Source organism: Penicillium diatomitis, assembly GCF_028827545.1.
Source record: "Penicillium diatomitis strain IBT 30728 chromosome Unknown utg000002l_segment0_segment0, whole genome shotgun sequence".
Lineage (NCBI taxonomy): Eukaryota > Fungi > Ascomycota > Eurotiomycetes > Eurotiales > Aspergillaceae > Penicillium > Penicillium diatomitis.
In genome coordinates, this window is record NW_026623174.1 from 797,668 (window position 1) to 848,802 (window position 51,135).

General features: G+C 44.7%; 13 protein-coding genes across 13 annotated transcripts; 8 read left to right on the forward strand and 5 right to left on the reverse strand.

Moving 5' to 3' along the window:
- Positions 1-10,597: 10,597 nt before the first annotated feature.
- Positions 10,598-11,397, reverse strand: N7539_001437 (uncharacterized protein; the record flags this gene model as incomplete). Its single annotated transcript, XM_056931040.1, has 2 exons — positions 10,598-11,298; positions 11,349-11,397. 2 exons carry the CDS (start codon positions 11,395-11,397, stop codon positions 10,598-10,600), a joined length of 750 nt encoding a protein of 249 aa, XP_056793071.1.
- Positions 11,398-20,023: 8,626 nt separating this feature from the next.
- N7539_001438 (uncharacterized protein) lies at positions 20,024-21,531 on the forward strand (the record flags this gene model as incomplete). Its single annotated transcript, XM_056931041.1, has 3 exons — positions 20,024-20,700; positions 20,751-20,914; positions 21,071-21,531. 3 exons carry the CDS (start codon positions 20,024-20,026, stop codon positions 21,529-21,531), a joined length of 1,302 nt encoding a protein of 433 aa, XP_056793072.1.
- Positions 21,532-23,526: 1,995 nt separating this feature from the next.
- N7539_001439 (uncharacterized protein) lies at positions 23,527-27,194 on the reverse strand (the record flags this gene model as incomplete). The annotated part of the gene is made up of 3 exons (XM_056931042.1): positions 23,527-25,882; positions 25,931-27,058; positions 27,112-27,194. The coding sequence occupies 3 exons, from the start codon at positions 27,192-27,194 to the stop codon at positions 23,527-23,529; spliced, it is 3,567 nt and encodes a 1,188-aa protein (XP_056793073.1).
- A 643-nt stretch (positions 27,195-27,837) lies between these two features.
- Positions 27,838-28,760, forward strand: N7539_001440 (uncharacterized protein; the record flags this gene model as incomplete). Its single annotated transcript, XM_056931043.1, has 2 exons — positions 27,838-28,071; positions 28,092-28,760. The coding sequence occupies 2 exons, from the start codon at positions 27,838-27,840 to the stop codon at positions 28,758-28,760; spliced, it is 903 nt and encodes a 300-aa protein (XP_056793074.1).
- A 5-nt stretch (positions 28,761-28,765) lies between these two features.
- N7539_001441 (uncharacterized protein) lies at positions 28,766-29,370 on the forward strand (the record flags this gene model as incomplete). Its single annotated transcript, XM_056931044.1, has 2 exons — positions 28,766-28,871; positions 28,928-29,370. The coding sequence occupies 2 exons, from the start codon at positions 28,766-28,768 to the stop codon at positions 29,368-29,370; spliced, it is 549 nt and encodes a 182-aa protein (XP_056793075.1).
- Positions 29,371-29,969: 599 nt separating this feature from the next.
- Positions 29,970-31,213, forward strand: N7539_001442 (esterase/lipase family protein; the record flags this gene model as incomplete). The annotated part of the gene is made up of 4 exons (XM_056931045.1): positions 29,970-30,040; positions 30,093-30,327; positions 30,376-30,444; positions 30,509-31,213. The coding sequence occupies 4 exons, from the start codon at positions 29,970-29,972 to the stop codon at positions 31,211-31,213; spliced, it is 1,080 nt and encodes a 359-aa protein (XP_056793076.1).
- Positions 31,214-33,885: 2,672 nt separating this feature from the next.
- N7539_001443 (uncharacterized protein) lies at positions 33,886-34,284 on the forward strand (the record flags this gene model as incomplete). The annotated part of the gene is made up of 1 exon (XM_056931046.1): positions 33,886-34,284. The coding sequence occupies one exon, from the start codon at positions 33,886-33,888 to the stop codon at positions 34,282-34,284; it is 399 nt and encodes a 132-aa protein (XP_056793077.1).
- A 270-nt stretch (positions 34,285-34,554) lies between these two features.
- On the reverse strand, positions 34,555-35,397 carry N7539_001444 (aminoglycoside phosphotransferase family protein; the record flags this gene model as incomplete). The annotated part of the gene is made up of 1 exon (XM_056931047.1): positions 34,555-35,397. The coding sequence occupies one exon, from the start codon at positions 35,395-35,397 to the stop codon at positions 34,555-34,557; it is 843 nt and encodes a 280-aa protein (XP_056793078.1).
- A 284-nt stretch (positions 35,398-35,681) lies between these two features.
- Positions 35,682-36,623, forward strand: N7539_001445 (uncharacterized protein; the record flags this gene model as incomplete). Its single annotated transcript, XM_056931048.1, has 1 exon — positions 35,682-36,623. The coding sequence occupies one exon, from the start codon at positions 35,682-35,684 to the stop codon at positions 36,621-36,623; it is 942 nt and encodes a 313-aa protein (XP_056793079.1).
- A 169-nt stretch (positions 36,624-36,792) lies between these two features.
- N7539_001446 (uncharacterized protein) lies at positions 36,793-37,332 on the reverse strand (the record flags this gene model as incomplete). The annotated part of the gene is made up of 1 exon (XM_056931049.1): positions 36,793-37,332. One exon carries the CDS (start codon positions 37,330-37,332, stop codon positions 36,793-36,795), a length of 540 nt encoding a protein of 179 aa, XP_056793080.1.
- Positions 37,333-37,682: 350 nt separating this feature from the next.
- Positions 37,683-38,290, reverse strand: N7539_001447 (uncharacterized protein; the record flags this gene model as incomplete). Its single annotated transcript, XM_056931050.1, has 2 exons — positions 37,683-38,161; positions 38,215-38,290. The coding sequence occupies 2 exons, from the start codon at positions 38,288-38,290 to the stop codon at positions 37,683-37,685; spliced, it is 555 nt and encodes a 184-aa protein (XP_056793081.1).
- A 436-nt stretch (positions 38,291-38,726) lies between these two features.
- On the forward strand, positions 38,727-39,441 carry N7539_001448 (peroxiredoxin-like family protein; the record flags this gene model as incomplete). Its single annotated transcript, XM_056931051.1, has 2 exons — positions 38,727-38,844; positions 38,915-39,441. 2 exons carry the CDS (start codon positions 38,727-38,729, stop codon positions 39,439-39,441), a joined length of 645 nt encoding a protein of 214 aa, XP_056793082.1.
- A 592-nt stretch (positions 39,442-40,033) lies between these two features.
- N7539_001449 (transcription factor) lies at positions 40,034-42,144 on the forward strand (the record flags this gene model as incomplete). The annotated part of the gene is made up of 2 exons (XM_056931052.1): positions 40,034-40,314; positions 40,338-42,144. 2 exons carry the CDS (start codon positions 40,034-40,036, stop codon positions 42,142-42,144), a joined length of 2,088 nt encoding a protein of 695 aa, XP_056793083.1.
- Positions 42,145-51,135: the final 8,991 nt, after the last annotated feature.

Consider the following 51,135-nt stretch of genomic DNA (forward strand, 5'->3'; position numbering starts at 1 on the left):
AATCAAAAGACGCGAGACTAAAGAAACAAAAATAATCAAATATAATAGATATAAATAACAATTAGATCTACCGATCCGGTTCCCCTCTAATACCGCTACTAATAACTCCTATTATAAGAAACTATACTAGATAGTACCCAGAGGATTCTGTAATAACTATTATATTCTAGGACGCTACGACCGGTTCAGATATAAAATAGTTCATAATAAAAAGTTAAATACTAGGGAGATCGTCATATAAAAGTATAAAGTAAGACAGGGTCAATACCCCAATACCCCTAGCTATACGGATTATGACTGCTACCTAAGCCACTATTGTCCGTTCGGCAAAAAGTGTGATCACTCTCTATATAAGTTTTCGTTGCATATATCTAAGAATGACCTCAAGGTAGTATGAGTAGCTGCCCATCTGTTCTGCCTTTAAGGGCAATATGCTGATATATCATAGAGAACGATAGATCGAAGGCGAAAGTGGACCAGAAATTTTGGAGACGTGAAAGGCATGACATTTGCTCGAAGATTTTTTTAGTGAAAGGTTGGTGTATTCAACATCCATCACGCCTTTTACCTCTGTTCAGTTTCGTTTGAACTATCTCATCAACTGTAGGTATAATTCCATCCCAGGTAAAGTGCTCAACGGTATCAGCTATTCTTTAGCAAATCCACTCATTATATGCTTAAGTATATCTACGACGTTAGCCTGATTGATCTTTCGTAGATTACAAGGGAGAACAGAAGTAGGCACTTGTGACGTTATGTAACTACAGTATAGCCTTGTACGCATTTAATGGGTCTAGAGAAGCAAGGGGAACCAATCTGAATTGAGATTGCCTATTGGTTCTTGCTGGTATTCCTAATTGGCCCAACTTAGACCAGCGCTTCCGAGCAAATCCAACTGGATCGGCTGCCGGTTCCTGTTCCCCGCAACTTTAAGCGTGCGATTGTGTTGCCCACGCTGTCATTGCTGCTCGCGCCGTACGTCCTTTCGTGCTTCGTGCCTGCACGTCGTGCGCGTTGTCAGCGTTCTGTCTTAGCCTGTCGGTTAGGGTGTTTGTGCTTCAGTCGGGAGAGGGCCTTGTGTGTGTACAGTATGTCGCTTGACCACCATCGCTTCCTACGGTGACCGCGGATCTCCCCGCCCTGCCTCCAAACTGCTCCGTGGGTCTCCCTGAGAATCATTTTGCATTATGCAGGGATGGTGGGGCACTGTGTGTATTCGAATTGGTTTAAAAACTCGATTTTCCAGTGCATAGGCGTCTGGATGAGGTGAGCTGGCGGCACTTCGAAAATTTCTAAATTTCTACTCGTATGGGAAATGCCCACAACCTCCGCAATGGGCAAGCGCCACATTCGTCATCTCCTCAGTCAGTGCAGTCCAGGAAGTCTGGAATTGCTTGGCGCGCGAGGTCATGGGTCAAAGCGCCGCAGCCGTCCTTGAAGTCCACTGCAGCCCGTACCATTGGTCCAATACTTTGGCTATCGAACGAGGGCATGTTGGAGTGGCCCGATTCGAACCCTTGACAGACGCCCTCAGTAGAAGAGGCACTTTGCAGAGCAACCCTGAGCTCTGCCGACGCCCATGCCCTTACAGTGCCTTCATTTTCCAGATGCTAGGATGCTGATGTAAGTCGTCTTGATTCTCGACGACTTACCTAATCTCCGTTGATCTGGTTGGAGAGATATATCTTCGCGCATAGCACAGTTGACACAATTATTTTGTGATGGAGAACGCCAAGTAGAGGTAGCGGCCAAAGACTTCCACGGGAAAACAATGAGATCCATGGCAGCAATTGCTACAGCTTTCCGAAGAAGTTTAGTTGTCAGGTGGACTGTATCAAGATCCGTCGGACCGTCTCTGTTGGCCAACATAGCCTACAGAGCACATGCCACACGTGACCGCATAGAAAATGTCGATACGGTCACGTGTGTGATGTCGTCTTCCATCACGATATTCCTCCCCTCTGTTTGTATTTCCAGAAGCTTCTATCTGCTCCGGGAGTACTCCTGGAGCATCCTGGCGCGATTCTGACCGCCTGGTAGTTTCTGCCGTCAAAAGCCGCTCATATCAGCATCACATGATCGTAACGCTGACTAAAGCAAACCTTCCGTAAACATTTGATAACAAATGTCGAAACCCCTCCTTTACTTCCCACTCACGCAGAGCAAAACTATCGTTCCAAATTTGATGGAGAATGGCGAGAGTGAGAAAATCGCTAAAACCTTTTAAAAATACATCCGAATCTCGTAAATACACCGTACCTACCAAAATACCGAAGGCTGCGAAAACCTAGGTAGTTCAACGTTATGGTCAGGATCAACGGTTACTTCTGAAGTATACCCTAAGTATACCCGGAGTAGGCCTAGAGCAGACCTAGAGCAGACCCGGCGCCGACCCTATATAAAAGGCGCCTAGCTAACTCCCCTACCTATCTCCTACTAACGATACCTCTAACTCCCGAGGGTATACGTACTTACTATCGAACCTATAATCACGATACTAGTATTTCTTAGAATACTTTAAATCCGGCTAAAGCTAACTATAAGTAAACCATTTCGCTTAATATTCTACTATCTTATTTCCCCTACAGAACGATGGTAATATCAAAGCGAATACTTACTAGGAACGCCTTCTATAATCGGATAATAAGGTATATTAATTTACTTATTTTAGAGGTTCGTCGGTAATTAATATTTAATCTAGATTTTGCGAGCGCTCTCCTCTTTCTACAAAATCTAATCCGTCCTCCCCTACACCGAGATTATCCGCCTCTATAAACAGATCAAATCGACTAGCGATTATCTTATCGAGTACGATATCGAAGATTATCCGGTTTTATCGTTACCTATAGAATATATATTATATCCGATAGTTAGTATATATAGTAGTTCCTCTATATCCTAATTTATTATTTATATCTACTATTCCTTATTCGCGAGGGTTATCGTGCTAATATCGCTCGCTTTATCAGACCCGTCGCTACTAACTTTAGAAAAAGACGTATATAACCGTATAGTAAGAACCTTAATCTTAACTCTCAGATCGGATCTCGCTTACTCGCTATTACTACTAAGTCCTAGTTATAGGCCTAATAATAAGTCCTTATCTAAACTAGTTAGAGAAGCCTTAGGGGCTCTTAGAGAGTAAGAGGTTCTTAATATAGAATCTACCCCCGGCTCTAACTTTAACTCTATCTTTCGAGAGCTCGAAGAAATAATACTCCTTACTTAATTATCTAGTATTTATTTAGAGCCTAGCGATTATATATATAACCCCGATCCCTCTATCCGATCTCTACTTATAGGAAACGAAGGTCTAATAAGCGAGATAGTAGCTACTAGTAAAGATATATCTCCTACCGGTTAAATAAATACCCCGCCTCCTCTATCTAGTCTTATCAAAGGAATAGGCGAAGAACTGTCTCCTAGGCTTACTCTAAATACTATAGCTAGCGGTAGTTCCGAGCTTCGTAGAATTAATATATCGACTATCGAAGAATATATATATAAAGATAGTCTAGGTACTACTTACCGTAGTGATTTCTCTTAATCTCCCGGGGCTTTATCTACGAGTTTAAGTTAGAGCCCGGGTACTTCGTTCTCTACCCCCGATATAAGTACGCCCGCTATACCGATAACGATAATATCCTAATAGAGTAGTATAGAAAAAGCAGAAGAAAACTAAACTATAAAGAGACTTCTATATAAACGTCGGTTATCGAGATATTAGGTAAGAGTTAAAGATACCCCTAACGAGAGCGAATATAATACTAAGGAACTACTCGACGATTCTAACGAATTCGGGGATTAATCTATTAAGGCCGTCTTAGATAAGATATATAGATTCCTAGGTAATCCCTCTAGTGATTAAGAAAGCCCTTTTTTAAGGGCTACGAGTAGCGCGGGGGTAGATCGAGGTAATTCCGCTTTAGCCTCCGGCCTACCCGAAAGTAACTACTAGTTTACTATCCCGTCGGATATAAAAGGTAATATACCTTAAGCTACTCCGCTTAGCGGAAGCCAGAATATAAGCCGTAAATAGAAACTTTTATCGATAGCCTAAATAGCTCTCCTAACCCTAAACTATAGACCTCGCCTTCGGAATAGTATCCGTTAAATATTAGGGAATAGTATCCTTTAAATACTAGTTAATCCGGATCTAGATAACGATCGTTAGGATAGTCGTTTCTCTATATATTCTATTCTTTCTATACTTTCGCCGGACTAAAAGGACAAAATTAAAAGAAAATATAGGGTGACTATATAGTCTGATTTAGCCGAGTTCATCGAGAAGTATACTAGAATATAGAAGTCTACCGGATTTTAGTATTCTCTATTACTAAATCCTTTAAATAGCACCAGTACGCCTGTTAGTAGGAAAAGTCGTGCGATTTAGAGGTATATAGAGGCGATTTAGGTAGAGGGCGAGACGAATTATCTTAAAGCACGGTTTACGGATATAATACTATATTTAGAGTACGTTAAAGAATTTAACCTACAGAGCAAAGCTAGATATCCTGGTTAAACCGCTAAAATTCGTACTACTAACGCTATTTATAGGATAGTATCTCTTTCTAAAGTAAAGGCGGATAAGATACGAATGTCTTTCTATAAGTATAAACTTATTAGGGAGCGGTAGTAGTGGTCTGGATACTACCTAGGCCGTGGATTCCTTCTCTTGTATAGCGAAGAAATAGGAAAAAAAGTGTAAGTTTCTCTAGCTACTCTGATCGCGTTGCCTACTCTAATAATTATATAGACGAAGTAAATCCTTTAAGCTTGATCCCTTTATTTTGTATATACTATATAATTATAGGGGTATCCTTGCCTATTTTCGTAAGTTTGACGATATAGTAGATACGCTATTAACAGATAGCGGATTTACGAAGTAGATTAGTAAGAAGTCCGTCTAGCAGTAGATTAAAGATACTAAAGCCGCCGACTACGAAAGTATACCTATTATTTATTAGCAAGACTAGAGTACCGGTATAGTAGCTAGTGTGGCGTTAAAGTTCCTCTCTGCGCGGTTAAATACCGAATCTTGACGGCGGCCTTTCGGTTCCGATACGGCTATCTCGGGTTTCCTCTTCAAACGCGAACAAATAGGTAACGAGTCTTGGAAAATAAGTACTAATATTCGTATCTCTTTACCGACTGAAAGTAATCCCGTTCAGTAGCGTTAATATTAGTATAGACTGGCGTCATATAATTATTTTTAGGGGGTTTGTCCGTTATATAGGCGTAGTCAAGTAGTTTAACAACTTAATTCAACTATATCCTTTTCCTAGCCGAGTCTACTCTCGCCGCGTCTCCAACTTCAAATGTTCCATGCTAGTACTTGATTAGTATAGGTATTCAAATATGGATAAGCCAGACAGGTCATTTCGCATCGAGTGAGGGCAATTTTCAAAATCCAGGTTGTCAAGATAAATAGTGGCATAGGGAATAAGAAGATGTCGCCTGTTTGCACCGGAGCTATCTCGTCCTTTACATGAATATTCCTTATGGCTCGACCGTCCGCTATGCTTGGTGTCCCGGAAGCACCTTTAATGCAGTCTAGTAGCCAGGTTCGAGAGAGATACGATGTCTTTATAGTAGGCGCTATTCATCACATATACTCTGTGGAAAAGCCCATCGAAGAGCCGGAAGGGCAGGTTGCTACTACAGTAAGAGGCGGTTGATGACTTTGAAGCTCATATTTTCTTATTTTACACTGATTGTTTTAATTGATGATCTTGATACTTCAACTATCCGAAGTTTCAAGGGCTTTTCAGCCTATCCTCCAATCCAAAGCCCATATGACATTAAATCGATACTATAGCTGCGAATAAAGTGGTGGTCGGCAGGCTTCGCCAGCATATCCTCTCCTCGGCGTGTCCTTGTTTTGTTACTAAGGAAACTCGTGTATAGGACGTTTGATTCGAACGTGGATAACGCCTAGCAGTCTTAACGGACGTAGGAATATTAAGGATTCCATAGTAGGCCACCGTAGCGTCTCTTCCTTCTTGTTCCGCTACGGTAGAACCAAGGGGAAGGCTTAAATCCAGTATATACCGGGCCTTATTAACTTACCTTATTAACTTATAAAATGATCTGATTCCCTATTTTAAGTGTTCTTTCCAGGTACCTAGATCTCCTTTCCTATTCTTTCGGTCTCGCTATTGTAAAAAATATCGTTCTCCTCAACCTAGTTAACTACCCTAATTAAGGTAAGTATAAATATCCGAAAAAAGGTCTATTTATCTCACATATATATAGATACTATATAATCAAATTCAGCATTTTCAATCACGATCGAAGGATCCTAATATAAATCACCCCTACTATATTCAATTTATAAAGCTAACCCTATACCTAGTTTACCGAATATTTATTCGCCGACTTAGCTTCTGTATCGGTTCTAGATAACTTAGAGCGGTAGTAAATCCTCGGTAAAGCATCGATTATTATAAGAGTTATTCGTACGGATATATCGGCTAATCAAATATCTGCTTCTACTCTAAGCGAGAATAGGGTAGACTAGGATAAGGATCTGTGTAGTAGGTCGAGAATAATTTTGATTATTTTATCTATTTTTATTCTGCGTCCCTCCCCTATTTCCGAGTAATATATAGCTAACGCTTTTTACAGATACCTAGTCGTCTGACCCTCTTCTCTCTAATAGCCGTCTTGATCCTAAATCTTTTATACGCCCCCTAACGGAAGGAGCCGCCGACTAAACGACGGAGAGCATAGATATCGATACTAAATCTATAACTAACTTATAGACGGCCCGCACCCCTACCCCTATTACGGTAAAAATTTCGAATAAAGAATTTTTAGGACTACTTCAGCCTCTAAATAGTAATACTAGCGCTACGTTAAATAAGGTAGACGACGTCGAAATATCGGGTTCTAGAATAGGCCGTACCCGGTCCCCTAATAATATTACTTATAAAACTTATCCGCTATCTAACGGCTCTATACGTACTCCAAAAAAAGACTAGTTTCTTCCTTATCCTACCCCTACTTCGAATCTACTAACTACGCCGATACCGGTAAGTAAATAGGTACAGAAGAATACAGAGAACCTCCTCAGGAAGGATTCGCTACTAAGTCCTTTAGATATTTATAGCGAGTCTCCCGGGAAATTAGCTACTACTACCGGTTTTTATAACCCGGAAAGCTTATTTACCGATAACGATAGCCTTAATAATATAGAAATAGACTCCGTCCGAGATATAATATCCTAAATCTTAGAAAAGACAAATCCGCTAGACGCGAATTTAAAGATTCTACTAGCGCGGCTATCCTACAATACTAACCGCCTCCTCGAGGAATATATTTCGAATCCTAGATACCGCCGACTCTCTATCTCGTCCGGTTTAATCGATCTAACTAATAATTTATTAATATCGTCGGACGAGGAAGTCTTTAATAGTTATCGTAATAATCTACGTAAGCGAAAGCAAAGTGCTACCTCTCTTAAAAAAGGCGATTATCCGATACCGATTATTATAAGTCGCTTATTAGAGCCTATTACTAGTAATATTTAAGTTAAACCAGAATTTTCCGAAGTATCGCCTAGAGAAGAAGACGCTAGGAATTTAGAAAGTTAGAGTTAGCTATCGGAGCTATCGGAGTATAGTTTAAGATATATAAGTCCGTTCCTATCTTTAGCGAATTCTAGTAAAGCTATATCTAGTAATAGATTATACGTACCTAATCCGATTAGCTTAGCCTTTTTAAATCTTACTCCTTATAAAGTCGCCGAAGTCGAGCGGGTAGATAGCTAACTACTTTTACACGATTTCGATATATTTTTAGAGAAATATTCCGGAACTTAGAAATCTTTAGGCTTCTAGAATATATCTTCCTAGAATACTCCTAAGTCCTCGAATCACCTTCTACGACTAAATCGTGCTAGCCTTATAACCTATCTTATCGGGTTATATAACGAGGGTAATATTTACGACGTAAAACTCCGAATCATAAGAGTATCTCTCTTTCTCTTTTTTAAAAGGGAGGTTAAATATAAACGAGAAAGTAGAACGGTAGAGATATCTTTAAGAAGGAATACTATTAGTAACTTATATAACTCAAAAAGCCTAGGGATAGTAGAAAAGAGAAAGCTTTATAAGATATTTAATAGCGAAAAGAAAATCGGCAAGTATTAGTAGTAGTATACTTACTACTTTAGTCTAAGCTTTCTCTTATAGTATAGTAAGGAAGTAGGCAAAAAAATATATATCGCTTCTTTATTATAATCTATCGTAATTAGGACTAATTAGCCTACAGAAACTAGCCCTATTTCCCGTTAGATACTCTGATTACGTTTATTCTAAATAATAGTTCACGCGTTAAGCCCTACCCTGCCCTTAATACGGTAGTAGTCTATTTACTGATAAATAGCGAGTTTCCACGCACTTTTTCACGACAGGATACTTAAAGATAGGGAAAATCGACCGATGTCTATGCTGTTATATCCCGCTCTTAGAGACCGTTTAGTACTGATATAGTTTCTGAAGAGGCTCTCGCCAGTATTAAACGGTAGGCCAGCAGCCCCGACAATCGATTATTGAAATTTTGACCGTCTAACGAGACCTATATATAATTCCCTTATTCCTTACCGTCAAGTCAATTGATAAAATAATGCAGTACCGATTCATGGAAAGACGCTATGAGGTGTTTTTTGAATTTTGACAGTTGAATTAGTCGCCCATGACTTGGTTTAACCGGCTCAGTTCGAAACAGAGCATGTCCTCAGGCGAAGAGACACTCGGATCGTCATCCAGAGCGATCTTTGCAAACTGAAAAGCGGAAAGACCACTCGGATGCGATTGAATTCTTGGATAGATGGCCCAGCACGAACTCTTCGTTTTGGTTTCAACGTATTAAGCGAAGTATAAATATAAATATTAACGGCAGTGGAAATCTCAACCTCCATATTGTTTAAATAGCTTGGCTGAACCAACAGTGGTCAAGTGCTTGTCTGGTGATGATACTTCTGGTTGGATCCAGGTTCGTCATCTCGACCATGAGGTCCCTGAATTCGGGCTCAACATACTTCCAAGATTCGAAAGGCTCTCTAGGGCTCTCTGAGGGGAAGTCGCCGCCAAGTGTGATCAAGCGCCCATGAAAAGGATTAGCTTCCCCAATATGCTCCAGCAATCCAGTAAAGCCTTGCTCGTCCGCAAAATAGGATATATGCCTCCGGAGAACGTAGCGACAGGAGTCTAACGCATGAATCTCGCTATCACGGACGCGAAAAACCATCTCGTTGAGCATAACGTAAATCATCTGAAGACAGTATTAGTATTTAATAAGGCGCAAAAAGTGCATGTGAGTGACATGCGCACCACAATTGCAAAAGAAAATACATCTGAGGCTTGGTTCTGGCGAGATCTGCACCAGCTTTCAGGGCTCCTCCAGATGGCATTACCGCAGAGAGGTCTTCTCAGCCATTTCACAGGTGGCACAAGAACTGCATCCTCAAGCTCCGAGATCTGAACTTTTTTATGATCGTTTGACCCTGCATGCTCTCATCATAATCAATATGGATATTATTCGCTTTGATATTTGTTTAAAGTCAGTACTGTGGTGAGAACAACGTTGGGAGGGTTAAGCTTTCCATTGTGAAGAACTCCTCGTTCATGCACATCAGCCAGCCCATGCAGTGCGCCTTGAAGTATGTAGATTTTCGTCTCTCGAGGTAGAGGAGCGTGACTCAAACGAAGCACCATGCCAGCAAAGTAGATTTCTGAACGTTTACATCATTCAAAACGGTCTTTGCCAGAGCAATTGCCCGAATCTGATTGGCATCGGCGTATGAGTAATCAAGCAATGCGCATGACATAACTAACTAGTTAGTTAACTAGTTTTGTGTCATCCTTCCGATCTGGGTGCAAGTCATGTGACTTTGGGCCGCAAAAGCCCCGCCTTGCCCCTCCATCAGACTCTACAACAAAAGCCCACGCTTCCCTCAGCGCCTATCTCTACAGTCGGTAAGCATCGAAAAAAAACAACGCTATCCAGCTGATCTGACCGTGCTTTCAGGCCGGTCTTGGGACTTTGAGAAGAAATGGCGGGTGAGCCTCTTTGGGGAAGTGCGAAAGAGATACTCTCAAAGATGAGGGGTCTGATCCAGAGCGGAAGCATGGAACGAGTCAAAGAGAGTCCAGTGGGCTGGCAATACCGACTTTTGCTGGAATGTATTGCGATGAAAGAAGACCTAGAAACACGAGGTCATAAAGTCTGTATCCTCTTGCCACAGCTGTCTGTATCTTTGTCTTACAAATCAATCCAGGTACTCGATTGTACGGTTTTTCACTTTGCATTAGCCGTTAGGCTTGAGAACCCCACGAAACGGCTTTGGCTTGTGCCTATACTAGGAAGTTCAAGCCTGACACCTGCGGAAACTCTACTGCCGGACAAATACTGGGATATTACAGACACCAATCGAGTACTCACGCCCGACCGGTCCACTGGTTCGGACATCTTAATAGTAACACTCGAAGGGAGAGAGGGAAATAATTAAATGCAAGCTTGGCTGTTGACAGAATGTGATTGGTGTACAACAACGGAAAAACTTATGAAGGCACTTCGGATCTGGTATCCTAGTTCAAAAAACCGAAAGCACAGCATCGGGGTGATTGACGTCTTGACCTTCAGTCTGGGTATCCCATGGAATGTTGCCATAGGTGGGATTGTCCGTGTCAAAATTGGTGCAGAGACCCACCCCCATGTTCTCATTCTGATTGATTGCCGGAATCGTCCCATAGTCAAACTGATTGAAGGTGGGCGGGATGTCGCTCAGATTCAAGCTGGCACAGACGCCCACATCTAAGTTTTCATTCTGATTGACTGTTGGGATCGTCGCGTAGTCAAATTGATTGAAGGCAGGAGGGATGTGGCTCGGCCCAAAATTTGCGCAGAGATCTGCCTCTAAGTTCTGAGTGATTGTCGGGATTGTCCCATAGGCAAATTGATTGAAGGCAGGAGGGGCGTGGCCAGGATTAAATTGAGCGTAAGGTTCCAATATCGTATTTGGATTTTCAACATCTGGAGGAACATGTCCATCTCTTGAAACCGTCGTCGGTAGGGACTGAGCCAGAGGTCGCGGTTCCGAATCCTGATTGATCAATTCAGAGATAGACAGCGGATCACCCCTTTCCCGTGGTGCTGGAGTGGTGGCTATTGAATTTCGTTCACCGAGAGGAGACTGTCGTCTATTATCTGAGCATGATCCCTGCTGGTAAAAAGGGAAGAGGTCGCTTGGTAACGTGGTATCCGGCAAGCGCGCCGAAAGTGGAGAAACATGATCTGAATGGACTTCAGCTGGTTATCCACCGATCTGTAAATCAGTAACTTACTAGAATGATGCACCGGAGGCAAATGCCATCCTATATGCCGCTCATCCATCAATGGTAGATCTGTATCCCCAGAGAGGTCTTGATGCTCCTGTGTTTGCTGCTGTGAAATATCTCTAATGGTTGTACCAACATACGGAACGCCTGTTCCATATTAAAGAGTCAGTATCACGTTGAATAACTATAGGGTGCGAAGCTCACTTTGTGGATTTAGCTGAGGACTCGTACGGCCCTCGTCGGCAGTCGTAGGAGCATCTGTAGAAATCGTCGTACCTAGCGTGTTGGTTATAGACTGGTTATCTGAATCTAACGGCGTTGCCTTATTGGCCGGTGAGCCGATTCTAATATTAGTACGTCGTCTCTTCCGTATATCCTCCACAGGGTTTATTCTATACTCTGGAACTTCTAACTAGATTCTTAGAGACTAAGGTATCATAGGAGAAAAAAGACTTAAGCGTTCTAAATCATCGAAAACATCAGAACCAAATAGTTTTATATACTACTTAGTAAATATATATCGGGCGGCAGCAAAATCGGCGTATAAAAATTTATATATATCGGAAAGTCTAAAGTTAAGTTTAGAATATAGCGGCACTTTCACGTTTCATATATATACCGAACGGTTTTACTAAAGATATACTTAATTATATAAGGCACAGAGAGATTATTAGTATAAAGCTTCAGTAGCCTAACACCTATCTCCGTATATCGAGGTTAATCTAGAGAAAAGATAAAGACGTCTTTTAACTACTTCCCTTTAGCTATATTTCTCAGGGAAGAAAATAACGGAGTAACTAGATTCTATAATCAGCTTTATACGGACGAATAAAAAGAACTCAGACCGATAATAAAAGAGAATATCGCTACTTCTAATACCCTATTTACTCTTATATTAAAGCATATTAATAGCCGCGACCCCCTAAGTAGCTATAAGTCGTATTTACCGAAGGTATTCGGTACTACCGCTTAAAATTAATCCTATTATCTTATTTACTACCTTTTCATCGATACCGATATAATATATAATATAACAAAGAATACCGAACAGAAATCTCTAATAGGAAGCGATTAGTCTCGCTAGCTTCGCGTCCTCCCTATATCTTTTCGTGAATAAAGCAAAGTATTCTAAGGTATAGAGTATATTTAACTACTAATATTAGATAACTAGTATTACGGTAGGGTCTCGCCCGATAGGAGAGTACTCTTTTAATAATAAGTCCAGAATAAAGAGAGAAGAGCGCGATTCGCTATTAGGAGATATAGGAGATATAGCTTTAGACTAATTCTTAGCGGTAGGTATCTTTTTAACAAAGGAAATTACCGGCTTCCTCTATGATTCCTCGGGTTCGGGTAGACTTATAAGCAAAGGCTTTTTATATTAGCTATTTAGAGATTATAAAGATTTAAGCTAGAAGGCTTAGGGGTTAATCCCTAATAAAACCTAGGATTTTAGAACAATATCCTATAGTATATAAGCTACCCATTCCTTTAATATTAGGTAAAGGCTACGGATATATCCTTCTAAGTTAGAGACGTAGCAGGAGTACGGATCTATTATCTAGATAGACGATAGAGGAAGATAGTCTGAGGGAAAAGATAGTCAAGAGAGAAGCGGGGAAGGTTGGGATACGATAATAGTTAATTAGGTAGATAAGGGGAGGGCTTACTAGGCCCTACCCCTATTAATATTTCTATAGCCCTAAAACCCGCTACACGTACTTTCGTCCAGTTATTATCGATCCTAATAACTACTAGGCCTAGGCTGCTACGGTAGGAAATAAGTAGTAATATATAGGAGGGCTAAGAGTAAGAATCTGCTAAATTTAGTGATTGCGTACTCCTTTACTAATCAGTCTCCTTATTTAGCACGTCTGAGCTTTACTTTCCTGATCTCTTTCCTTCCCTATTTAGTTAATTAGTACAGTATCTAGACGTGGCGGTGATTACTCTTTGCTAGGTAACTCGATGCCTCGACCTATCTACGCGGTTAGACTATAATAGGTAGGGGGTTCTTATTTCACTATCTGTCCTATATAAGATAAGCAGTATATTTAAACGTCCTCCTTATAAATAATATTCTTCTACCTATAGGACCGATTATCTTATTACTATAAGCCAACTTTTCCTTATATAATCAATCGCGCTCCTATTTTCATGCTTTTTACTCCTTATCTTGGTGTCTGTAGGGCTAGGGCCTACTAGGCCCTATCCCTATTAACGCCGAATATTAACTTTTAATTACCGATTCGACCATTAGATATAACTACGTTAAATCAGAAACCTAGAACTGCTTCTGCTATTTAAGGAGCCAGATCTACTCTCTCACGTGTTGATACAAATTTAGTAGCTTCTAAGCCTCTTAAATTAGATTAGGCTATCTATACCCGTTTCGATCCGTCGTTAGCTAAGACTTCTCTAAGCCCTATTGCCTTATTACTCTTCTCCGGAATACCTCACGATAAAGTAGTATGACTAATACTAGAGCGTTGAGAATTCCCCGTAGGGGATGATTGACAATTCGAATAGAATGGATTAGATAGAGTTCGATGTGACGTAATATTATATTAGGTCTAGTATAGTATAACCTATATATATAAGACTCGTCCAGATATAGCTAAACCCTAGCTCCTTATTCTAGACTTAGTTTAAGACTAGTAAAGAATCGAAGGAATTATTTAAGGCAGCACCCTATCCTATTATACTTCTATATCGGTCTTATAGTATCTTAATTATATCTTTATTAGGCTGCCTTAAGAAAGATATTAACTTATCCGAGGCTGAAGTAGGCGGTTTCTTAATATCCTAATAATCAAAATACTAAGTTATCAGAGCTAACTTAAGAATAGTATTATAGCTCTAGTAGGCTAATACCTCCTCTACTAAGGCGTTAATATTTTTATTAAAAAGTTCAGACGGTCTTACGTATTTTAAAGCCTTATACTTATCTAATAATAGTAAAGTATCCTAGCTAAGGTTTTCTAGGGGATCCCACGTCTAGAAATATAGAGACCTAATTCTCGAATAAACTAGCACCTCTAAGGCTAGTTTTACTAGAGGGGTTAAGATAAGCCGAGGAATCGGAGAGGGCTTTAGGAGGTTAGTACTATAGCTCTCTTATAGAGTACGGATACTAACTATAACTATACTAACCGGACAGACCTTTTCTAACGAAACTAATAGCTAGTAGAAAACAAATTAAGTAGAACGATAAAAGGTTTAAATATATATCTAAATAAATAGCTTTGATACTTTTATAATCTTCTCTATCTTATTTATAACTTACTAACTACCTCTGTATACTACTATTATAAACTACCTTCCTACTATCTCTCTTCGGATACTATTTCCTACTTATATATAATCTTTGATTTTCTCTAATAAGGATGATAATTCTTTCTAGGGCGGAAAAGAAGAGTAAGGGCCTAGTAGGGACTTAGACCAAGCGATTCCTTATGCCAAAACCCCGAGTGCGCGGTCCGAAGCTATAGTATATAAATCGGGGACTGGTTACCTTGCTTCCGACCTAAACAATCTAGTCTAACCTATAGTTAAGACAGACTTAGGTATTTATTAAGTTAAAAATACTTCTGGTTAGTTAGTCGCAGAGCTTAGTATATTTAGTCCTGTCTTCTTATAGTAGTAACGACAGAACTACGGCCCTTATAAGGTATATCTCGAAGACGGTCTTCATAACGAAGCCTAGATAGTAATGTTCTTGTACTTTATCTCTAGATATAATAGTAAGTCTTTATGTAATCTATCTATTCCCCCCTTCCTACGCCTTTAGTATATAATAACTATATATTAGCTAAAGATATTAGATACTATATTATTGGAAAGGATAAGGAGTTTCGAATATTGTTTTAGTATAGTATACAATCACGATATAGTTAATACTCCTGATATATGGTTCTTGGTGGTGTACTATAATGGTAGCAGAGGTATTATACGTGGTGGGTTATGGATTTATGGGGAGCCTTAGTATATCCGTGACCTCGTGTCTTTATATATAAAGATTTATGGGGCTAAAGAACTCGTGCCTTAGGAACTTTTATCTAAGTAAGTAAGGAAGGAGGAAATGCTTCGTATTATTATATCACTATATCTTTTGGCTTAAAATCCCTTAATCGAATCTAGTAGTCGGAGAAGCTCTAATAAATTTAAATAAATCTAAATCCACGGTTTTGAATAGGCCTATTAACTACTGGGAGGCTAGTTAAACTTATATTAGGTAAACGTTATATAGGATTCCTAAGCCTAGATATATTTAATCTATACCCATCTCTCAGAATTTTCTTAATTGGTCCTTATATGACTCCTTAAGTATTCAACCATCCGTGTGATCGGCTGAGTCTCGCCGGTATATCCGGACCCCGTCATATAATCGTGAGTTGAGTTAGACGTGCCTTTAACCTAACCATCCTAATACTTATTACTAGGTTTATATAAAGCTGATCTAGCTAACTCTACCTCCTGTATTGTACTAGGTAGTTTTTATAACACCTCTTAATTAATAAGTAAATAAATATTAACGATATGGACGCTAACCGCTAGCGCGTATAAATTCGAGGTACCCGTATCGTTCCTAGGAACGCTAACGACTAGATTTACTATACCCATCAAGACTATTAGCTATTACCGCCGACTTTTAGCCGTCCTTGTGAATAGGGGTACGTTGCTCTATATCGTATTATTCTCGTCTACTATATACTGATACTAACTACGATCTTCCTTAGTAAATATATAGATAAATATAACCGTCCCTTTAAATATTATAAGCCGGGCTATAACAAAGATAGGGGCTTCACCTACGCCGGTGGTCTCTTACGCTACTAGCGTGAGGTCTATAAAAAAGATATTAATAGACCGCCGATCATATACCCCTATAAAGACTACGGTCGAAGTTCCGGGAACGGGTTTACGCGGAAGGGGAACTTATAAGCGTATATACGCCGTCGGTATTAATATACTAACGACGTTAGTTATAGTTCTACTACGTAAGGTAATCCTCCTGTTAGTATAGGTATTCCCGCTAACCATTTACTAGTCACGATTATCGATCGTTACCACGAATATCCTACCGGTGAACGCTTGTTAGAGATAAATGATATAGTTAGTCTTCGTAGCGAATTCAAGTAACTGATTCGGTACGTTTAGAAGCAGAATCGACGCCTCGAGGGGCTAGAGTATACCGTGACTATACTATAAGCCGCGATTACCCCGTCGTGCTATCTATAGCTAAAGAAGTAATATAATCCTATCCGAATATAAGCCCTATAAATATTATATTAGTCTGTCTACCTATCTGCTTACTATTCTTAGTTAGATCATCTCGTTATATATCCTTATATACCCCCTTCGTATATTAGATCATATATTATTAATAGTAACTACTACCGAACTCTGAACCTATTCGTTCTACCGAATATTAGTCTATACTATATTAGCTTACTCCGATAGATCAATATAAACCAGATTTTAGATATAAAAACGTAATACCGCCGGTAGCATTTGAAAATAACCTATAAGGATAAGCTAGTGTGGTTAAGTTATACCTAAATAGTAGATCTTGTCTAGTAGGAGGCCGGATATTACCGGAGATTTACTAACTCTAGCGAGGTAATAAGTACTATTAACGGGTATTTTATTAAAGCACTCGGTTAGGCGCCTATACTAGTAATATAAATAAATAGCTATTATAAATATTAAGGACTATATAAGTACTAGTAGTTAAACGAAAGGCTCCTCGTTTTTTAGTTCGTAATTTTAGAAATACTCCTTAATATATCGAGATAAATAGTTATACGCTTTAATATAATCAACCCTCTTATAATAGCCACGGCTCCTTCGGGGATAATAGGCCTTAGCAAGAAATTATAGGTATAATACTCGTATATACTATACTAGATGAATTTTACAGAGCCCGGCTCAACGACTTTACTAACGATATTCTTAGAGATTTAGCAGATAGATAGATTAGGTTGTTTAAACCGTAGCCGGACTACTATAGTAAGAACCCGATATAGTAGCCGAAGAATATAACCTTAATAAAGTCTTACCGTATATTAAAGTACGGTAAGAGAGCCGCTACCCTTCTACTTTCAAAACTAACGGATCGAAGACAGAGTCATACTTCTCTAATAGCTACTCTACGGGAAGTTAGTAGAATATTCTAAGGATACCTTAGAGGCAGAGACAGGTAATATACCGCGTCTTTATAATTCACCTCTATACCGGGATAACCTAACGAAGATCCTCAACGTTTTCCACAATCGACAAACACACCCAAAAGAGACTCTGAATAGGACCTTACAGGCTTACGAGTTCGGTAAGAAGTTGCCTCGGTCACTATATACTGTCTTAGAGGTATACTATACTCCTATATTATCTTTACTCCCTTGCTCTCCTAACGACTCTCCTAACGACTCGCCTAGTTCCATAGGCAACATCAATCAGGCAAATCGTCCATATAAAACCGAGTTTCTCCGCGCCTTTAGCAGACTTGACTTACGATTTCTTTGTTGAATGGCAGCTATATTCTCCACGAGGAGAGCCGCAGTAAGCATCGAGCAGAGCCGAGAAGGGAAAAAAGACTGATATGGACAAAAGACACACTGCAGTTACTACCCGTTGTGCCTTCCGTAGAGGGTTACTCGTTCCTTTGGACTGGCAAACACCTATTTAGTTGCAAGAACCCTTAGTAGGCCGACAAATACAGAAGGATTCACGGATGGGATGCTTGAAGCTTGTTGTCGTATATGAGTATGTGTTCCAGGACCTTCAGTTTTTTTGCACTGCATCACTGACGCAAAAGGCTGTGTAGCCGGTTACCGTCCAACACATCAGTGAATGCTCTCTCTTATTTGTAGGTGTATTGTCTTTGTTGATTTAGAGCTTGGCTAAACTCAGAAGAGCATTTTCAATCAGGATGGCAATCCCGCTGCCAATTGGTCCCATAAGGTCTGTGACGGCAGGAGGATGGGAGCATGTTCCCAAAATTATTGCAGAAATCGAGATCCAGTATTGGGCAAGTGCGGAATCGGTGCCAAGTCAGTTGGCTATGGCATCATGGGCATCGGGATGCTATGAGGTTGAAACAAATGTCGAAATAGAGAACCCGCATGTAACGGGTTAGACCCGCTTCTTACTATGTGGCCCTGCCACATAGCCACTGTCACCGCATCGCTCCCGTTCTGCCACCGCCTTGCCCGCTTCTTCTATCGTTGTTCCGCTTGTCCCATTCCTTCTCTTCTCTAAGGTTTTTGTAAACAGCATGTTGGCCTAGTCAGTGTTGAATTAGTTTGGCGACGCCACAAGACTCACATACAATCGGGAACTCGGAGACCGATACTACGATGGGATGGATTGAAGAGCGCTCATGGTTTTACGGGGGAAAAAAGTACAGCGTCCCGCCATGCTGCTTACTGAAAGGCGTGAGACCATAACGGGAGAGTTGTTCTGGACGAAGTCGAGTTTCCTTTTAGGTTCCATAAGTCTCGCAATGGACAGCCGCTAGAAAGAGCTTTTCCAGGTTAAGCTCCAGGCTTCGTGCATCAGGTGGGCAGAGTTACCAACCTAACTTATGACTAAGTACTGGGCACTTTTTGCCGTGGAAATTACATCCTTGAGGTCTGCATGTAAGAGCACATGATATCAAAATTTATTCATCATATGAGTAAGCTGTCCTGATTCCGGACGTCTTAGCTAAGCACGTAAATTGCCCAGGAATATGTCGCTAGGCAGCCACCATGAGGGCCAAGCTGGCAAAATGTTCCTGGTTACTCTGTCGCCCACCCTGGTGAGCAGTATTTGCCAATTATGAGCATCCTAGCATCAATGTTGACAGAAGTTGTCCTGTATGTATGCAGGAGGAAGACCCTTGCAGCTGCTTTTGCAGCAAGTTTTTCGCCGAGCTGAAGGCTTATATCAAGAGGACTTGGTCATCATACGAACAGAATCTAGTACAAGGATTTCATGCCTTCCTTCGGCGGTGTGTTCATAATGTTGGTGCAAAACAGGAGAGCGCGAAACGCCATTTCCGACATGCAGGTATAGAGATAGAGATGTCATAAGTGGCTACCATAGTCAAATTCTACGTATAGAACGTAGACAGAATAAGTCAAGTTTCATACATGTGTTCCAAACCGTACCATTCGTTCGCTGAGGCCCTCGAATCCATTTGAGCCTGTCACGTAGGTGCCAGCGACGCTAAGGTTGTCATGTGCATGACCTGTTTCGGCCGGTGGCTGTGAGAGATACCACCATAGCCAGCAGAGCCAACTTGTCAACGGCTCAGTGCAATGTTATGTTGCTGATTTCATCTAAGACCTGGAATAAATTTGTCTGCAAATGAAATTGGCATTATGACAGCAAATGGTACAATTACGAATCGCTCTGTATCTTCTCCCGACAGAAAATCTGTGGACATCCAGCACTGTCTGGAATACTTGAACCCCCTAGGACAGTATGCAACGCCACGCAACATGGCCATTGTACCTATATGTATCTATATTCATATTGGCTTATGACGTCGCTAGTCCGGAAGTGGTTTCTCAGGGGTCGCGCGATGCCCGAGAATTTGCTTTCGGTCAGCCTCCCCAGCATTTGATCGATTACCTACTTGTCCGTCTCCCATACCAAAATGATTCCTTTTTTTATCAACAACACACTTATTCGCGATGGTTCAAGGCAAGATACACCATAAATCTTCGTCCCGGTCAGGACAAAGAGAATCGAAGTGTTTGACTAATAGTGAGGTCGTCCAAATATTGCGTTCTCTCCCCGGAGACCGTCCTTTCGGAGTCCTGGAGGAGGGTGAGACATCGGAGTTCCTTCGACAGTTGTACATCCCCCTTCGCAGCTTATTCAGTACAACCACAACTACCTCTCAAGCAAATCGTGCGAGAATCGAGCAAATAGACCACCTCGAGGTGCCTTCAAGACTCCGAAGCCGGTTCTCCTCATACGAAACAGACCCCCTGGAGTTTTGGGAAAGACTCGTCAACCCACTTCCGCAATACAGCGATCAACTGCGGGAGAACAGGGCCCCAGTTTTCCTCCAAGGTGCTGCTCAGCTGGATTCCAATATCGAAGAGCAGCGAATCCTTCGAAGATTTGTCGCGGTTTCTGCTTATAACCTCTTTCGACGAACTTTTCCGACCTCATCCCACACTCGTGTTTTAGAAAAGCAGCTAGAGCAGTTTTTATTTATGGCGGAGTTGCCCGTTTCTGAGCACAAAATATGTGGAGATATTATTCGACGAGGACAAAGACACACACAATTTTGCCAGAAGCTGAAAGTTGGGGAAGAAGCTGGCTTTGGCGCTCTGTTCTTCGCCTCTATTCCAGACACCATGTAGGTTCATAACCCCTTTCATCATCCTGGTCTTTGCTAAAAACATTCAGCTGGGACGATGGAGGTCTTCATGGCGAGGATTTTGAGCAGTCCATCAAACACCTTCAACAAAAGAAGATCATCGAGGAGTCAGTAAAGTCGAACGCAAATCGGGTTGCAAATACTTTGCTTCGGTTTCATACCAACTACGTCTGGACTCCTAGAACTTGCCGCGGTCCGTCTGGAAACGAAAAACGGAAGAATGCCTCAGGGCAACCAAGAACGCAAGGCCATAGATATGGCTCAGGAAATCCTGCCAGTACCAACAGGTCTCGCCAAAAAAGACCTTTTCCTCTTTCAGAGCCTGGTAATGAGTCACATCTTACTATAGAGGGTCGACATTCTAGACATCGTGAACCCGGTTTTGTTGGTATTGATACCAACTTTCCTGTGCAGCTTGCGTCAGAGACCCCGATTACAGATTTGGGCGAGATGTCCACGCTTGCACAGCGTGGAGAGATTGAAACGAACGCTAATGAAGATGGCAGCCAGTTTGAACAACTGGTAACGGCTACATGCTCTGCCAACTCGCTCGAATCGCCCCAAGAATGTCCATCTGTGGCGACGTCCCATGAATCATTTGGGCCGCAGCTTGATATGACCTATCTCGACTTCTTTGGGCCGCAGCTTGATATGGCATACCTAAATTTCTTTGGCCAACAGCTGGATATGGCGGAGTTTGACTGCGTCGATGTGCAGCCTTCCATAGATTCTCTTGAGAGTGACGAGTTTGGCTCAAATCATCTTTGGCAGAGTTCCAATTGCAGATCAGCTAATGAGACGCTACCCTGACTCTCCATAATAAATACAATGTATTGCCTTCAGACACTTCCACACTGACGTTCTTGGAAATACAGATTTTTGTTCCGTACACCAACGGCAGACGAGTCTCTCCATTTCTCACAGTGCAACCCTCATTTGGAAAGAAGGGGATGAGATCCCCCTCATCAAGGACCCACCTTGACTGCAATGCTCTGAAAATAGCGACTCGAGAGTCCTGCAATCATGAGCGAGATTCGCCCTTGTTATCGTGGCAGTGACAAACCTGCGTAAGCGGCACTAGGATTTCCTGTAGTCTCCCATCCGAACACTGCTCAACGAGGCAGAACCGAGGAGACTGTTTCCACTCCGCGTTTGGATTCTCCACCAACCATCTATTTAGTTCCTCCACAACAGTACGTTCAGCCGGGTCAAGGTCAAGTCGGAGAATCCCTTCGCTCTTGGGTGCACTCATTGGGACGCGTGGAAGCTAATAAAAAAGTTAATCGCATATGAGCCTGCTTTGCGAGATCATTCTGCGCAGTTACTTCGCATGGAGGGAAGGGAGCCACGTACATAATACAGACAGATAGTTTTTCGCACCACGACGACTTCTAGACTCTGTTGAAAGCCAAGTCAGACCAGTAAGCCCGCAGAAATGACCTGACTGCGGTGCTTCATCCAGAATACTCACCTCAGTATACGTTTTGATACCGGAAACAACTCAAACTGGTAAATATGACATACCAGGAACAACGCTTGAGGGCGATCAGGTGTGCCGATTTTTGAGTACGATGTTGCTTGTGTTTCCTGACCCCGCTCTGTGACTACTCACGTGATAGCTAGCTAACTGACCCATAACTAACTAGTTAGTTAACTAAGTTAGTTGATGAGGAATTTGTTTATTATTATGTCAGCAAGCATTCGACCAAGCTTGTATTAGGACAACTCTGAAGTCTGGAGGAAAAGGGGAATCATTGACGTCAAAGTAGATCAACTTTAGTCCATACCTTGGCAAGAGCATTGGCATAATGGTTAACAAAAGTATAATAACCACAGCAGACTCCTAATCAATCTGTGGATCAAGGTTCTCTAAATTCACAACCATTCTTAGCCATGAGTTTCTGGCGGTGCTGTCAGGCCTTCTTCAACGAATATATTAAGTACATGTGGTCTTTTGAAGATCATGGAGCAGTCATTTCAGGTGAATCACCCCGGCCCTATTTGCTAATTATGGTTTTTGCTCACCCAACATAGAATGTATCGGATGGAAGCCAGAACATCGTGATCTTGGCGTTTTCTTGTCTCCAGAAACCTTTATTTCCATTTCTGGTTCATATGCATGGCGTAGATAAAGGGGATTGGCTTCGGTACCAAACGAGGTTAGTTATCTGTTAGTCGTCTTTAGTCAATTCTAACGAGTTTCCGATCCAAGGTTCGAAGAGCGGGGTTTCACGTTCATCAGTGTTGACTTTTAGATGAACCCGATATATGAAAATGCATCGCCGCGGTCTGCGCCCGTTCAAAAGGAGGAAGATGAAGTGAGAATATTATGAATGTATAAGCTTTCCTGCTGAGTTCAACCAAACACAACCCGTTAGAACAAGGCCACGTTCGAACTTTGAATAGTTCCCAGACCACTTCGAAAGAAGCAACAATATTAGGGATCTCTGGCTTCCACTATATTTGGACCGTATAGTGGCAGAGTCGTGATGAAAAAAAATACTGCATCAAGCCGCCCTGCTCACGAGAATCTTTCTCCTTCGAATACTTTCTGTGTAATCGATATCGCCTTTCTACTCCGACTGATTCGAGACCTCGGCGTTCTATGCTTAAAGGGAAAAAGAAGTAAAAATTTGTTGCCATTTACTTGTAGTATGATATAAGCTTTCTGCTTGAGAGAGCACAAGTTTGCGAGGGACTACCGTGTTTTGGAGATGCAGATGATGCCACCTTAAGATTCAGGATTCTGGCTGCAGAGAAGTAACCCGACCCCAAACATTAAGATACGAGTTGGGCATGGTAAATTTACCATGTTTGCGTAGGTTGCAAACGGTTCATCTCCAGCCCGTCATTGCCAGCTTCTGCAGAGCTATTTGCAACGTGGTCATCTTCGGGCTCATTGCTGTCTGAATTTTCTGTCAGACACATAATGCGATCAGAGATGATCTTATAGAGCGGATGCTTTGCTGTTAGCCTTCTCTCAATAGCGGTTGTCGCAGTTCGATAGGCATTGATTGCCTTCGCTTGCTCTTCTTTCTTCTCCCACAGCTCCCCTAATTTCCACATTCCATAAGCAAAGTCGGGGTGCTCATCGCCTCGAGAAATCTTGACCTTGCTGACTGTCTCAAGGCTCAGTCTCTCTGCTTCATCTAGACGGCCTTGACGTGCATAAGCCCGAGCGAGTTCTCCACAGCCCACCAACACACCAAGATGATCCTCACCGAGGCTTCGTCTTCCTGCGGCAATTCCTTCAACCAAAGTTTCCTCAGCCCTATGCAATTCACCCTGTTCAATATATATCTTCGAAAGATAACATAGAGCCAAAAGTGTGTAAGGGTGTTCCTTGCCCATCTGCAGCTTCCGATTATTATAGACATCCTCCATTAACTGTCTTGCGTCATGAAGCTGTTTGAGATCGAGGAGAGCCATTGCCAGATTGCTTTTCGTTTCAAGGACCCTCAAGTCGTCCGATTGCAGGGCCTTCATCCGAAGCGTCAACACATTCTGGTGGATATCTGCGCTCTCTGCGAACCTACGCCAAGACCCTAGCGTGACACCCAAGTGGTCTAGTGCATTCAATGTGTCGTCGTCTTCTTCACCAAGATGCACACGCATTTTCTCCGCGGTCTGTTGCTGAAGTTCAAGAGCCTCACAGTATTGTCCATTGAGCCAGAAGGATTTACCAAGAGAATCCATAGCTTGCAAAGTTTCGCGGTGGTCCAATCCCAGAACCTTTTGTCGCGCTTGAACAACTTGCTGCTGTAAGTCAATGGCTTCCCTCAAGCGCCCCAGCCCCCAGAGAACACCCGCGAGGCCGAGGCTGGCGGCCATTGTTCTAGCGTCGTCAAGTCCAACAAGTTTGACTAGCGATTCCTTTGCGAGAGAGAGATGGTAGGCAGACTTCGAGAAGTCTCCTGTCTGGGCGTAGAGAATTCCACACTTCGCGGCATTTTGAATCATGTCTCGAAGGGTAAACACCAAAGTCGGCTGTAGAAGCAACATAAAACGGCGAAATTTGCCAGCCCCAATCTTGAGACTGCGAAACTCTCTAAATTCGGTCGGACAGGCTTCCAGACACGAATTGAGATGAGGAATCAAACTCCTTCGGAAGATAGAGTCAGCCTCTCCGGTCCCCTGTGACGAGATCTCAATAGATGCCATAAGCGTGTTAAAAGCAATCACTGCCCACAGACTCCTCTCTTTGGAGGGGATACGATCTTTTGCCCACGCATGAACTAGAGGATGCAAAGAGAAGCTTTTTTCATCCTTTCCGTACGTTATCAAGGAAGAGGCATATAACTTGCGGAGAGCTTCCCTGATGCACAGCGGATGCATGCCATCGATGCTTTGCTTCAGGAGCCTAGGAAGAGCGCGGGGTTGTCGCAAGCGACCGACGAAAGCATTGACGAATTGTGCTCGGAGCGATACGACCGACAACTGGCGCAGTTGCTCTCGCTCTAGATTCATACCCCTTTCGAAGATGTCGACTGGAATTGAATCGAAGTGATAAAAGCCAACAACATTGAGAATTTCAATCGCATCATAGCTTGGAACTGTCTTTTGAATTGCGATCTTTTGAAAAGAAAAGTCAAAAGCCGTGAATATGTCATCGAATTCGGCATGACGCGTATCAGTATCGTCTGTGGAACATCGGTCTTTCTTTCCGCGGCGATTCTCCAGGAGGCGTTGGAAAAACTTGAGATACTCTGTTAAATGGCACAATTTGTTGTAAATGGTGTTTCCGGCTTGAATGACTGCGAGGGCTAGATAGCCCAAGGTTTTCGTAATCTCATTACCTGCCATCTCAGTAGGTGGATCCCATGGGGGAGTAATATCCGCAACTTTCATAAGTAACCGGAAAGCTTCTTGTTCTTTGAGCCGCTTAAGTTCCACATTTCCAACATTTCCTTGCCTTCGGAGGCTGGGGTTTCTCGTGGTGACCAGGATATGACCTCTTTCCCCGGGTACTATAAGCCTTTCGAAGCTCAAGTCAGGGCTGTCTGCGTTGTCGATGATGAGAAGCCAAGGTTTTGTAGCTTGAGAGAGGAGGTGTTTGCCAGAGTCCTCAGTGGCTTCGAGTCCCCCAATTTTTCCGATCTTGCAGAATGACTCTTTTGCAGTTCGGTGGGATGACGCATCGATAGTGAATACGGCCCAATAGCTGTTACCCAGGTTAGAAGACTTCAATGCATTGGGGTCTCCGTCTTACTGTTTCCTGTTATCCTGGGCATATTTCGCGGATATCTGTGTCTTTCCAGAGCCGCCGATTCCATGGAGAACAAATCGCTTTTGTTTTACCATGGACAACAAGTTTTGTTCTGGCTCCAAAGCTTTTTGGAGGGCTCCAATGATGTCATCTTGCCCTATAAAATCAAGGGAAACGGCGCACGGGGGGTAGAAATGCTCATTTTGCAAAACAGCCTCGACAGTGTCTTTCTTTTCTGCCCCAAAAATCGGGGTCTTGTCCGGGATATCAAGGAACAAACCAGTCAACTCTGAAGCTTCACTCTTCCTCATGCGCGTCAGGTATGCCATTGCTTCTTTCCATCGGTATGCAATTATCTCTGGTGCTGCATGGCAATATTTCTTCAGAGCAGATATGACAGTCCGATAGGAAGAATCATACTCGTGAAACTTAACCATGCCTGAGTGATTGGAGTCCATAATTCCGCATCGTTCAGTGTCATACGTGTGGGGAGCAGCAGATGATGGTTCAACGAAGAACTCAACGCCGTCTGCAAGATGCGTCGCTAGGCCCTCCCAGAAAAGATACAAATGAATCTTTTTCATGAGTGGAGCAAATTGGTTTGTGATGACATCCAAAGCATGCACAGTGATGGATGGTTTAGCATTGTCGTCTCGCATATTGCCAACTGCTCCGGGATCATAGGTTGTGAATACTGACTGACTTGTAGCCAGCCATTTTCCAATATCGATGCGGTCATGTGGCGTTCCAAAGAGCAAAATAGCGAATGTTGAAACATATACAGAATTGAGGTGAGAAGTCTGATGAGAAGTCCGACTCGCTGAATGGACAAGCGCACTTTTGACGATGATACCTCCGAGCCCATGGCAGACAAAGATGAGAGGTCGTTGAGAGGCATTTATCAAACTCCGCTCAGCCTCCAAATCTGCCACCAGAGTAGTTGCATGGCCTTGGACTGTGTCCATGAAACCTGATCCAGTGAATAGAAAAGGATCAGAGTTATAATCAAAAGTAAGAACCCTTGCATTATGGATACTTCGTGGCAGGAGATCTCTGAGCCACAAGACGCCTTGTTCCCGTTGCGTCCAGGCTTTCCTTGAATCTTCGGCTAAGCCGTGAACTGCAACGATACTGTCCAAAAATGGTCAGATTGCACTGTTTAAGCTCTCGGTGGGGTTGCTTACTCTACACCAGCAGTTTTCTGGTCCTGACCACTTTCGTGAGGGGGAAGATTAGGCGAATACAATACGTGGAGCCCCGAAGGCATGGTGAAAATTGCCACAGACGCTGAAAATTTTGGGCGCCGTGCGTGACTCTGTGAGCGGAATGGGAGGGCTACAAGGAGGGAAAGGTGGGAGGGGAGGTAAATGATGGATGGCGTCCGTGTCAGATATACTCAACAGGAAGATTCGGCGGCGACGATTGGAATGGTCAAGGGTCGAAAAATACTGGCCCAGGATCCACTTTTCTATGTGGGGTGGTGTGTGATTCTCGTGCATTAGCGTGCCAGCTATGGCGCTGCGGTCTTGGCGGAGGCGTGTTGACCGCCGGAGGGGAAACGGCACAAGCGGCTATAAGTGCCATCCCCTTCCGCCCCTAATTTAACCCTCAAATCAAGAATAATTACAGCCAAGTCAAGGTCCCTTTCCAAACATGATGGCGGCTACTTTTCTAGTCTGGGCCTTATTCATACTCGGCGTCAGTCGTGTCTGCTACCTCTCTCTGTTGAGATTCAAAGCCTACCGCGTAAGTGAACATTCGATCTGCAATAAACGCAGCCTCACACAGTCACACTCACAGCCTGCAGAACGATTCTGCTTTGGGATTGCAACACGGTTGCCAGTTACCACCTGAGCTGCCCAAGAAATGGCCATTTGGTATCGATCGCATCAAGGACCTTTGGGAAACAAATGCGGAAGGTCGACTTCTTGCATACCTTTGCAAGGTCGCAGAAGATTACGAACCTGGGAATAATCTCACCCAGTATCTGTTATTTGGACCGAGAGCTTTTCATTTACTGCATCCATCAAATGTGGAGACTGTTTTGTCAACAAATTTCAAAGGTGACTCTCGTCCGCCATTCTCTAGAACAATTAGCAGGCAGAACCGTGCTTACGACTTTTCGAGAGAATGAGCAGACTACGGTTTCGGCGCAAGACCTCAGATTTTTGCACCCTTACTGGGAAATGGCATTTTTACTCAAGAAGGACTAGCATGGAAACATTCTCGAGAACTCCTGCGAAAGCAATTTATTCGTGTTCAGTATCAGAACTTGGACCACTTTCGCGAGCATGTTGACAACCTGATCAATCGCCTACCTTCAAGTGGAGTTGTCGATCTACAGCCTCTATTTTTCGATCTGACCTTAGATACTGCGACAGCTCTACTTTTTGGTCGATCGGTCTATAGTTTGAGGGCAGGTATCGATCAGCACAAAGAAAACAAACTCTTTGCGGAAAGCTTTAACATCGCCCAAGAGGGTCTTGCTAAACGCTTTCGTATAGCACCTTGGCACTTTCTCTATAATCCCCCAGCTTTTCGCAAAGCGTGTGCTAATGTACACCAATTTGTGGAAAGATACATCAAGGACTTGGATTTAGAAAATGCTGAACGACATGAAATGAAACAAAGTGGCTTCATAAAGCAGATAGCCGAAGAGTCGACAAGCGTGAAGGAGCTCCGCGATCAACTCCTGAACGTTTTGCTTGCTGGCCGGGATACAACAGCATGCTGTTTGTCTTGGACGTTGTACGTATTGGGCTCAGAACTCGCTTCCAAACCAGCGCTGACATCGCCTTTCTGGTCATCAGTCGACTCCTTGTTCGTCATGTGAATGTCATGAAACGCTTGCGGCAAGAAATAGCCTCAGTCATGGAGGGTGGTCAGGTACCAACAAGGGACCAAATTAAGAAAATGCCATATCTTGCTTGTGTGATCAAAGAAAGTGGGTCGGAACAATTTGGGACATTCTTACGGAGCAGTCGCTTATATTCTCTACAGGTCTTCGTCTCTATCCTCCTGTTCCGCTGAACAATCGGGAAGCGGTACGAACTACTATTCTACCAATAGGAGGGGGTCCGGAAGGAGACAAACCAATGTTGGTAAGGAAAGGTGAACTCGTCGTGTTTTCGCAGTATGTGAATTCACGAAAAAAAAACATCTTCGGTTCTGATGCATATGACTTTCGACCTGAGCGCTGGGAAAGCGGTGAACTTGAGAGTATTCGCTGGGCTTATTTTCCTTTCAGTGGTGGACCCCGGCAATGTCTGGGCGAGGATTTCGCTCAAATGGAGGTTTCTTACACTATAGTCAGGATACTACAGACATTCTCGCTGATCAAGTTACCTGTGGGTGAGCCGAATGAACCGGTAGGAAGCGAGAGACAGCGGCTGACACTGGTGCTTTTAAGCGCCGAAGGGTGCAAAGTGGAAGTTCGTGTGTAGCTTTAAAAAACCAAAGTCATATCCACAGCCTAACAAGAAGTATCATTCCCTTCATCGCTCAAGCTACCGCTCTAGGCTATGGCTCTATGTACAATGTATCCGTCGCGTAACTAGGGACGGCTTGATGTGCCTGCTGATATGTACCCGCATGCTTCACATTACTCTAGTTCTTCAGGTGCTTCCACCAAAAACATGAATTTGTTGAGCCTTGAACATATTGCTGCCTTGTCTAAAACGAGTGACGTGCAATATTGGAGGTGGACCTAATGATCCGGAGGGCGCATGATGGAACAGGTACACGTACCGCCTGATGACTGCAGCGAATCATGAAGCAATAGACCAACATTTACCGCCCGAGTGCTTCATTCGATGCAGTAAATATCCCTTTCATCACAAGCGCCCGCACTAATGCAGTGTACGTCACTTGTTGGGGGCCAAAACTGTACTTAGACTATGGCCTCGCATCCAATTAAATGGGTGGGGCCTTCCAAAGATAGAAACAACTACGAATATAAATTTTGGCCATCCCAGCACCCAACAATGTCTAACTCTCATCTCAAAACTTAAGCACTCGACAGAGCTTTGTGAATAGTAGGGGTATGGATGTTACTCAACAGAGCTACGGAATACGGGAGCTATACCGTCCCGATAATGAGGAAATCGAAATTGAGTGCGTTTCCTTCTAATTCACTTAACCTGATATTCTATTAACCCCCAAGCAGCATCGTCGCTGTTCATGGACTAAATGGCCATGTGACGGAAACATGGACATCTAAGCCCCAAGGTACATGCTGGTTGAGCAACCCAGCCTACTTGCCGAAGTACATTCCGCGTGCCCGTGTCCTAGCCTGGGGTTATAATGCAAGTATCGCGTCATGGAACGCAAAGACACCCAGCGCCGATAGAGTGCTACAACACGCGCAAACATTAGTTTCTCAACTGGAGTCTGATAGAGATGTAGGTTCCCTCTAGGTCTACTCACCGAGACTTTACTGATGGTAATAGCTTGAAGATGCGACGAAAAGACCCATTATCTTTGTTTGCCATTCTCTCGGAGGCATCATTGTCAAAAGAGTAAGGTCAAATGGACAGGAATACCATGAACACCGAAACAAACCGATGTGCTGACTATGAACAGGCCTTGGCTTACGCAGAGAGCCGACCTAGACTCGCCCATGTCCATTCAATTTACACCTGTACATTTGCTATTCTTTTCTTCGGCACACCACATCACGGATCAAACAAAGCCAACCTGCTTGGTAGCCTTCAAAAAATGGCGTCGCTTACCATTCCAAAGACTGTGGTGGAATTTGAATCGGGGCTAGTCAACGCACTCGAGAAGGAATCTGAGATACTGCAGAATATCACCGACCAGTTTGCTCCTTTGATGCCAAATTTCCGTGTCTTTTTCTTTTGGGAGCAAGAAAAGACCAATCTCAAATACAGGAGAGATTATATTGTGGATGAAACGAGTGCGGCACCTATTCTCGACAACACAGAAAGATGCGGCATAGGTGCGGATCATCAAAGGATGTGCAAGTTCCAAAGCCCCAATGACCAAGGGTACAGAACTGCCGTGGCAGCTCTGCGTCGCTATGCACGAGAAGCACCCTACGTGATTCAGAGAAGGTACCAACGAGCTGCAAACATGTATAGAGATGACAGGTTGGTTGAGGCTGAAGAGCTATTGGGGACGGTTCAAACGGCCGTCCCTGGTCCCCGCCAATCCGCTTTACATTACCTTGATACGGCGAACACTGTTGTCCGGACACAAATCGACGATTCACAGCCTACCTCTCAGCCACGATTAAATCAAAAAAAAACTATTTATTTAGATGTTTGAATACAGTCTTCAGTCTCACCGTACCGCAATGAAGTTATTTACAGTATGCGTTCGAGTTCACTCGCGTACAGTCAAGCAGACCACCCAGGGAAGCCAATCTCTTGCACGCCGCTGGGCATTTCCCATGTTGGTAACACACTAATATGACGATTGCGTAACGTATTTATATGCAGCCAAGGTGCCGTGGTGGTTTGCTTACCAAGACACGTCCAGAATCAGGATGGCTTAGTCATCGCTTGGCTCCGAAAGACCTGCGGTCATCAAGCTGTATGGGGGAGAAGATTGACCCAGTCGAAACGAATGCTCTGAGGCCCTTACACACACAGACTTTGAATACCAATTAATAGCAAAAATGCCCGCTTGGACTAGTGATAATAATTGCACTCAAATTATCAACGAGCATGTGAAAATGCAATATATCAAAACACGCTGCATGCCATGGACAGGATATAGATAACGAATGTGATCTGGGAGTGCCATGAAGTTCATGGCATCCACACTCTTATCTCGATCTAAGTGCAAGTAGCAAGTTGGTATTGCTCATGCGTATTCGTACATTATAGCAGATAGGTGTTTGAGTGTTCTCCATGGCTCCAATTAGCCTGTACACTCGAAAACATAGTGAACACGTCAGAGATATTTGAGTAGCGAGTGATGCAGAGGGACAGGATGTTGGAGTGTTTGCGGTTTTCTCTCAATTATCTTGTATCTTCTCACTTTTGGCGACTGGTTCTGGAGTTGATTATGTTTCGTACCGAGTTGCGGAGTATGATAACAATCGAATAGAAAAGCTTTCCGGATGTATAGATGCAGGCCAGCTTCAATAGCCGCCAGCAGGTTGTGGACCGCGAAAGCACTGCGAGGGATCTTAACCTGTACAGACTTTCCCCTTTCTCTTGAAACAACGGAGAAGTGCTTCCCTTCCTGGGCAAAGAGATAATTGGCAACATCGCGGGCATACTCGTAGCCACGCGCACACAGTGAGCCTTGTCCTGACATTTCGAGAGGAAATATACATTTGGTGCAACGGCTTGAATGCCTTTCGTATGCTGCCATCACATACTTTTCGTCGTCGTGGGGTTCGCGTACAATACGCAAATAGCTTCCGGTCTTCACCATCATGGACTCATGGAACGAAAAAAGTTTACAGAGTCGGTGTCAAGGTATATCAGACAATAGGTCCTGGGAACAAACCGGCAATGCGATCCGGTATTTGAATATCCAGGCGATCGAATGTGAGATGTTTAAGTTGAGAAGACAGCCAGTAGATGTACTTGCATAACAGAACCAAAGACGTATGAACAAAGTGATCAGAAAACTCGAGAAGAAAGGTTGTAGTTTCTTATATGGTAGGCCACACAGAAATAACGGAACCAATTCTAGTCAATTCACGCAATTGCAGGAACATAAACTGGTACATCTTGAAACACGCAATGATATGAATCAATTTTAGAACCGACCTTGGTACCGGTGTGCATCATTCCATCAACGGACATGGTCACCCAAGAATAATTGAACAAGCTAAATCGGGCGGGCGCTTACGAGTTCACAATACGTTTTGCATTCCTGAGAATTAAGTCCCATTTTAATGTTGAAATTGCAAACCCTCGTAGAAGATCGGATACTCTGCTCAAATCTTATGGTGGTGTGCTGTAGGATGTGCCTGTACTTTTCCATGTATACTTCGCCGTCATGCAAAGGTACTCAAGCAGACGTGGAGGAGACACGGATGGCGAGAAATTTCTTTATTGAGACAAGCAGGTCTCAAACTATTTTCCTAGATACCGCGCGACTAGCTTTCTATTGTCTTTCTCTTACAAAAAAATTCTCAAGCTAGCATCCTTTTTATACCAGGAATAAACGACGTCCTGATGTACTGCTATTTTCTAAGGCCTGTGTTACTGCAAGGCAAAATATCACCATACCTCCCATGTGATATAGATCACTAGATACCCCTCCTAGTCATTGGAATTTGGAAAGAACCATTAGTACCCTACAGTGGCGAGGAGATGACGCCATCGTACAGAAAGTTTGTTAATGAATATTTTCGGGCTAATGCTTATTGAGCTATGTCATATTGGCCGCTACAGTAAAGCTGAAACCTGTGTTGTTTTAGATAATTTCCAGAGGAACAGGGCGCTAAATTACAGATACCTACAGTAGCACCTCAAAGGTCTGAGACTACCCTAATTTACAGGATAGGTGGAAATACAGCTAAGCGCCCGGACATTTTCTTCCCTTAAAATTAGAGTCTCCATGGAACCACTGGCTCTCACCCTCCCGAGTCAACTACGTAGGAATTTGTTTTGAAGTTCCCAGGTAAGTAGACTCTAAGCACTAACTTAAAACGCAAAAGAGCTTCAGAAAAGCGAAACGGGAGTGAGCAGGTAAGATCGGGTTTGAGGTTTTGGCGCTTATTTGCCAGCAAATGTGATCCAATGCACTTCCATCTATCATCCTTGATGACCTCAAATAGCCTCCAGAGATGGCGATACGCTTTCCAGACCTACAACGTTGCGGGAAGCAAAGGTGAAATGAAGGTCCTGAAGCGCGGTACAGAGCATATAAAAGGCGGGAAAAGTAGTCAATAGAAGAGACTCTGCAGCTTCATTCATTCTCTCCTCACTTTACAAATCTACTTATTAGTATTTCAGTTATTTCAGAGCCTAATCATGTCCTTCAATGTCTATACAGCCGAATACGCTGGCGTGCCAAACCATGAAGCCATTTATATCGAAACCAACCCTGCCGCCCAGAGAACCTCGGAAGGAGGACGCCTCTATCACGTGACTGGAAATCTACTTCAAGGCATGAAATACGATCCCAGAGGCTCAATGGACCCAGAATTCTCCGCTTCGCATGTACCGGGAACCAAAAGAAAGATTGGGACCATCGCAAGGGAAGACTTGGCCAGATTCGACACAGAGTGCTGCCAAGCAGTTCCCGCGCCGCGCGCTCAATTGACTCTTGGTGGCAAGCAACTGTATCCTGGCACGCAGCTCTATCGCTGCGGAGACTGGCTCCGCGATGTCCAGAAGCTAGCATTCGAAAAGGGTATTTTCAAACGTTGATTAGCGTAAGTCCAGTGCAAGAAATGTTTGCCAAGCCGTTATCTAACATGGAATAAGAGATGAAGCGAAAGGGCGTTGGAGGACTCTCCAGCTTAGCGATACCCTACAACTGCTTACGGGGGATTCAAGTTCTCAGCTCCGCTGACGTAGGAGAATTGGAACGAAAATCATAGGTATCGGGTGACGATCAGTCCCCTGGTACCTTACAATATTTATATAGCAAATTGAGCACAATCATGATTTGAATCCGGAAGAAGGGGTGACCAATTCCTAGTAAAACACTGAGGAGTAAACAACTTGCATCATCAAATATTCCAAAGGATACTGGTCGAAAATATCCGGGATGAGCTCTAACCAATCATGCTTTAACTGGCAATAAAGCGTCGAATTGCAGAAATCCCAAAATTCTGGGTACCAGCCCGAAAGATTCCAATCAATCAATGTGATTTTAAAGTCTGCACTTCCATCCTCTTGGTGTCCATTACGTTCAACCATTATGTTCTTTGGTTGAAGATCTCCATGCGTAAACACAATCTTGTGGTCTTTGAGGGTCCGATCAACCATTCCTCGCAAAAGACGAATGTAGTGGGGCGACTCCTTCTGGCCAAGCCTCGTCAAGATACCCTGATTCATTTGCTCTTGATCCTCGAATGGCCCCGAAATTGTTGGATTGTCATCTGGTGAGGAGAGAACACCATCGTAATAAGGCTGGTATCCCAAGTTTCCAAAATACCCTTGAGCTGGGATCTGCCGTAGTTCATCAACTGCGCATTTAATCCGTGCGCTAATTGCCTTCTTTTCGATTGTCGTGAGCGACGGTAGTAATTTCTCAAGGTCCGTGCCTGGGATATAATCCATAATGATGTATCTCTTTTGAGTTTCCGGATCGACAAAGTTATCATGAACCTTCGGTACCGGAACGTTGCTGTTGTGTGCAACGAATATCATGTTCTCTGCCTCCAGTGGTGGAATAGAATAGCCAATCTTGACTGCGAAGCGTTCCCGAACTCGAACAACCTTGACAGCATTTGTCCGAACACTCAGCACATCAGGTGACGCTTCGATCTCTGCAACCGTCGGTAAGTCGTTTCTTTCGTGCCCAGCCATGGCCATGCCGTCAAGCAAGAGGTAGAAGTCTAACGCTGATAGACAGGAGAATGGGTTGTTAGTGTGAAGGAAAGGGGCACTGAACGCAACCCCACTGAAGGCGGTGTAGGTTGTGCCGCCAAGAGCTTTAGTAGTCACATGACAACAGCACCTCCTGATAAACAAAACTTCACAAGCACCAAACACACCAAATATGATGCGGCAAGGAATCGCTTTCCTCACAGTTGCAAACAAGAAGCAGGGCTTGCCTGATCCTCTCATACACTGTCACGGAATTTTTACTGGCCCATATGTCGGCGATCACTTCGTTCTTGCGACCGGATTTCACATGGCCTCGACCGATGGGATCATCCATTTGCAAGTCAACTCCTAAGGTGCCATCTTCACCTGGAAAGCTGCGACTAAGAGCATGGGGCATAGTACATGAAGCTCTATACTACATATCCGAATGGTATTGTGCCTGTTTTGGCATACAATTTGATGCCAACATCATACAATTGCCCTTTGGACTTGTCTTGAAGTGGACAGATCGAACAAGTTTGGAGGAGGCTGCCGCAATGCACATGGCGCGGGCTGCCGGGATGCCGATCCCAAAGGTCCTTTGTTGTGGAGAACACCCGAATGCGCCGTACAATCGCAATTTCTCAATACTGATGACACGACTGCCGGGCTCCCCCCTCGAGAACTCTGCTGACACTTTACTCGTCGAATCTGAGGATCCATGGCTCTTCGAGCTGAGAGAATGCGTCATTGCCATGCGCAGATGGACTTCGCCCCACTCTGCGGAGATATGCTCAGCCATTGGCACTTCAATACGAAGCCCGCGTGTACCCGGTCACATCATGGGACCATTTGCCGACGAAAATGAATTCAACGATTATCTCTTGAGTACAGCTTCGGGGCACGGCTTTGATACGACCGCAGAATACATCAAGGCTTTGGAACAAGCCAATGAAATCCGCAACTACCCTCACCGAATTACTTTCACCCATGGCGACCTCAAAGCTCACAACATCCTTGTTGGGGATGACGGGCATCTTTCGGGTTTTCTCGACTGGGAATCGGCCGGGTGGTATCCTGAGTACTGGGATTTTACTACCGCGATGAGATACGGAACCAATAGTTGGTGGTTTCAAGTGGCCTCGTGGATCGGAGGTGATCAGTACAGGCGGGAGTTGAAGTGTGATATTGCGTTGAACTCTTTGACCGTCGATTCATACATAGCTTTCTGATAGTTTCATGATAAGTCCGAAAACTTGGTCTCAACTTTAAAGCATTAATTCACTTCCCACGCTTAAATTATCTGATGTACATACATGGAGGACAGATAACAGGAGAAAGGGACGAGATTGGCCACACCTGAAATTGAGATCGGTGGTCCAGCAGGTGCTGCGGCTGTCTTTAAAGACAAAGACTGGATCTCACAACAGGCCGCGGTTGTTGATTGATAGCAGCACCCGGACTATACTGATTTCCCAGCGTCATGCATTCTCTTTCCAGTCCACCAATATCGCTGCACCGGACGATTCCGTACTGCATGAGCCTCCGAAAGATCGTTAGGACCCATACTCGGCAAGTTACTCCAGGTATCGTGTTAACATCGCCATCGTGGGATCGCATAGTTTGATCGAGTGTGTTGCGTGCTGCCTCCGGGATGGTTCCGACTTGAATGAGGACACATAGGAAATTCGACTTGAAGACGCCCCCAGTGGGACCGTGATCAGGCATCCAGCCACCTCCGATATTTCTCATGTGGTATTTGACACCACCTTGGGAGTTCGTATGGAAGTAGTAGCCCCAGTGAAAATCATTCGGACGGGGTGGATCAGATCGGATCCAGAGAACAATGAACAGTGCGTTAAGAGGAAGTGCAGCTAAAGCATCTTCCTGCTGCTTCTTGATCAAGGCCGCTCGTTCCCTAGCAGTTTTTGGTGCGGACATTTTCTGACATAAAAGGAGTTTCCAGCAAGCTGGGTATCTTAACGAAAGTATAGTTGTAGTAGACAATAGTGCGAAGGGATAATGATCAAGATAAAAGAGAGAAAGAGACCTGGAAGGAACCAAGTAGTCTTTCCTTTACAGTACGTTGCGAAACCGGTGCAACCGCCTCCACTCTTCTGGTGTTTCTCCAGGCCCACCACCAAGTGACACTATAACACATTAGGAATAGCCCCGGAATATCAATATTCCTTTACCAGTCTTGATACCATTATTTACTTTCATTAAATACGGTCGTCTCTTCCGAATGGACTTGAACGCCCTCAATCGTAACAGCAGCAGCCTTTCCTCGCTCAGCTGAACAGCTTCTGCGTCACGACACTCCAAAATGACTGCAAGGTGTATTTCTTGTGCACAAGTGGCTGTCCATTCAACCGCGCCAGCACATTCTCCCAGACCTGATTTAAATCCGGGCGGTCCTTAGCGCCACCAAGATTCATCACCCCAGGCACAATAGCCCAATCGAACAGCACTGTCCCGTCGTTTCTCAATACTAGAATGGCCGGTTGTGCCATGCCATGTTCGTATCCTGACTTCGACGAGATGGCAACATTGAAATTTATCCGTTGTTTTAGATCCGCTGCGATCTTGTTCTTAGTGTCGACGATTATGTCACCACTGTAGCCCGTAGCGTTGATCGTGTCTGCAAGGCGCTGCTCGGGCTCAGCAGTAACAGCAATGGCTTTACCCCCGGCCGCAGTGATGTGAGGGAGAATTGATTGCAGGGTTCTCAAATAAGACATGCAGAAAGGACACCAGTGCCCGCGGTAATCTGGGAAATAATTTTAGTTTGAGTCCCTACTGGGGAGGACCACCAAGACGTACAGACGACGAAGACGAAGTTATGTTCCTTAACATACCCCTCATATCGTGAAACAGGGTCTGACATGTCATGTGGCATTGTCGAATGTTTGGGTAGGAGGTGTAATCAAGTGCAGGCGAGCGTTATCTTAGTGCAAATTCCGTGCTTGCTCATCTAATAGCATGCGTCAAGAGGCTATTTATACGAGTTGGCATTGCACAATTCCCGTATATGACGACGACAAAGTTCCGTGCTGTCCTCGGATGAATTCGGTCGAATCTGTCATCGATCGAAGCCCTTGTCGCACCCCATTGCTGTAGAGAATAACAATGCATCAATAATTCAAATCCAGTCGGACGAAATCGCACGAAATCGCACGAAATCGAACGAAATCGAACGAACTGTATATAAATCCACTGGTCAAGTAAATATAAAAAGGTAGCGTATTCGCACTTGGGCCCACCCATTAAGAAGCCTAAGTTTCCATACTTGACGCTTCGCTTATCACTCGAGTAGACTCTTGAGCTCAGCTCAAATGAGTCTCAATACCGAACTAGCGGGCGTGCGCGACAACTTCTACGCCAATGCGCCAAAGTCTATCGTTGATCCCATCAGGGAATCAGTCTCAAGTATCAAGGCCTCTTATGATCCAGGTTAGTATCATTTCCCCTTTTTGATCTACGTATTCGTGTAGGATAAGTTTTGACGCAACCACGGACCCAGGGACCGCCATTCAAGTTGGTGCTGCCCTGCCGGAATTCATCTTGACGGACGCACTTGGCAATACTGTCTCCAGCAAGACTGTCCTCGCCAATGGCCCTATCCTCATCACCTTCTACCGTGGCGAGTGGTGTCCCTTTTGCAACCTGCACCTCGCATCTCTCCAGAAGCACCTAGCTGAGTTCGAAGCTAAGGGCGTCACCCTCGTGGCCATTACGCCCGAGCTACCCACCAAGACACTGTCCATGACAGAGAAGCAAGGTTTGAAATTTACTGTGCTTTCTGATACGAGCAACAAGTATGCACGGAAATTAGGTATTGTGTGGAAGATGCCCGAGACCTTGAGACCGGTCTTTAAGACTGCGGGGCACGATCTCATTGAGGGCAATGGCGATGATTCCTTCGAGTTGCCCATACCAGCGTCATTGTTGGTGGATGGAAAAGGTGTTGTGCGAAAGACTTTTGTTGATCCGGATTATACCAAAAGACTTGAGCCCGAGACTGCGCTGGAGTGGATAAATACTGTATAGGTCAAGGTAGCTGTGTTATACCATGAAGCAGGTGTATACTATGCTATTAATGGGTCGAAATTATTCATTTGTATCGCCGGGTGAAGGGAACTTTTGATTGAGAGCTGCTCAGGTGTCAACTTAAAAAAGATTTCTCGTAATCTGCAGCCTGTGGACGAAGTGGACATCTATGAATGATACTGCGGATGTGATAAACTTCTATTCTTTCGGCCCCGGAAAATAGGGACTTTGAGTATTCCATTCAAGTAGAGAGACAGACCGCAACACTGCTATGTTAATTGTAATGTCGCCGTTGAATTTGGGACTTAGATACCGATGCCCCCCCGAATTCGGCCGACTCGCCCGAACTCGAGCGAATCCAAAACGGATCGCTCCTTCCTGCCACATACGCAGCTGCGTCGAGGTCTCGCACAATCACAAGCCCACGAACGCATGCAGAATATCCAGGTCGTTACTCTCTCCCTGTTCTACCTTTAAGCGACCGCGGTAGCGTACCTGGTTCGATACCCACGTAATAAAGGCGCGGGGCTTGCATCAAGGAAGATATACACAGGGGGACCACGCTCCCTATCCCTTATCTACGCACATTACTATGACGCCCGGAAAGCGCATGCGGCTCGGCACCAAAAGCTGTATAGAGTGCCGCCGAAGGAAAGTCCGCTGCATCCTCCGGACAGACGAAAGCGCCTGCGAGGCATGTCTGGCCCATGAGATCGACTGCATCGCTCAGCAGACCGGAGGCCGTGAAGTGCCCAGCGACGGGGTTGACGCTCTGAAGCGGCGCTTACGGGACCTCGAGGCCATTGTCCACAAGCTTCCTCCGAATGCGACGGTGCCCCCCGCTCCGACTTTGCTGGAGACGATGCGCCTGTTGTGCGTGGACGAGATCCTTACAGCGGCCTATCCTCCACCACGACGCTCGCGCACTCACAGGCGACCGCACTATCTGCCGTGGGCGGGAGGCCAGTGCCGGCAGCAACGCGCGGTGGAGTCGAGCCGTCAAAGTATCCGGCCGTCGACAACTCGCCGTTGATGCTTCTATTCAAGGGCGCCTCACTACTGGACAAGGACAACGAGCCAGCGTCTACGACACCACCGCCGTTGGACATCTTAACTGCGTCTAGCATGGTTCAATGCCTACATAGTCTCGTCTCGCTGCTCCCGTCGACGCAGGATCTTGACCGTATTCTGGAAGCCACAGAGAAGTACTGGCCGATATGGCCGCCATACCACTACGGAGAGCCCTTGGCAACCGACGTTTTGGGACCCGGAAATAGGCAGCTGGCGCGACAGATCCTTGTCACAGTAGTCACCAGCTCCACAGAGCCAGGTCTGATAGCAAGATCGGCTCTGTGGGTAGCGCTTTGCGTGCAGCAGACGCCTAGAAGCGTCTTGTCCACTATGAGCCTTGCCTATGCTCAGGACGATCTCGTCGACATGTACATAAAAATAGCAAAGTCACTGCTGCAGCTGGACGCGGAGTGCGGTGGGACCATCGATGGCGTCGAGGGCATGAACATGCTGTACAAGTTGTACATCAATATGGGGCGGCCGCAAAAAGCGTGGTACTGGTGTCGCCAAGCCATCACCACGGCCGTGAGCTGCAGCCTCCCCGGCAAGGCGGAGACGCTGAACATGCGCGCCGCGCATGCGTGGTCCACGTCATGGCACTCGGAACGGCTCTTGGCCCTGATGCTAGGGCTGCCGACGTCCGTCTCGGCAAACCACCCGGGAACGTCGTCCGACTCGCCTTCCGCCCCGTTGATGAGCTGCATCATGTGGTCGTTGGCAGTCATCTGCGGGAAGGCTATCGACCGCGACCAGGCGCACTACTCTGCAGTTAGCTATGCGACAACCGTCCAGATCGACCAGGACATGGAAGAGGTATACCGCCTCTTCCCAGATGAACAGTGGCTCCCTCTGGCACCGGACATGTCGCTCTCCGACTGCTGGAACCAGCAAGCCAGCAAGCTCATCTTCTTCACGATCCTTAAGCTCGTGCACCTGCCGTACATGCTCAAGTCGGCGGACGAATCCAAGTTCTTCCATAGCTGGGACCGTGCCATGGAGGCGGCGCGCGGCGCGACGAGAGCATACACCGATTTTAGGACGTGGCCGGGCGCCGGTGCAGACCTATGTGAGCTAATGGACTTCCAAGCCTTTAGCGCAGCCATGGTTCTTATCATAGGACACCTAATATCCCCCGCGAGGGCTACACCACTCACCAAAGAGCAGGACTGGGCGCTCGTCGGAGACGTGTCCCTCTGTCTGCGGCGTACTGTCGCCATCATGGACTGTGTCGTCGCCACGCAGGCCGCTCGCATCCTCGATCTGGTCAACGCGGCACGGCACGGCGCCTACGTTGCCGACGACGACTACGCCGTAGCCATCCCCTACTTTGGGAGAATCCGCATCAATAAGAACACAATCTCGGCAGACAACCTGAACAGCGGCGACAACAGCTGCACCAGCTCTTGTCTTAGCCTTAGTCCTGCACTTCCTATCGACTCGGTAGCTACACTCACGGACACGCACTTTAACACCGTCGAGTTTAGCACCAACATCTTCACGCACGAATATCCCTTCAAACTCGACTTTGAGACGGAGCTCCGCTCCGACTGGGCGGACCCAGCACTGCTGTACCCGGAAACCGACTGGTCCCAAACATTTAGATGCGGTCCCTTCTACCCGTTGGACAGCTAGCCTAGGTTCGAGGAAGATGTTGGACATCGCTAACAAAGCTAACTAAGCCGGCCGTATTGGCATATCGCCGAGTGGTTGAAATGGCAGAAAGCAAAACACGACAAAAAAGGGCCAGAACGGTCGTCGCACACTGACCGTCATAGGGTGAAGATAACACCCGCACACAGGAGACCACGAAGTGGCCAGTTATATGCTTTAGGTGCGAAGAGATATCGATGCGGAATACATACCTGGTGATATCGGTGTACGTGGGGGGAAGGATAAGGAGGCTTTGCTTATGTATTTCGTGCTTTTTCCATCCACTCTTCTCCAGTCTGCTAACCCATTCGGTGATTTGACGCTACCAATCATTCTTATATTGGACGAGATTCTCGAGACGGTGCTCTTGTTGCAACCAGCGGCCTGTGCCATCTCAGTTATAGATAGTTGGCTACTATGGATCATGTCATAGATAAGCCCATGCTTTGAAGGAGTATGGAGCCATCGTTGGTTGGACCACTAGTGATTGATTATGAAATAGTGCCTCCCGAGGAAACTTGCTTCGGGAGGAGAGGGGCATAGTGGTGTCCGATGTATTGAATTTACAAGTGAATACATGCCTGAAATTATTATGTAACCTACGTACGAAGGAAGGGAATTGTTACACACACAGCAGCTTTTACTAGCCGCACAGCAATTATGTAATATTCCGCATCACATAATCAATTTCGCCAAGAATCCTTACCATACATTACCGCAGCAACTACCTTACTTTCCAATTCGCAACTATTAACTACTACTCTAAAATCACGATATCTTCTGAGTAATCTCTGATTAATTTGGTAGGTCAGTTGCACATTATTCATATACTAAATTACACCATACAGGAATAGTTCATATAATAGATTTCTCTATAATTTGAGCACTATAAAGGTGCTTTCTTGATGAGCCTTCGTGGTTGCTTATAGTGGGGAGTTAGTAGGGATGGCGTGGTAATGTATGGTAAGGATCCTTGGCGAAATTGATTATGTGATGCGGAATATTACATAATTGCTGTGCGGCTAGTAAAAGCTGCTGTGTGTGTAACAACTCCCACGAAGGAATACATACGCAACTCCCGGAAGAACTCTAAATACAGACTAGTGTGTCTTGGCGTAAGGGGCAGGAAAGTTAATCGGAGAGTGGAGCTGGTTGCACCGGTTTCGCGACGTACTGTATCTATATTGATCTTTCATACGCGCTTCGCAGCCCAGGGTGTCCCATGGCGTTGATACGAGCGTTTGTGACTTGAAAGTCAACAAGCTCCGTGGAACTCTATTAATGGAATCTCTGCGGGAGCACGCATCGAGATCGGATTACTGGGCGTCTACCCGTATCATTTTATGCGGACATTCCAAAACCACGAATGGCAGTCAGCTTGGGGAATGGCCAATGCATCAGGCGCCAGCCCATTTTGAGACCCCTCAGCGATTCGCCCGACCCCACAGCGCATACCCCTAGCCGCCACGATGCGTACAATTCACAGGTGGATGGTAACCAAGGAAGCTGTTTCACAAAGCGCCGACACCAGGATCTTATGCGCTATCGAAGTGAAACAAATGCAAGCCAGCAAACTCCTGGGCGGTTACATTGACGTGATGTCCATTGATACCTAAATGAGAACCCCCCAGTGGAGGGAATTTTTGCTCATCTGCCACAGAAAAAAGTTGTCCGAGCGTCCGATTTCTGGCGCGCGCTACCTCGGCGATCGCGAATACCCGTGGCACTGACCACCCAACCCCTACCGGGATTGGGTGGTCCAACTTCCAATGCAAAAAATTTTCCAATGCAAAAAATCCCCCCATTTACCACTTTCGCACCCAATTTATCCGCCACCACCATGAGCAATCCATATACAGAAGAAGAGGATCGAATTAGCAAGGCTTTAGAGGCCTACGAAAGTAATGAAAATCAGAAACTTTTGCTTTGGCGCGCGAATATCGCGTATACTATTCGCGCGCCTGGAGAGCTAATCCCCCCATACACCAATTATTTACACCCTTAGTGAGCTATCCCCTTCTCTATCTTCAAAAAAAATATCAAAGGGCTCAAACATACGATCAATATCACTGCTAGCAAGGGCTTTTCTCCTCAATTCGGCCAATTTCGCTGCTGTAGCCTCTTCTTCAGCAAGCTTCTTCGTATTCTCCCTGCGCACCCGCTACACCCACTGCTGATTCTCCTTTTTAGTACGCTAGGCAATGCGCGCATTAGCATCCTTAGTAGTGAGCACCTTGACCTTAGTAATCTGCCGCTTAGTGCGATTAGTATATATGTACTCGCTACGGACCTTAGTGGACTTAGCAAGGAGATTATCCTTAATAATAACCTCTTCGAATTTAGTGACGGTCTTCGTTTCTAAGCGTATCCATCGCCGTTCCACCTTCTCAACTCTGCCAGGTCGATCTAGTAGGCTTTCGATAGCCTTTCGTAGCTTCTACCAGCTTTTTTTAATACTTCTTAGGGTTTCCGGTTCCTCAATTAAGCTTAATAATAGAACAGGTGAGATAACCCGATCACCCTGCGGAGGCTACGGCTTAATCCCGCGCGCATCATCACTAAAAATTTCATCGAAGCCCGTAAGTAGTACGAATTCCCTCTCCTCTCGCTCAGTAAGTAGTTTTACCACTAAATCAGGATTGAATAGGTAAATCCCTCGCTTTCTAAAGCTTCCACGAATAATTTTTGATGTAAATACCTTATTACGAATTTCACGAATCCCTCGCAGGAATACTGCTTTATCGGTCGGATCTCTACCCTATTGAGATACCATACGATTCCAGCTTCTAAATTTAGTCTTATACGTGAGGAACGTATCACTATCTAGAGGCTAGACGAGATACGTGGCGTACGAAATAAAGTAGAAGGGGAGAATTTTAGCTTACCCGCAGTACTTAAGGAATTCGGTAGTTAAGTGCGTAGTATATCTATCGAAGAGTAATAAGCGTAGCTCGTCTGATTAATAGTCCTTTATTAGTATAATATTACTTTAAAAAGTACAGAGAATGCATATTACTTACTCTTTTCACCGCGATTTATAGTGTGTTTATCGAAATGTTAAAGCTATTTAAATGCAAGATCTGAATTCACGTAGCTAGTTTTAGCTACTAATACGACCTAATCCGGATCTAGCGACTCGTCGAACTATCTCTTAAGTAGTACGCTACCTCGAAAGATAAAGAAAGGTGGTAATACGAAGCCGTCAGCGGAGATATATTCGATCGCGGTAAGGCTCTCTCGCTCATCAACCTCTACGCGAGCCCTCTTACGCCTAATTAATCGAGTACGAGAGGGCTACTGCCCTAGTATAAAGCCAGTTTCATCGAAATTGTAGATATTGCCGTGCTTAATCTGTTTAATCACCGGTTCTAAGCCGTCAAACCAGTGCTGCATCATAGCAGCAGACACCTTCGCTCTCTCCGATTTAATCTGCTCATCGGCAATTAGTAGAAGATTAGGGTCAATCCGCTTAATAAACGAATAAGCCCACTAGTGATTGACTAGCTTTAGCCCGGGGGGTCTATTTTCAGCGTTGGCGAGCCGTGGGAGGATTGCTGAGGTTTTTGGCACGGTCGCATTAGGATGATCCCTTTCGTACTGCCGCCAAAGCAGTAGATTTGCAAGATCCTCGATATCTCTACCATTCAGCTTGATATTGAGGGTGCTAAGGTTATCAATAGTGCGTACAATTGCACTCTCCTAGGCCTCAGTAAGCAGGCGTGGGCGATTCTGGTTGCCAATCTTCGACGGTAGCCCTTGAGACCTGCGGCGAAGGCGCTAGTAGGATACACCATATTCGCGCGCTAAAGCAGAAAGATTGTGATTTTTACCGCTTTCGTAGGCCTCTAAAGCCTTGCTAATTCGATCCTCTTCTTCTGTATACGGATTGCTCATGGTGGTGGCGGATAAATTGGGTGCGAAAGTGGTAAATGGGGGGATTTTTTGCATTGGAAATTTTTTTGCATTGGAAGTTGGACCACCCAATCCCGGTAGGGGTTGGGTGGTCAGTGCCACGGGTAGTCATTGACTATTCGCGGGGCAAAAGCTTGGCCCATACCTCCGTAATTTCCTGCCAACCCCATGAGAGATTTGACGAAACATTTTACAGAGTATGACCCGCTATACTACTTGTCTAGAGTGGAGTACCCTCGATGACAGTAGATCTGGCTGGCATGAGGACCATGGTATTATCACAGTAGGCTAGATCACTGCCTGGCGCTTATTCTAAGCACGTTGCGGAAAATGATGACACCCACATCAGCCCGACCTGGAACACTGGTCGAGCCTTCAGGTTATATGCGGAGTAACGATGCCCTGAAATGGAAGATTTTTGAATTTTACATGATGAAGCATCCTCACAATCCGACATGCCAGGTTCTCCTCGAGGGTCACACACAGGCTTAACAAGGGCAAGCGGAGTGATATAACAGCCATTCATAGTAGGGTAGCTACAGGAACCATAGATCGAAAAAACAATCCCAGCACCCTTCGCGACCTATACAGCATACTTAACAACGGTTTGTTCAATAAAAAGCCACCAAACGCGCCATTGACTCAACTCAAGAGCAACTTTTAAGTATATATATGCTCGGACCTACTCAGCAAAAACTCTTGCGCTTCCGCTGCTTATCACGCACGCAGATCTCCTTGGGTAAGCTGTCCCGAGGACACCGGCGGGCAGTCTTGAACCAAGACGAGGCGGCGATTTAGAGTATGCGAAGGTACGAGAGTCAAAGTCGGGATATTGTGTTGTGAGGAGCTGACCGACTTTACTGAGCCCAGCCCATCCATCGTGGTCAGAAACTGTCTCTACAGTTGCGCGTAGCCGACTTGCTAACTGGCGATCTTCCTGGGCCTGCACAGCTAGCGAGTGGTTCTCGGTTTCAGTAGGTTTTTTGCGTGCGGTCAAAGCTCCTCTAGGCGCACAAGGTTTTCTGTGTAAATAAATTTGTCGCAAGCAGCGACGAACGGCTTAGGCGTCTGACGTTCCCCAATTCGGTACACAAATAATCCAGATTCGCGGATACGAGCGGCCAGCTGGGTAAAGTCACTGTCGCTGGAGACAAGGCAGATCAAGGTCTAACTCCCGAAACCCTACTCACAGGCTTGACGGTAGCGCTAACATCATATCCCGGCCATAGTGCTCTGAAACGACACCATGCACAAAATGCCAAACTGCACCCCACCAGTGTCTATATGACCAAACCGGCGATCGCCGACGCAGAGAGTATAGAGAGTATACCGCCGGGCTGTTGAAATCTCCCACAACTCTTTGTCGGCTGGTTGCTACACTCCACTCAGGAGCTGCCGGAGAGATATCATGGTTGCTCTTGCAGGTGCAAAATTTGCCAACAGATCAAGACGCAGTCAGTTACCTTGTGCAAATGCTAGGTTAATACATCTGGATAGACAGTGAATGGGGAGGAAGTGCGCGGCGCTGTCTGGACTTCCAAAATGTGCGTAGAATGGCAGAAGGCTATTGGTGAGAAAATTCCCACTTCTCGAGACCGTAAACTATGCACGACTTTTCATGAGAGCATCAGGACGAGTCCGTGACTGTACACTTGTAACTCTTTTCCACCCTCCCATGTCTTTCTAGTAGGTAACAACGACAACACGGTGAAGAATCGAAACAATCTTCAAGCAAGGGTTACCATATTCTCCGATCTAAGAAATAGAGACACGCAACGTACACATTCCAAAGTTACATAAGAAGATCGATATTATTAACGCTATACATCTTCCGCTAGGGACGATCTTCGTTTCCTAAGCTTTGTGCTCCAGTACACTTGTATGGAGCCTTGAGTCCTTCCAGGGAATTCCTGACCGAACCGTTCCGTCACCTCCGACCAAGCCAGGTTTTCTTCCTCCCTGAGCTTCACTAGTAGGCCAACCTCTTCTTCGGACCACGACAACCCTTTTCTCGAGGAAGGAGAATGGGTCTTTTTGGCTCCTTCGCCTGCGTATTGAGCTCGGGATGTCAGGACTTTATCCTTTCTCGGAGGCGTATGGAGGCAATGAGATAAGGCACCCTCGAACAGCCAGGACAAGAACTGCAGTCTTTCCTCGACCGAAAGGGCGGAGAATTGAGCACGAAGGCTAGGAAATGAAACATTCTTGCTACCGAGTTCCGGAATGGCCCGGCCACTCCCATTTTTTGGGCGATTTTCGATAATAACTAAGACTTTGCTGATTTTGGTAGGCAGCCGACCGGTTTTCACGGGCCTTTTAGGAGTCTGTTATCTATTATGGTAAAGGGTGTCTCGAGCTAGAGGGCGAGAGTGTTCAACTAGGACTCTGCGTAGCAGGGCTATAGCAGTAGGAGGAGTTCCTGTTACTTAGGCCGGCTCAACATCGCGGTAATGATTATCGTCTAGGATTACCGGGTTAATTATCGGACGTTCGGGAAAGTCTCCGGTCTCTATAGAGCTTTCAAGAAACCTATATTAAGACTACTAATCAGGAGTGAAAACGAGGTCCTAGCCACTTAAGTAAAAGCTAAGGGGTTAGTGCTTAAAATCTGGGACGATTTGCTCGAATATCATTACACTATCATCGTTACTAGGGTTTAGAGGATCGTTAGGGTACAGAGAGTTCTCAAAATCAAAGGCCTCGCAGTTAGGATTCATTAGAGATAGTCGCTCTAATATCTCCGGCCCGTGTCGAGTGATTTAAGCGTTCAGCTAGGAATCGCTATTAAAACAAACTTCTGCCGGTAGGTAAATAGGCAGGGGATACTACTTAGATCCTAGAGCGTATAAATCTAGCCTCTATAAAACGGGATTACTAAGATTAGAGGAGGAAGGCGTCGTAGAGATAGAGACCGGGCTTAGGTACCGATAAATACCGATGCGATCTCGCAAAGGCTGCTCTTTCTCTTAGGACAGCTTCTAAGGACGGAAGGATTCCAAGCGATAAGTAGTACTTAATATAGTGTATATACTAAGGTAATTTAAAAGGTCTTCGGGTCTAGGGAGAATTTGGAAAAGGGGATACTAGAAGAGGAAACGAAACTGGAACTAATATAGAATAGGGGCATAGGGAGAAAGGGGAGAGAAGAACGTGGAATAGGGTTTAGAGTACCAAAGTAGGATTATAGTAGAACTCCTAGTATCCTTTATACCCACGAGATCAGTCTTGCGAGAGGACGCAACTCTCCTACCGGGTAAGGTATAACCCTCCTCTCCTATAATCCAATACGGAGCGCCTTAAAATACGCAAACATACCGCTCCTAGTCTCACTACCAAGAGTATAGCCTTAAGACTACTATATCACGCTACCCTTACGAACGGAAATACTTATCCGCCGTCCGGGCTACGTTCGTCAGCACTAGAGTTAATTATAGACGCGGGAATTTCGCTATTAGTTTACGGCACCGAGCTAAGCTGTCGAAGATAACTAGATAAATTACGGCGGGACTTATTAGATCGATTATAGCGACGATAGGCTTCTACTAGGCACGGGAATAAGTAGGTGCAGGTAAATCAACTAAGCTATGCGATATAACATGGGTAAGAGCTATACGGAATAACGGGTCTAGTAGCGAAACCGTCCGAGATACTCCTATAATCGCGAGGGACGCGATAAAGGACGGGAATTTACGGCGACACAGGCTTAGAAGACAGAAGGTATCCTTAGTCGCTCTGTACTATGATTAATAACTAATCACATAAAGAGTAGATACCGGGTATAGGCTCACGGAGAGTGGTAGTAGACAGAATATTCTTAGCTCTTTAACCCCCTAACCGACTAGATAGCATCGTATTTAACGCGGACGGAGACGGGATGAGCGGCGGCGGGTCGAGCGGTATATTCGACAAAATCCGATGTGCGAGGTCATCTCGCGGGGCGCAAAAAAAATAGGACTGTACGGGCTAATACACAGGGGTCGGCGGGGGCGAAAAGAGAAGGGGGTATCGAGAGAGTTAGAAGCAGAAGAGAAAGTGCGTCGATGAATCGATAGAGGACGAGCGGTGTTTTTATAGAAGGACAGTGGAAAGTCAGTATGGTAAAAGCGGCGCCTGCGACGCTAAGCCCGATCAGGGCCCCGCAGCGGGACGCCAGACCGGAAGGGGCAGGGGGAGGCCGCAGCCAGGCAGGCGGTCGGGCGGCGCAGAAAAGGGAGCCAACGGGCGCGGTTTCCGGCGCCCCGCTAGCCGTCGTGTAGAATACTTTATATTATTAAAACTCCTAAATACTTAATAAGTATACTAGGGACTAAAGCTTTCCTAGTACTATTTTATAATCTATTACTATCCTAGTTAATAGAATATCCTTATAGATATATTATCTCGCTTCTAGATCGAGAAGTAAGATAAACTAGAGAGCTAGATACTACTATCTAAATTATACTTAGATTCTTAGATTATAAATAAGTAAAAGAAGACTATTTAAATCTACTAACTCTATATTAGTAGTAACTTAATTAAATAGTTACTTCTTATAAACCGGGATAATCTAGAGCTAGAAGTATAGTATTAGGAGAAAGAATAGGAGAACTCCTTAAGTAAATTCGATCTATAGAAAGAGATACTAATCTATAATAAGAAGCTTATAATCCCTATATATAGATAGTTATAAACCCGGTTAATCTCTAAAGCTTATAATTAACTATTATTAGTATACCCGAGTACTAAGAAACTTTAGAAGTTCTTAGCTAACTATTTTTAGTAGGAGACTCTCTATTAGAATATTATTCGGTTTTCGGATAACTATATAACTTATAAGTATACTAAAATCTAGCGAATAAAGACTCCGGGACTTCTAAACCTACTACTAATACTAGATCGATCCTAGTAGTATATCTCTATAGACTTTATATATCTACCGAAAGACTAATACGGATATAATAATATCTTAATAGTAGTCTATAGATTAACGAAATAGATTATTTATATATCTTCTTTTAAGGATACTATAATAGAGGATCTAGCAAAACTTTAGTTAATATACTATTATCGGTAGATAAGACT